This window comes from Medicago truncatula, chromosome 8 (genome assembly GCF_003473485.1).
Source record: "Medicago truncatula cultivar Jemalong A17 chromosome 8, MtrunA17r5.0-ANR, whole genome shotgun sequence".
Lineage (NCBI taxonomy): Eukaryota > Viridiplantae > Streptophyta > Magnoliopsida > Fabales > Fabaceae > Medicago > Medicago truncatula.
Genome location: NC_053049.1, coordinates 396,534 through 468,622, shown reverse-complemented (window position 1 = coordinate 468,622; position 72,089 = coordinate 396,534). Strand labels below are relative to the sequence as shown.

The following is a 72,089-nucleotide window of genomic DNA, read 5'->3' as shown; positions in this document are numbered from 1 at the left end:
TGGACACTCGACTATTTGTATGGATGGTGAAATCAGAGGTGACTCTTTTTATTACTCTATTTTACCATTTTAATGTCCAACTTAAGTTTCAGTTTTGGATTGTGGGTTAAAACCTCCAGAGTAGAGAGACACGACAACTAAACTTCTATGTTTATGTTTGGTTTCCTTTGAAGCTTTCAAATCATGCAAACCAACAGCGAAAAGAATTGCAAGAGAAATAGACAGGGAGAAGTGAAAAGAGGATGTAGTTGTCCTCGACAACAGTGATATTAGAGCATAAGAGAGATGAATATGGATACAAAAGGTAAGAAATGTGCAAGTCGATGCATTAACATCGATATAGAAAGCATGGCACATGTGGTGTTGGCATTTTTAATGACCCTAAGTTCTAATGATTTATTAACTATGTATCGTTTACTCACCAATTTATTTATTAACAAGTTATTGACTAACCTATTTATTTAGGGTTTCTATTGGCTAAACTTATTCACGAAGAAACATATCAATACGTTAGCGCAGTAAAAAATGCGGACAGACGGGCACGAGAGTGCCCGTCTGGACGCTAGTAATAATAATAATAATAATAAACACTTTATACATTCAACATTATCTACATTATCAATAGATGAAAAATAAATAAACCGTACATATGTTTCTTTTGTTGAGTCTTCCTCCATGTTCTAAAATTGCATTCTATATAACATTTTAGACTGATAATATTATTGTTCTTCTCTTAAGATAATGTCTGGAATAGCGGTACAATTTATTACACTCATTTAATAAACTGTAAATGGAATGAGTAATTGTTGAACCTACCCCAATAAATAAAATTGTCAAACCTCCCTTTTCTTTTCTTATAAACCCCGCAATTTTCCTTTTGTGTGCATAGCATGTTAGAGAAATATATATTGGGTGAGACGAGGATCCATATGTATAAGTGATGAATAATCTTCATCTTACAAACTAGTTTAGTAAATATGAGTTACACCAGTATAAATTTTAAGTTGAAAATCTATATTAAACCATTTGCTATTAGGTCAAACATTCAGATATTAGATGATGTTACACTAATCATGCTCACCCCCGATTATTAGGTCATACTCCATAGGCCATTCGGACTAGACTCTAAATATCAAGTCGTGGACGTGAAAGAGTATGTTGAAAGTTTTGTATTGTCTGAATTTGTGTTTATAAGTGTTGGACTATATTTGGAGTATTTAACATAGCATGTTTTTTTTATTTTATTTTATTTTATTTTTGTTTATGTTTGGGGTATATCTTCTCTTATAGCATTTGTTTCTTCAGAACAATTCAGCTTCCTACAATTCTTGGATGAACATGACACAAATGCTCACAATGGGTTGGTTGTTGATTTTTACATAGTTGAAAACTGGCATTAGTTGGACCCAACAATGCCCCACAACGCATGTGCACCATGTGTTTATGGAAATTATCATCACATTTCTCAACCTTTGCTGCTATGTCAATAAATTATGAACAGTTAAATATATGCATAACATTTTTTTTTTAAGGAATAATATATACATAACATAACAATTGATAGTTAGCAATATGTATAAATACATGTTACTGTCCTGTGATTAGAACAAAATGATTTTTATAAGAAAAAATGGAATAGTCCTATGTTTCTTTGTGATGTGTCATTTGTCTTTTTCTTTGTGACCAAAACCCACGTGGGTATCCTCAACTAGTGTAGATTTGCACAAAAATTGATTTTAAAAAAAATCCTGTTTTCTTATAGAATTTGTATATGCTATTTTGAGACAATAGTCTTGATACTATTGGTTGTGTAACAAGTGATCACAACCGGAGAAAATTAATAATTGAATTGGAACAATCTCTAGCAGAAGGACAGATCAGCTTAAGTAAGACATATGGGTCAAGTTGATTTATAAATATTTCATTTTCAGAGGCATTGATATTTGTTTGTAAGTTTCTATACGTCACCAAGAGAAAATAAAGACCATGTTATTATGTTTAAGTTTGAGATAGTGTTAAAGAATTTACAGGGTCTTGTTTTATTTAAGTGCCTAGCTGGTAATCCCACAAATTAATAGTCCAAATAAAATCATAAATAAATTAGTAATATCACTGTGGATTTGGATTGTTTGGAGTGAGTTAAACATGTTTGAATCGTTAGTTCAAAATCAGACGATTCATATTTTAATGTAGATTTAAATTTTTTAGAATCTAATTTATTAAAATTAAGCTTTGAACTGTTCAAATTTATTAGACGGTCCATTAATCGTAGCTAAATGTATGTAATCACGGGATTGTGACCGGAGGAGACATCACATATTCTATAATTATATGAAGCATATTCATCTATGTATATATCATCTTTGAAAAACTAAATTTGAAGGTCCTACCACTTACATATCACAAGAATGGAAAGAGTTGTTGTTGTTGTTGAAAAGAGAACATATATACTGTGCAGACACATGTAAAAATAGAATGAGAATGGAAAGTTATTTACATATATAGAAAAAACCAAAGGTAAGTAATGGTTATCTATGTAGAATTTAAAATTATGTTATTCAATTCCCACATGGAAAACAAATAATCAATTATGTGCCTTGTGCAACAACCCATGCTTTCTTTTAGTATTCTTGTTTTCTTTTCTATTGTTTTATCTTTTCTTTTTCTTTTCTCTTTACATAAATCTCATTTCTTTTACTATAACGATGAATCTCAAATAATTAATGAACTTTAATTAAGTAAAAATTATTTAAAATAATTTGAGTTTTAAATCTTAATTAAAATAAACTTTAATTAGACTTTATTTATTTATTTTGACAAGTTAATTAAACTTTATTTATTATTCGACCGAAATCCAAATTATCAGTTACCTACCAAAACGGAGGATTAAAAAAAATATAACGTATTGAGAGAAACCATAAAGCCAAGTCTATTTATTTTTAAGCACCCTTCACTCATTGTGTACTCCCAACAAGTCATAATCAAACTCTCTAGTTTACAATGGAGAAACATATCAACATGGAAAGTGATGCTGATGACACTTCTAGCACACCCTCTTTCTCCTCCTCCACTTCATCAAATTCAGATACAAAGGAGGAGAGTAAGAAAAGGCAGAGAAGTACTGAAGTTGAAAATAATAGCACACATCCAACTTATAGAGGAGTAAGGAAGAGAAATTGGGGGAAATTTGTGTGTGAGATTCGTGAGCCAAAGAAAAAATCAAGAATATGGCTTGGAACATACCCTACAGCTGAAATGGCAGCTAGAGCACATGATGTAGCTGCTTTAGCTATAAAGGGTCATTCAGCATACCTTAATTTCCCTGAATTGGTACAACAACTTCCAAAGCCAATAAGTACTTCTACAAAAGACATTCAAGCTGCTGCTGCAAAAGCTGCAAACACTGTATTTGTAGCTGAACCAATACAAGAAGAACATTTCTCATCTTCAAGTTCAACATTTACCAATAATGATGATGCTACATTGTTTGATTTGCCAGATCTTTTTCCTGATGATGGAAACAATGGACTTTGTTCTTATTCTTCAAAAAATTCTTCTTGGTATTTATGTGCAGTTGATAGTGGATTTAGGCTTGAGGAACCATCTTTTTGGGAGAAATACTAGTGCTTGTTTTTTACTAAGTAAAAAAAATGTATCATTCAGAGTTTGTCTTGTTTTTTAGTCACATCATTTGCATATTTTGCAGAATCTACACACAGAATACAATTTTGTATGTAATTAAAGGTTATTGTCTATTGCTATTTGTCTCATTTAGTTATATATGCTGCAGTGATTTGGTTAAAATTGGTAACAATGAAATTCCCAAAGATAACTTTTTTGTTTTCCTTTTCTGGTGAATAATGATGTAAGATAAGCATAGAGGGTCTAATCCTTGGTGAAGTAATAATTAAGTTAAACATGTATAGATTTGGAAGATAAACAAGCATCTTCATGCATTGTCATGGAGTTGACTTAAACACCTCTTTTTAACTTTTGGTAAAAAATTGTCATCTTACAACATTACATCTAGTACTTGAGGTGTGGGAAGTGAAGAAAACGGATAAAATAAGAGGATAAAGTGAGAGAAAGTGTGGTAGGTAATGTGACATAAAAGGAAAAAAAAAATAAGGCCAACTAATTTATCAAAAACCAAAAAAGTTATAAGGCTTAAAGAACACTTATCTAGTTATTTATATTTTACTACTCTGTATAATGAAATTCAAATCCATAACTTTGTGAGATATAAGTTTTTTCCTTGCAAACCGAACTAATTTGTTGACACCTTGAATATAAATGATTATGTCTAGAAATATGTGTTTAGACTCATCATACTTATGTTATATACATGTAAGAAAATATGAGAAGGAATAATTTTTTTTTTCTTTCCATTTTTGGAAAAAAGAATAATGTTAAAATATAGAAACTAGGTTTTGCCTAACACGCACAAGTAAGATGATCTTACACCATGCATAAATGTCATTTTACCATTGGATCAATAAGACATAATATATCTCATTTAATTTAATGATGAAATTTAGTGATCAAATGGTGAAGATTAGCTTGTGTATAATGCAAGATTTGTCTGACTCACTTGCACACCATAAAATGAGTAATGATACATAGACACCCTTAGGTGGCAATACACCTTTTGACACCCACACAAAAATCTGACACGTAGTCACGTGGACCCCGCACAAGCACACATTCTCTTTTCTCTCATCTTCTCTCTTCCTAATGCATGGGGTGTACAAGGGTGTATGAGAATAAAGGGTGTCTATGTATCATTACTCCCATAAAATTGACCTAGAAAATAAAGTATAAAAAAGTTAATTTTAAAAACTTATCAATGCCATGGTGGCATTTCCCTAAATTTTGTATGCCAAACATAAGGAGGTAAATGAGGCCGCTGATTACTCCCTCATTTTCCGTCCCCACCATCAAAAATATCTCCTATCTCTCTATTCCTCGTTGAGGACTCTTTTCATGCTTTCTTTGTCCATACGGATCCCTATGTTCGCGGGGACTTCATCAACATTTTTTTCTCAATTGGTAGTAAAAAGTTTAACCATACAATAGATGAAGAAGTAAGAAATTATTATGAGTCAAGTGAAACAATAAACATCTTATATAAAAGAAATTTATACATATATTATGTGAAAATACTTGGAGGTCCTCGCAGGATAAATGGTATGATCTTTGTTTCCAACCCTAACCCACCATCAAGTAGACTTTCTCCCCATCATACCATGAAAACTCTTGGCGAATGGGGTAGTCAACATGACACACACCGGTACAATGGAGATGCTCTATCTCATCCTTACGATTTTGTAAGGGTTGAGTTAAGTTCAACATAAATTCTATTATGTTGAGATCATTGTGGGCAACATGTAACCCCATCGAATCACATCTTAAATGTTTCATTTTAAACGTAATTCAGATGTGTTAAAAGTTCCACAATAAATGAGATATGATTTTAAAATGTTTTTTTTACAAAGAAAATGTGTTTATACATGAAGATAATCTTTACTTTACAAGTCTTTTTTTTTTTTAAAAGAACCTTACAAGTTGTTTATAAACACATTTTATGACCATATATCATTTAAATGTAAAACTCTTTACATAGTGTTTTTTTCTTCCACTAACTCTACGAATTGAATCTATATTAATTTATCAAATTAGATAAACAAACATTCCAATGGGAATTACTCACAACTCTAACATTGGACGGACACCGACAAATAAGAAATAATAAAAGAGAAAATGACTAAATAATGTGACAAATTTGTTTTTCTATTAATTTTTTTTGACAATTTTTTTATTTACATATTTAAGACTTATAATAACATTCTAATAGTTTGGCCTATGTATTTTTGTAAATGCAATAATCGAAATAGGAAAGCATTAACTACGTAAGCATGACTCCAATATACAAAATGTTCAGTCATTATATACCGCGGCAAGATGTATGCATCGGCTCATGATTACGTGGGTCACTTAAATTTAAACGAAGGATTGATTATTGTGTAAAAAATGTTGTTTTTTTAAAAAGGGAAAGTAGTGTTAAAAAAACTATTAATAGTGGCTAAATAGATACGAAACAACATATAATTTATTTTATTAATTTTTTTTTTAATTAAGATAAAAAATGTAAAATTGAGATAAAAAAATTATAAAGTATACACCCTCTAATTATAATATAGATCAAATACACAAATTATTTAATAAATCTAAAAATATTTTTTTTTGCTTATTAAAAACAGTAAAACTATGCTAGCATCAACGTGTTCGTCTTTATGTTTTTATTGGCAATGAACAATAAAACGGTAAAAATTAATCCATTGAAGGATAATATTATAGGAAAACATTGTTCTACCAAAATACAATTATTTATTTATACAAGATCAAATACATTATTTTATAATGTCCAATATTGTTCTATTATTGTGTTTTTTTAAAGGTATTATTGTGGGTTGTTAATCTTATTATTATGGTTTGTTTATATTTTAATGAGATTTATTTAATTTTTTAATTGATAATTTAAATGATTTTACTTAAATGAGGGGTAAAATAGAAGAAAAACTCCAACCCAAAATAAGAGTATATTCGCTTTATATATTGGTATAGATTAAAAATAAGTTATAAGCTTAATTTGTGGGAAAAATTTGAATCAAACCGATCTATCTTTGTTATACAACCTTATTAGCAAAAATGCTAGAAAACTCATCTTACCAAATAGACCCATGGATAATACTTTGTAAACACAATAGAAGTTTCGATTAATGTAACTATCAGAGACGTGATAAATGAGTACAGTGCATTAGTCAAATAATAAGAGGTAGACTCTTAAAACATGACCAATCAAAATTTGAATTTGAATTGAAAAAGTGACAAATATTTAGCGTGGGATAAATATAGTATGTTTTCTTTTTCCAATAAAGCTAATATACTACGCATGAGAAGCACCCTCTTTTTTCTTTTACTTTTTTTAAACTGTTTTGGTTGGAAAGATATACATGTAGAATATAAATGCATCATGTAGTAATCATGCCTTTACCGATTTGCTTATACATTAATCTATCAAATATGTTGTGCTAATATTAATACCCAGAAGGATCATCTCTAATTAGTTAAGCATCTCTTTTTGCATCATGATTAATGATTAGAAAATTAGTTATTCTCATTCTGTATAGACACACATGTAGGTGCCCAAAGAAGGCGACAATATCATATAACCAAAGAAAAAGTGTATAAATTAGCTGACCCTAGACATTGTTTTTCTATTTGAATTATTGAAAGCAACTAAATAGTTAGTGCAAAATGATCTCACACTCACTATGAGAAAAGAGTAAGAGAAAGAGAAAGAGAAAGAGAGAAGAGACCTCACTATGAAGTAATATATCTCCTTTGTATATATAATTGAACACGATTTGTAGTGCCATTGGCCATTGTATTTTAATGTAACAATCGATTTTGGGATTCAAACTACAATGATTATAACTTCCAACTTTTCATCACATAAATTATGCATATATCATATGTCTTTCAAGACTATTATATCGTAAGCACTTAGCACGCAAATATATAAGAAACTTGGAAAGAACACGACAAAGTGTGGAGTCAAGTTATCCGTTAGAATAACTCCTTTTCTTTTATGATTATGACAAGTAAAGATAAAATTACCTTTTTTATATTTTTTTTTTGTTGACAAATTTACCTTTTTCTTTTATATATAAAGTATAAAGTATGTTGTAGGTTAATTGAATTTCAGAACAACCAAGCCCAAAAAAATGCTCAATGTTCATGTCAAGAGCACTTATATATTATGCATTGACGATGATCTCACGTTATAGTGAACTCAATTTCTTATATAAAGTAGGTTTTTGACGTTAGCAATTTTATTAGTAAAGATACCGTCCCTTTTAAAGCACAACATGTTTTGGCGAGTGCTTTTTTTAGTAAAAGTGTTCAAGATATGGAAGTTAAGTTTAACATAAACACGAAAAAGAAGACAATTTTAGGATATTTGCAAGCAGCATATGCTCATGATTTTCTTCTAGCAATCCTGATTGATGAGTTAGGTCAGCATATGTCACCAATGGAGTACCGTACTATCCTTAGATATTGCCTTACGATTCCAATATTTCCTATTGATGAGGTGTGACCTGTTTGTTGTAAGGCATGCCTAGATACTTTTGGGGAGCATGTCGTTCATTGTAAGGAGCATCCCGACTTTAAGTACATGCATGATTTTGTTAGGGATGTACTTTTTGATATATTCAGACATGCGAGAGTATCAGTGAAGAAGGAAGCGTATGTGAACTTCCTGATTTACCCACTAGATAGAAGATCAACACTCAGGCCTGCGGATGTTATGTTGTATGGATGGGTAGAAGGAAAACATGCATGTGTAGACTTGAGTGAGGTTTCACCACTTGTGGGATTAGGTGTCGGGCCTTTTACGGTAGGACCGACAGCCCTAAAAGTTGCGTCAAGCAAAGTGGCCAAACATGAGAAAACGTGTTCTGACAATCAACATGCTTTTATACCATTTACTTTTGACATTTTCGGTTTCCTAGTATGAGAGGTGTTGGCCTTCTACATAGAGTTCAAAAGGTCATGCATATCAATGTCCATGAATGTTGTGTTTACGAGGATTGATTTTACCATTCAAAAAGGCTTGACGGCACAGCTTATTGCCCGCTTGCCTTCTATTCAAGTGTAAATAATGGTTTATATAAGAAAGGATTTAAGGATTTGAGATGAATCCTTATATACACATGAACAACTTACATTCTAAATATAGATTAACTATGATAATAACAACATTAAGGTTCATGACAGAGGTATTTATTATCCATCGAATAGATTCTCACAAACTAAGTTATTTTTTTAAGAATGCAAACTAGTTCATCAAAATTGAAAAAGAAAAAAAATATCAAACTTAAGATATTTAGGGAAACACACTCTAAGATCTAAGTCACACCACCACCCCAAGTGTGTTCACAAACTAAGCTTCTTAAGGAATAGGAGTTGAATCCTTATTCAAACTGGAAAAACTTACATTCTAAAAGTACATTAACTATGATCGTAATAACATTATTGATTATGTGAAAATTGTTTTTCATAATAAAAATTAATAATTACTTCCCCTCAAAAAAAAAAAATTACTTATAGTTGTAAAAAAACGTGAATGAAATGAAACGGAATATAATTTAAAAAGTAGTAAACAGCATGACAAGAACCTTGATCCTTGGACATTATAATCAACAAATTATTGGAAATGAGGTTAGTCCAAAACGGGTGAGACGTTTGGCTTCATGTGTTGGCTTTTTCTTCATTGTGTAGCGATTATCATCTTAATTAAAATACAGCAAAAGAATTTCATAATGTCCAATTTCTTTGAGGTGAAGTAGAGAGACATGTATGTAAAAGAGTATACCATAGATCAATAAATGTTGTTAAACCGGTATAGTATTTTGGCATACACGGTGTCAAAATTTGCGTAGGTGAACCAATTATAACTCTACATTTTATTAATCGATGATTTTTATTTTTTAGGACCATCGATGAAGAAGTAAGAACAATGAAGCATATCCTAGGGCATTAAGAAGCCACTTTTACCAAGTTCTGAATTTTCAGAAATCAGAAGTTTTCTTTAATAGAAATGTGGCCGCAAACTAGATATGATGGCCTCCCCTAGTGCCACTGCCACCTTGGGTGTCAATGCTTGTTTAGGAATAGCCATATGTGGAAGTACTTGACACTTCCATCTATGGAGGACATAAGCAAAAACTCTTGGAGTGAGTTTTCTTTTTCACAAACTGATAATGATGATCAAGCTTGTACTTTAATCACTTATTTTAGGAGCGTATTTTACATTCCTCTTTAGGGATGTGATCTAGAGACTTGTGAACTTTTTTGGTTGGGTTCAAGTAAAAATGGCAATCATTTTGTTGATTTATTTTCGTGGGACAAGCTATCAGTTAGTAAATCAAAGGGAGGTAAGGATTTTCACAATCTTTTTTAGTGGTGTCCGAGGTTTAAACCACAGACCTTGCATATATTATGCATTGTCCATACCAACTGAGATAACCTCACGAGGGCAGGATTTTCACAATCTACTCGTTCTAAAACAATGTTGGCATATGTGCTCCACATCATAGCTACGTTAATAATGATAATGGGAAGAGTTTTGTTGAGTTGTTCTCTTGAGTTATGCTCTCGGTGAAGTCGTAGCGAATCATGCTCCTATATGAAAATTGAAATGATGATAAGAAAGAGTGCATGATCTTATTGTTTTTGCTTTGTTATCTTTATCACTACTGTCAATGGCAAAGCTTCTTTAAGGTCAAAGTGAACCACGACCTAACACCAAAAAAGATTATTATTTTAACATAAGTCTACACTCAACCGTTGCCTATAGTAAAATAAATGTAATCTTTTCTTTTGACAACAATTTTTGTTAGTCTGAGGTGGTGTGTATTACCCAACAACGATTTTTAACATCGAGGCAACACTAGCAAAAAAAAGAAAAAAACTGAGGCATTGTTATACGATAGGCAACGGTTTTAAAATTACTCTAATCAACAATTTTGAGCATTGATGTTTATGATGACCGAAATTGTTGTCATTGTTATTAAATAGTACCAATTTAAACATTGTGATTGTTATCAAAGACTAAACTTTTAACCCATGCTCTTTTCTCAAGCTCCGCCCCATGTATGTATGTATGTGCTTAAGCACCTTCATGTTAAGAGCAATTGAAGTCCATTTAACACTTACTATATTTGAAGCTTCAACAAAAGGGCGTTTATTGCCCTGCAACTTTTCTCCAATGCCTTTATGAGTGGGGGAGCAAATTGTTGACATTGATGCTATATTGTGGTGGGAGCCATCAATACTAGTGAGCTGAAATGTGATGACTACGTGATACTTTTCACAATAAATTTTGTATCTTTCATGATACTACGACTCCCACTAAAGGAACAGCATATTTGTACAGTGTAAAATAAAATAAAAATTAAGGATGCTTAATATATATGTATAGCAATAGTACAATATATCCGGTAATTAACACGAGCAGTAGTAGCACCTGCTAATGAAAGATTGCAATATACAAAATCCTAAAATATTTAAGATTCCACTTTAAAAATCAAATAATGGAAATATTGGTGCTTTACAAGGTCTTATAAATCTAAAGGATAAAGGGTTCACTTAAATCAGGGACATTGGATTGAAAAAGGAGGACAAGATCCAGTTTCATTTTTTCCTTTCACGTTGTAAAGAAATGCATCTGATGCTTGTCTGTAAAATGATGAATTATTTGTATGCTTTTGATGCAAGTTTCCTCTTAAATTGGTTATAATAATGCCAATTACCACATTCTAAAAATACCTGTTTTGAATACAAAGCTTATATATAATAACTTACAACTAAAGCTTATTCTTTTTTTAATGCGAAAAAGATCTAAGGCATATATTCTTTGAACTTATCACGAAAGCTCACATGAGGAATCAAAATTAAAGTATTTTTCCCCCAAGTACTGGAAATAAGTAAAGCCTTCACTATGATTTAGAGATAACTTTTTTCTTTCTTTTTTCTTTTAGAAGAACTGTAGTACGGGGAGACACCCATTGAAACTGTGTAACTGATACCTTTCCAGCTATTTAATTGTTTTTTGTTATCGAAAATTAGTTTGTTAGTCTCAGTTATTTGCTTAGTTTCATATACAGGAGGTGAAACATTTCCTTTCAAATCAATAAGCTCAATTCTAGTTTGGGTGAGATCTCATACTATGATGACATTTCTCATTGCATGGCCTGATTCAATTTCCATAAATTTCAATAGCAATTAAGAAAGAAAAAAAAATGCAAAATAGGAGCATGTGTTGTTACCTTTAGATCGTTTGCCTAGAGACTTTTGCAACTAAAATCATATCATCAAATCGAAAACAGTCCTTATACATTATACATCATTTGCTATATCTATGAGAACATACATTCTTAGCTTATCCTAATTCAACATTTTGTATTGGCTAGACTACAAAAAATAAATTGAATAGAGATTAGGAGAAATTAATATGAACACGTAGAAGAAAAAAGTTGTATGCTTTTCATTCATCTTTCATTGCAAGTTCATGCCTCTTTTTCTGCCCAATTTCCACAAGTAGAGTTAAGAGAGCCTCACATACCTGTGATGCATCTCCTTCGGTAAGATCATCATTTAGCGACGAATAAACCATCCAGGCATGGTCTAATTTTCGTTTAGGTCGCACCACAACAGATCCAGGTACTTCCGCATCTCGGCAAGCCACAAGTCCATCACTTTTCTCACCATACCTCACCTGCAGTAACTGTGCACAAGCAGCCATAGCAGCACCTAGTGGCATCACGACAGGGAGTTTTGTACTTTCACCAGCTGAAGCAACCATGGGTAGTTCAGCATGAGCAACATGAGATAATGTGGCTAAAACAGCAGGCGAAATGCCAGCTTCAGTGCGAAAGGAAACAATAGGGACTTCGTCTGGCAAATGATGCTTCTGTAAAAATTCCCTCCGCCTTTCATATGTCAAGTCTTCTAAGGCTCTCATGTCTCCCTTGTAATAAATCAATGGTAAATTGTAGATGGTAAGTTAAATAATGCAAGACATTTGCATAATTAAAAGATACTGACCGTGACTAAAAACAGTCACATAATTAAGTAGCTTATATGAAAACAATAGAAAACCTATACAAGAAAGCAAGCTTAATGTCAAAGAAATGATAATGTTACATTGCATGAGTTCACACAAGACAGAATAGGATTTAAAATACAATCATTAGATAGAAAGAGAGGGTAGCTCCTACAGTATGGTAGAGTCTCTTCATAGATGATTTAGGCATGTGAAGAGAAGATCTATAGAAGAGTTTACCAGATATAGAATAGATCAAAACCCCTGAGAAAGATTTAGAGCAAATGGTCTATCTTTGCACCAAATATTTCATAGAACCTTATTGCATTAATTGATGGTTACATATGGCTGAACCCACCTAGTGAGAAAATACTAAGTTGTTGCTTTCACTTCCTAGCTAAGAGCGACATAAATGTTAATCGACACCAAATTACCAATATATTTGGTACATGGAATGGCCGCTTCTGTAGAATGAGGCTTCCTATATTTGGTACATGGAATTACCATTTCATGACTAATTGCATAAAATGATAGAACCATGAAATAAACAACATAACCTTGTAAAGAGGTAGAAATGATTCCATGCACCATGGAATGAGATTGAATGGTTTTCCTAATATACCCTTACTGTTTTTGTGTAAGAGTAACCATTATCTTTTTTTATTTTTTTTTTATTTTTTTATTGCAGCAGTAACCATTATCCTTCATAACATTAATTTACTGAAACCCAAATTTGTTTCAAGCCATATATGATAAGACAGTTTGTAGCATACCAATATGGAAACATCCAGATAGGACAATTGATATTCAAGTAGGATCAAATCATGTAACGTATTCAGTCTAGCAAATGCAGATGACAATCAAACAAAGAGATGGCAGAGTTTCAGGAAAAAAATACAAACATGTGTACAAATCCTTATGCTTTTGTATTCACAAGCAAGAAGGAAGTTCTAGATAAGAAAAAGATGGGATAGGAAACACACATTTCAAGTGTAAACCAGAAGGAGTGAATAGGTGATTATACTCGAATTCAACATACCTTAATAATTTTACAGATAAGAATCTCAGTGAGTTTCCGTATATTCACATAATCACCAAGCTGTCCTTCTCGCAGAAGATCTGAAGCTATAGGAGTACCACCATAGGGACTTTGTGCTAATACCAACCCAGCAACTTTATCTTTTAAATCAGGCCAGTACAATGATAAAGCAGCGGCTGCATCTACTCCTCCCTTGCTATGTCCAAGAAGCAAAACACGTTTCTTTGAACCCCAATAAATTTCCTCAATATACTCTTTTATCTCTCTGGCATTTTTCTCAACTGAAGCCTAATTAATTATTACTCCAAATTCAGTAATAGAATGTAAGAAAAAGAACAGCAATACAATCTACAAAAATTAGAGTTAGCATTTTCCGTAAGAACTAGTATTATAATATACCTCACTATGAATCTTCGCAATATGACACGCCAAACCTAATTTTGAAAAACAGACTTTCGTACTCACAAAGTAAAGTGGACCATGGTTGCTAAAAAGACCTGCCAATTTAAGATGCACAACAATTAATAGCATATAAATAATATTGAACTTACAATACTACTATTTACAGTCTGTAAACCATGCGATCTCATAATATCTCTAATTACGGATTTGTCACTGGACTTCAGGGTTATGCTGTGTGTATGAGAGGCATGGTTATAATTATACCATGTGCACAATCAGTCACATTACCTGGAATTAATAAATAAACCACTGAATTTGGTAACTTGTGAACACCGTGCCTGGCAAAGAAAAACTGAGTTTAAAAAAAAAAAAAACTAGGAAGATATGAGAAAAATAAAAACAATATGATACTTACTTGATGTTGTCAAGAATTTCCTGGAACCTCTCTGTTCCATCTTCAACCGGAGGCATTCCTTGAGCATGTTGAAGCCACCCTATGTCATCTGCAGATCCACGAACAGTTCTTCGAGCGCGGTCAATCAGGCTGAAGTTATAAAAAGAAATTTATCATCCCCACATCAGAAGTCAAAAGAGCTTTAATAAACTGCAGTTTAGATTTTCTGTCTTAAAAAAACAGAATGGGAACATACATGGAGACCAACATATCATAACTCTATATGATAAGTAAAACAAGGAAATAGTAGAGTTTAATCACATGGTGGCCTAAGAAGTAAGATGATCATGTGGCAGAGCTTAAATTCCGTGTCTTTCAATCATCTGGGTACAGTATATTAGCTAGGATGCATTTCATAATATTTAGAAAGGGAAAAATGATGTATCAATACCATATAAATTGGGAAAGATTCCAAATAAAATAAATCAAAATCAAAGATCAAGGAAGGTAGTCCTAACACAGTGAAGATGCGATGCTTATCATCCTGAAAAAATGCCCCAATTCTTAATGTAGAAGGTAAATTGCAAAACTCCTAAAGTGGGACTACTAAGATAATGGGGTAAGTATAGAAATGTTCAATAACATAAGAAACGAAAGCCAACTTGCTGAGCCTATAGACTGTAATATTTTACTCATTGGAAATCCTACATTGATATATTTGGTTTATCCATGACTCCTTGATAGAAAATAGAACAGAAAGGTCGCAGCTTAACTTTTAATGGCTACTCAGTATGATTTCTATTATGATTTCTATTATATTTAGGTGGTTTGCATTGCAAGCTTAACTTTTTCATAAATAGGTTAACTCAGATCAAAGAATGGGTTATATTCTCATCCATTCTCAGAAATTTCCGTGAGCCCTCTCCCTTCCCAATTTTCCCAACTTTCTCTCAATTTCCTCTGCTTTCTCAGAAATACAAGGACACAAACACTCCAGGAAGGAAAGAAAAATGTGGAAAAGCAATGGAAGAAAGTATAAGGACACAAAATGGAAATATGGGGTATCCATTGGATGACAGTGTAAAACTGATTTACACAACTGTGTATGCAATTAAATCCTGATTTCATTAAAAAACTCAAAGATACAAATTGAACAAAAAAATTACTGTTTCTTACTATCCAAACCCAGCAGTCAGTATACCAGTTTAGTTTCATAATTTGGAGAAAGGAAATATCAGAAAAAATTGCATTTAGATTGGGATGACAAATAATACCTTCGGAAAATGGAAATTCCACCTTGTCCAGTATTATTTGTTGCAACAAGTGTACTGGAATTCAGTAATGGATCTCTGGTAGAAATCCTTGTGTTTTCATCATATATACGGAGAGCTGCGGAAGTTGAAGTGCTAGAGGATTCAACACTTGTTAAATTATTTATGTTTGAACAAATATGATTAGTATCAGTAGATGAAGATGCTTCGGTTTCTGCGGAAGAAAAAGTCATATGCTCTTGTGCACGAATGTCAGAAGCACCAGACTCTCTTGGGGACCGTTCTACTGAAAAAATAACAAAGCAAAAATGTAAGGTCTAAAATTGCTTATATCTTATAGTTGTTACGTTTAATAAAGACTTGAAAGGAACTAGTCATAAATCAATTGCATAATTTTAATAAAATCCAATAAGAAAACATGTGTCAACATGATGTATCAGAGAACTGCATAAGGATATTAGAATGAAGTCAATACTTGAAAGCCAATTGCTCCAACAAATTTTAAATGATGTATAGCAAATTTTCAGAACTCAAGTAGATCTACAATAAAATCCGCAGTGAAAATCACACTCATAAACTTTACATGGATTTTGTTAGAGCTGGGTTTCTAACATCAAAGTTCTAAAACAATAAATCCATTCTTCGTGGCTTTGCATTTTGCAGCCTTTGCTTGTCCCTTACAAGAAATTTTATAATGGAAATTTATTTTTAAGTTACTAATGACCATAATACAAAAGAAATCTGATTATGTTCCACAATCTTCAATTCCCGTGTAAAATGCAACAGTTGAAACGACAACTTAAATTCATAATTTCTATTTTTACTCAAGGTAGACGAGCAAAGACCTCCGTACAATTTCTCTTGCAGATAAACCAAATTTTTAATTTCACAGGCCACATAATAAAACAGCTTGATTAGATATGTTTATGAAAATTATAGGAACTGGCTGCGCAATTCTTTAAACTTCTAAAGGAGATTACTCAAAATAAACCCTAGAAAAATAACTAGAAAAATCACAAAGCTTGCCTGAATAGTCGGAGAAACAACCAGCTAAGTATGATGTTGTTTGTGAAAGATAAGAAGCAGCATCACTGAGAGCTGGCACAGATGAAAATATTTGAGGAATCAGCCCATCATTTGTCAAACCATCTTCCTGGGGTTGTGCCTGTGGCTGCAAAAGATGAGCTTAATAACTTTTTATGAAAAAAACTAATAAAATTGGTTTCAATCAGCACAATCATAAAAAAGGTGGAAAAACTAAAACTATGCAAAACTACAGTGCAGTAAGGAAATTAGCAAAAAAGCATTTGAAACCAAACTGCCATTAACATCAAGATCTACAATGAACAAGAGAAAATCCCCCTCTGCAGGAATCATAAGGTGCAGACCTCAAGAAGCAATGCATGTAAGTAGAAAGAAACCGATCTCAAGCTAAAAAATGCTTAAGTGCAGCAAAAAACTATCTTTTACCTATGATTTTTGGCAGGAAGGAGGGATCTGGCTGTCGCAATAAGCAACTTTTGGTAATGAAGTATTACCCAGTGTGCATTCACAACCTTAGTTATTTTAAAACATTTATTTCCTATTATTCAGCAGAATCCCTTTTCTGATAATACAAAACAATTCTCATTCCAGGGCGTGATGCGCCCATCGTAAATTGATACCACCCCCCTTCCCCCCTCATAGTAAAGCACGTTTCTCCCAAATTATTTGTTTCAATAACTAACATTTGAGCACACAATGATATTTTGCTTTAATTATTTGACCTATTCATTCACCGATTATTTTAAGTCAAATTATAGCCTCATATGACCACTACTTCGACGACAATATGTATAGGGCAGAAGCGAAATTTGAGATGCAAAGTGTAAAGGGATATAACAACCTTGCATGCACGGGAAGAAGTGTTGGAAAAGGAGGGGAGTCTGCAAAAAGGAAAGACTATATAGGAGTAAGATAAAAGGGGGAAAGCCTGAGAGAGGTTGGTGGTCAGAGATGAGTATGGTAGAGACATTTTGAATTAGAAATGTCGGTAAAGTTTACCTTCTTTGCTTTCTTTCTTTCGTGAGTTCATTCTCAACAGAAGCTATCTCTGATCGTAGGTAGTTTAGTCTTCATTATTTCAACTCCAATTTCAAATTCTTAACTCCTATTAGGAACCATATATAGCACTTTTAACTCTTATTTCATATCATTTGATTTGTTGTGATTTGCTGAGTGTAAATTTTTTTACACCGACAAGGTATCCAAATTAAACTCTCTTCTATTAACAAGAAATCCAAGTTAACAAAAATTTTGACTGTAAATAATTTGCTAACTTTCCAATTTTTGTTCACGCATACACGCTCCCAAAACAACATAAGCATTTAAAATATAACAAATAAGAAATGGGAAAGAGATATTCCCATCTCTCAATTTACTTGATAAATACAACAACAACAACAAACAAGCCTTATCCCACTAAGTGGGGTCGGCTACATGGATCAAATTACGCCATAATGTTCTATCATAAACCATATTTGGATCCAACTCATCAATCTCTAAATCTTTCCTTATAGTTTCAATTAGTTTTTCTAGGTCTTCTCTCTACAGCATCTACAGGTCTGTCTCTTTTCATTGGAGTTATATGTTTTGTCATGTACTGGTTTACTAATAAAACGCACCCTAAAAGTTTAATAAAAAAATGTAACCGGAGTTTGGTTACAACAAGAATGAAACACAAATAATATTACATAATGATACGAGAAAACCACAGAGTTGCACTTGGAACGAAAGAATTAGGAAAAATGAAGTACGAGACAAGTAGTAGTATATGAGTAGCACCGGATTTATAAAAGTAAACATGCTTATGAAATCAAACAAACTCATTAAACAGAAGAAAACATGTAATCTATAGTTTTTGCACAAGGAAATCAATTTAATAACTCACAATTAAGGGAGTGGTTAATTCAGAAGGCTGTGAATTGGGTGTTTGCACCATCGAAACAAGTTTCTGCCAAACACGAGAAATTAAGTTCATGTTTATGATTGATTTATTAAATCAAAACTGTGATAGATAATTCGAGAAAAATTAATTAAAAATGGGAAAATATGATATACCTTATCGATTCTGAGGAGAGGAGAATCAAAGTAGCTGAGATTTGAAGAAAGCAACAATGGATTTGATTTGAATTGAATTAGTTCTTCCTTTTTCGTTTCTTAACGGAGCGGTAAGAAAATTATTGATCCATGTGATGTGAGACTACGTGTTTCGTCTCGCTTTTTACCGTAACACCCTTTTTGTTTTTGAGAATTGCTGTTCCCACATATAGTATGGCTGTGCCACACGAGTAAAATACTAAAATGCCCTTCGGCAGTTAACTGTCGAAATTTTGAGTAAACCGGCGGCAGCATACTACCGAGGACCTCGGTAGTTAACTGCCGAGGAAATCTGGACATAACCAGAACGCAGAACCAGAACCTCCCATTTACAAAAAAACATTCAAAATTTTCAAATTCTCTCCGATCTTCACCAAATCCATTTTCACGAATTGCAAGCAAATCAAGTGCACATTATCACAAGTAAGTTGTGTCAATCATTTTAATGTTAATGTTAATTTGTTTATGTTAAATTTTTAAAAAAAATTGAGTAGTTTGCATGTGGTTAGGTTTTACAAATGAATTGACAATTTCATCATTGCATGTGTAGTTTATGTATTGATAAATGAATGTAGATGTTGCCTATGTAGTTTAAATTATAATGTGGCTTTGAATGGTTGCAAATGAACACAATTTAAATATGTTTTATACTTTGCACACAAAGTGTTCGATAAAATGTCTCAATGACAATTTTATTGATTATTTAGTTAGTTTAGTTATGGAAATGATAGAAATGATGTTAATTATAGTTTGGTTAAGTTTATTTTGATTTTTTAGTTAGTTTAGGTTACACGAGAATTATGTTCATTTTAATGTTAATGTTAATTTGTTTATGTTTAGTTTAGGTTTAATGTGTTTATGTTTATGTTTAATTAGGTTTAATTATGTTTAGTTTAATTAGGTTTATGTTTAGTTTAGGTTTAATGTGTTTGATTAGGTTATTGAAATGATATTAATTTTTTATTTTTATTTTTTGTAGATATGGCCGATCAGGACCCCATTGATCCATCGAGGATGATTGGTGGTAGGCGTGCCATGACTCAGAGCCACCGCAGGGAGAGACAGAGTGCCCACATCCCAAAGAGGGGTAGAGGTCGGAGGGGAGATGGCTCAGGAAGCTCTCAGGCTACACAGCCTGAGGAGTCACAGGTTGTTGACCCGTCACAGCCTGTTGACCAGACTGGGGTGGAGTACCTGAACTATCAGGATCAGGTACATCATGATGTGACGGACGGTGGATATGACCAGGATCATATACCACATGAGCAGGATGCAGGAGACGAGGATGACATTGCAGCAGCTGCTGCACCGGAGGTGTTACCTACCGACCCTCCCTTTCCTGGTGGACCGGCTGACTTGTCCTTGCTCCACTCTTATGCCGGTCATGTGGCGTTGCCACTCTGGTATAATTCAAATAATGTAAGTGTATTTTTTTTAATTGTTTTTTCTTTATGTTAAAATATTTTCTTTAATTTAAATGTGTGTTTGTTTAATTATTATATCCACTTTTATATGTGTTTTTTTTAATTGGTTTTTCTTTATGTTAAAATATTTTCTTTAAATGTGTGTTTGTTTTTATTATTATATCCACCTCTATATTTGTTTTTTTTAATTCTTTTTCTTTATGTTTAATTATTTTCTTTAAATGTGTGTTTGTTTTAATTATTATATACACTGTTATATGTTTATTTTTTTTAATTCTATTTTTTATGTTTAATTGTTTTGTTTATATGTGTTTTTGTTTAAACCAAATTTATTTTTCTATTATTTCAGGTTCGTAAGACCCGCATGCTTAAACCGATTAATCATGGGGCGAAGATTCTCACTCTCGGACGCCCTAAAGGGAATGAGAATTGGTTTTGGGATGCGCTTCAGCAGAGCGGGCTACATGACTTGGTCTACTTGGGGTACTCCACCGTGCCTCATGCCCTGCTGCTTACTTTATGCGAGAGGTGGCATCCGGAGACCAGCATCTTCCACATGCCGATGGGGGAGATGACTGTGACATTGGATGATGTCGCATGTCTCATGCATCTTCCTATTGAGGGGCGGATGTTGGCCCATGGGAAGAAGATGCCCAAGCATGAGGGAGCGGCACTGCTGATGACGTATCTTGGTGTGGCCCAGCATGAGGCTGAGAAGATCTGCAACCAGGAGTACGGTGGGTACATTAGCTACCCCAGGCTGAGGGACTTCTATACCTCGTACCTTGGTAGGGCCAACGTATTGGCGGGTACGGAGGATCCTGAGGAGGTTGAGGAGCTGGAGAGGGTCAGGACATACTGCGTCCGATGTTACCTTCTGTACTTGGTCGGATGCTTGTTGTTTGGCGATAGAAGCAACAAGCGCATCGAACTGATATATTTGACGACCATGGCGGACGGCTACGCAGGGATGCGTAATTATTCCTGGGGAGCTATGACCCTCGCCTACCTATACGGCGAGTTAGCGGATGCATGTAGGCCTGGACACAGAGCGCTTGGGGGGAGTGTGACACTGCTCACTGTAAGAAAACTGAAATTTTATATTTATGTTAACTTTATTTTTTTGTGAACTTTTAATTTTTTGTTATATTTTTCCGTGCGTAATAATTTATAAATGTTATTTGTTTGGTTTGTGCAGGCATGGTTTTTGGCGCATTTTCCAGGGTTTTTCAGTGTTGATCTCAACACTGACTACCTGGAAAACTATCCGGTTGCAGCGAGGTGGAAGCTCCAGAAGGGTCATGGGGAGGGGATCACGTATCGGTCACTGCTCGATCGTATACAGTTAGATGATGTATGCTGGAGGCCGTACGAGGAGCACAGAGAGATTCAGGACTTCGAGGAGGTTTCCTGGTATTCTGGATGGATTATGTGCGGCGTCTGTAGGGTGTACCGTCACTTGCCCGAGAGGGTTTTGAGGCAGTACGGATACGTGCAGACCATCCCCAGACATCCGACTGATGTTAGGGACCTCCCCCCGCCTTCCATTGTGCAGATGTTCATCGACTTCCGCACTCACACGCTTAAGGCGGACGCTCGGGGTGAGCAGGCAGGAGAGGATACATGGCGGGTGGCGGATGGCTATGTCCTGTGGTACACTAGGGTGTCTCACCCTCAGATCTTGCCACCTATTCCAGGAGATCTTTCGAGGCCTGCAAATGAAGAGCAGATCATTGCAGAGCAGTGGCAGCGGTATGAGGCGAGAAGCTCGCCTGACACCTATGACATGGTTAGTGGCGCTGTTGCCTACGCTGATGCGCAGTTAGGCCAGGAGGAGGTCATGAGCATGACCCCACAGCAGTGGTATGAGGCCATGACCCATATGAGGGAGCAGATCGCGCCGATTTTGACCAGGAGGAGAGCCCAGAGGCCGAGGAGGAGGCTCCATCATCAGGATCAGGACCAGTAGTACTATTTTCCTTTTTTAGGACTTATTTTTTAGTTTTAATCTTTTGATGACATTGAGTTATGTATATATGTATATTTGTATATTTGTATATTTCTACTTTGATGACATTTTTTTAATTTCATGGGTTTTTTTTACTTTGTTTAATGTGCAAAAATAGGTTGCTTTAATGTGCAAATATAGGTTGCTTTATGAACATAAAACATAAAAATAAGTTGAGAGTAGGAAAAATAGGGATGAGAGAGAACTTGACAGAATATAATATAAGTGTCCCGTTGATTTGCTCGCAATTCGTGAAAGAAGAATTGGCGAAGATTTGAGAGAACTTGAGAACTTTGTGAAGTATGTTCAGTTTTCCTCGGCAGTTAACTACCGAGGTTTTCTACGACAGTTTTCTTCGGCAGTTAACTACCGAAATTTTCTCAAATCCGGCTGCAGTTAACTACCGAGGTTTACCTCGGTAGTTAACTGCCGAGGAACTTCTGCACTACAAAATCTGGCAGAATCTCCTCTCATCCATTATTGATCTTATCTTCCAAAATTTCTTCAAATGTCTCTCAAATTCTCTCTAACAAACACAACCAAATCCAACAAACTTTATTCAACAAAATCACAAGTAAGTAATTATAATGCTATTAACTTACATTTTAGTTGTTATAAATGTTATTATTTTTTAGTTTTTGAGTACATTTATTATTTTTTAGTAGATTTACATGTTATAATTAAATTTTAGGGTATATGTTAGTTGATTAATGTTGTTAAAATATTTGCATGATGTTTATGTTATATGATATAAATTTTTTTATTTTAGTAAGAGTATATGATTTATAATTTTAGGGTTATTTTTATGAATTTTAGAGTGTATGTATAATGTGTTTTTGATTGATTGTTTTTAGTTTCTTATTGTGTAGATTTAAAACAATGGCGGGGTGGATCGACGTTCATGCGCAATTCAACGGCGGAGAACCTCAGAGGTTGAAGGTTCGGTGCCTTGGTGTAACGTTAAGAGGTCTCAAGGATACACTGACTGAATTCAACCAAGGAGCCAACCCCAGAGACACAAGGATGGTGGAACACATTTGGTATAAACGTCCAACACTCGACGAGGGGAGAGTATCATTCAGTTGGGTGGAATTAACGAACGACGAAAACGTGACGACCATGTTTTGGGAGCACAGCATGTTCTAGTGGATCGATATGCGGATGAAGTTGCTTAGATCAACTGAAGATATCATCAAAAGTTTGATTCCGCCACAAGATCGTCATTAGTTAGGGTAAGGTGCATTCCAACTACAACAATTGTATTCCTTTGAATGAGGTAATTCAAACTTGTCAAACAACAGGACTCAAGCATTTCGCAAGCACCTCATGTTTCTCCTTTGAAAATATTAAATTTTTGTTATGCTGGTTTAGATGAAGGTATTAAGTGTCAAGGATTGAACCTCAATTCGGTGGCACTTGAATACCATCATCTAAAGCAAGCCTCACAAAAATTTATTATTTTCAAAGGGAAAACATGAGGTGTTTGGCGAAATGCTTGAGTCCTGTTGTTTTGCAGGTTTGAATTTATCCCATTCAAAGGTAACACAATTGTTGTGGTTGGAATGCACATTCCAACTGCAACAATTGTCTTACCCTGGATGGGGCAATTCAAACTTGTTAATCGGCAGGACTCCAGTATTCGATGAGCATCTTGGACAATGGTATTCAAGTGTCAAGGAATGCACCTCATTCTTTTGACACTTGAATACCATCGTTCAAGATGCTTATCGAATACTGGAGTTCTGCTGCTTAGCAAGTTTGAATTTGCCCCATTCAGGGGTAAGATGATTGTTGCAGCTGGAAGGTAAATTTCGGAATGTAATGTAAAATGCAATGTAATGTGATAACATATATTTTGTTTTGAATGGAACAATAATTATCTTATTTTGTTTTCAAATTTATTTATTCCAAATGCAATTTTATTCTAAATACCATAATGTCAAACAAAATGTGCGCGACACAAAAATAAAACATAAAAAAAATCCAAAACAATTAGGCATTAAAAGCCATTACATTCATTCTTCCTCGTCACACAAATCAATCGGCTTGTCCGCTACAGTCCCTGCGGTACCTTGTTTTGGTTGAGGACCAAAATAGCATGTCCTCCCGCTCCTCCTCAACCTCGAGTGATTGTACACCGGCACCTTCGAACCCTTCTTTTTTTCGAAACCATCGCAAACAATTCCATGCCATGTCATAGGTGACTTTTCTTTTTTCGTCTCATCATCGTGAACGTTACCCTGATTCTGATTCTGAGACATATCTACATTTAAAAAAATATGGCGATCAATTCAACCTACACTAACCTAAACTATCCTAACAATTCTAACCATTCTAACCTAAACTATCCTAACATATCATAAAATCAACAAATCAATATAATCGAACCTATATAATCGAAATTTAACAAAAAATAACATACAATTCGACCACAAAGCAACAATGCAATAGGATTCAAAAAACTTACTTGTTTTTGTGATTAAAATTGGCTTCTAATGGCTTCAAATGACTCAAAATCGCACCTTCAAAAATTAAAAACGCAACAATGGAGTTTTGGAAACTCCTATGAAGTTCTGATCTTATAACATTCTCCTCGGCAGTTAACTACCGAGGTTTTCCTCGGCACTTAACTGCCGCCGGTGTCCTAAAAACTTCGGCAGTTAACTGCCGCCGGTTCCTAAAAACCTCGGTAGCAAACTGCCGAAGGGCATTTTGGTATTTTACTCGTGTGGCACAACCAAACTATATGTGGGAACAACAATATTCTTTGTTTTTACTACAACTAAAATTAAATCTGTTGAAACAAGATAGTCGCTATTGTTTTTAAACTTTGTTTCATTGATAAAGGAAATCAAACAAAATAAAAAGAAATATGTGCATTAATAAATTACATAAATATCATATATCATTAAGAAAAAGTTTGATATAATCCCCTCAAAAAAAATTGATATGGCTTTCAACTTGATCAGATGCTTTAATCTTAAATTTGAATTCAACCATGTAAATGCAACAATTTTAAATATCTTAAAGGAGAGTTTTGTCATTCATTATGTTTCTATCCGACTCGAGAGATTAATCTCTGCAATCGCATGCAAAGATACCCGCACACTAAAAAAAATTTAAAAATATAAAAATAAATATAAAGAAAATAAAAACATCAATTTAATAAAGACCGGTGCTAGTCACACCAAAAAAAAAAAACAAGTTACACCCAAATTTATTTAAAATTTTACAATAATATCAAAATTGCCCTCTTCATGTAAATTTTTAAAAACCTATCTTTTATGATCATTTTGAACCCTTACCCCCTTTCATCCACAAATCACCATAGATGTGCAACTAATATCTGAATCAACATCTTTGTTATTGATCTGTACTATATTCATAAAGGTTAGTGAATTTCATGAATTTCATTTTCGATGAGTTTCTATTTGTTTATTGTTTGTTTTGGTATGAGATATGCCTGTCAATTTGATTTTAAGTGAGAGATTAGTGTAAATTAAGTTTACGTGTATGTATATAAAAGGGGTTAGTGTAGTTTACGTATGTAGGTTAATGTAAATTCAAGTTTACGTATGTTCAATTTAGGTTAGTGTAAATTCAGTTTACTTACATTCAATCTAGGTTAATGTAAATTAAGTTTACTTATGTTCAATTTAGGTTAATGTAAATTTAGTTTACGTATGTATATAAGAGGTTAGTATAAATTAAGTTTACTTGCGTTCAATCTAGGTTAATGTAAATTAAGTTTACTTATGTTCAATTTAGGTTAATGTAAATTAAGTTTACTTAGGTTCAATTTAGGTTAATGTAAATTCAGTTTACTTACGTTCAATCTAGGTTAATGTAAATTAAGTTTGTAAATTCAGTTTACTTACGTTCAATCTAGCTTAATATAAATTAAGTTTACTTATGTTCAATTTAGGTTAATGTAAATTAAGTTTACTTATGTTCAATTTACGTTAATGTAAATTTAGTTGATTTAAAATTTTTATTTTAGTTAAAGGGTATATTAGTCATTCTAGGGTGTAACTTGTTTTTTTGGGGTGTGACTAGCACCCATCTTTAATAAATTAATAATACAGTAGATTGAAGATCAATTTTCCTAAAAAAAAATAAACAAATAGGTATTCACTACGATGTGTAAGTCATACTAAAAAAACTTTCCTTCAAATGATAAATGTCAGGGGTATTAGAGAAGAAAGACAAATAATTTAATAAAAAATATCATTTTTTTTCTTCTTATGAGTCAATAATCTAGAAAGGACAACTAAATAAATAAAGTGTTTATTTGGATTCCCAATATATTATTTCCATTAAATAGAATCATATTTGAGGTGGGTTGGATATTAAACATGAGCATCTCTCTTTATTAAAATTTAGATCTTAATTCGTCATATCGAAAAGTGTAGCCTCTTCCATTAGACCAAACCTCCATTGATAAGAGACAAAATATTGAATTCATGACTCCTTATCACTTTTAGTTCTCTTCATTGCCAAGATACCAAATCACTTAATCGTGTATATCAAACACAAATTAAAAACTAGCACATTTAACTAAACATTGGGCAATTATGCATAAAGAGAATGAAGACGTCAAACGGATGAAATCTTTTAAAGGTGATTATTTTATCAAAAGAATGACTTTTATAAAAAATAAAAAAAAAGTGGTAACAAAATTGGCTCTATATTAATCCCATTATAGCTATGATGGATCATCTATAGCATATAAAAACAGCACAGCACCCACCAAAGTTCACCACCATATAACCAAAATCTTGCATAGTGTCCCACAAATTTCTCTAATAATTAAGAACTTATTATACATATACAAAAATAGTAAACAGTAACTTCAATCATGTACATATATTGCTCAGAAACTATATCAAGGAAATCAAAAATAGAAAAGCTATGGTGACATTCATTTATTGTAACAAATTTGACTAGATTATGTGGATAATCTCACCATTAAAATGTATGTATTAAGCTCTACAACTTATTAACATTATAAGGGGGATCGAATGCATTTTAATGTTTGGAGGATCCAAATCCCTCAATTAATAGAGTAATGTGGACTAAGCAGGTAACAGAGGTTCTTCCAAAACAGTTTCATAATATGTTTTTTCACAAGATTCATTTATAAAAAGATTCCCTTCCTCTGTCTCATTAATAATCATCAACTTTGGATCTGTCTTCTCTTTGACTTCAGCTACATCTTCAGCTTTACCCCAAAGTACAGTATACAAACCTATGATCACTCCAATTGCACCAATCAAGCTAACAATCATGAAACAAAATAATCATTTAGTTGGTTGAAATCTCATATTACTCTTTTTTTTTTTTTTTTTTTTGTCTAGTAGCCTAGTGGCTAAATCTCACACAATTAAATGTGGAGAAGTGGGGTGTCCGGGGTTCGAACCGCGGCCCCTGCATAAATTATGCAATGTCCCTACCAACTGAGCTAAGCTCACGGGGACGAAATCTCCTATTACTCTATTTGTGATAACAAGAATCTTGATTAATAATCAGAGCTTGAATATATCACTACCTTCCAATGTATATTTCCTCATGAAGCAACAAGATAGCAAATACAGTCACAATTAATGTGAAAAGAGGATTAAACATAGCAGAGAAGAGAGGTCCTCTCTTTGAAATGCACCATGCTTGAAGATAGAATGTTACTGCAGATCCCATGATTCCCTACAAAATGTAATTACTGCTAATTAGGCACTGATGATGTATTAATTTATTTATATATATACAAGTATAGTTGTATCATAATGAAAATTCATCCACATACTGCATATAAAATGCAACCAAATTGAAGCAAAGAATTGATCTTCCAAACATTTAGGTCTGATTCCACGAATAATGTGACTACTGTTGATTGAAATGTAGACATTAAACACATCCATGCTGTAAATGACAAGTAATTAGGATGGCTTGCATAAGCTGGAACCTGATGAAGGTATAACATGACAGAGGTTATATGATATATAAGTAAATAGAATAACTAGTTTTGATTACATTTATCTTATTAGAATAATATAGTTATTCTTATTCCTTAAAGCAATCACATAAGTGAGTTTGAATATTACATGTTGATCCAAAACCTTAACGCATATATATGATATGTGTTTTGATATTGAAATAACATACTATACCTGCAAAATGAGCCAAATTGACCAAGCAACACAGTTTCCTAAAAGACAAAGACATCCAAGCAACCAATTCTCATCATTACTAGAGAGTCTTGCCATGATTGACTTTGAAGTTATGTTCTCTGCATTTATTAGTAGCTTTGGACCCTTCAACAATGCAATAGATACTGCTCCACTTATACATATCACTGTCCCCACTATTTTGGCTATAGTTCTCATACTTCGAATATTTACTTTCTCCATTCTGTAATATAATAGTATTCAACTTCCAATAATTAAAAACACATTCGTTTAAATTTTGATTGAATAACAAATTAAATATTTTCACTTTAGTAATTACCCTACAAAGGCTGCTATTACAAATGTGACTGCTGGAACAAGGTTGGACATGGCACTTGCAACTGAAGCAGAAGCTAGAAATATACCCTCAAAAAATAAATTTTGATTCAATGTAATGCTGCAACATATATAGAGCCATGATAACACAAATCAATCTCAGGTACATGAGTGTAAATATGCGTTTATATTATTATTACTAGAGAATGGAAACTAACCCAATTAGTGAGGTTAAGAATAACAAAGAAAAACTCCTTAAATTTAAGGAATAAGAGCCAGAATTTCTCCTATCAAGAAACAAAAGAAATATTATTTTTAATTAATACACTTAATATTAATGAAGAAAATAATATAAATAAAGCAATGAAATAGAAGTACCCGGAAAAATAAGCAACAGGAGCAAGAAGAATGGTTGCAATAGCATGACGGTACACTACAAATATCCTAGGGCTCAAACCCTGCAAAAATACAATTCTTGTGCCAATACCCAAACCTGCATATATAAACTCTATCAACACCATAGCCATTATTGGAAGGTAGTACTCCATGTCTAAACATCCCATCTTTGCTTTCCAAATTATACACGATGCTTATGTTGTGTGAAGAGAAGAAGAAATTTATTATATATATTCTTTGTTCAATTTAAATATTACTAAAAAAAGTAACTTATTTAGTAATCTCAATTATATCATTCTTTTGGGTGCTAAACTCGGTAATAACCCGAGCTTTGCTTGGCGGAGTATTTGGACTTCGTGTCAGCTACTTTTACATGGTTCTAGGTGGACAATTGGACATGGGCAGCAGGTCAGCGTTATAAATGATCCATGGGTTCGAGGTGTTCACGGTAGCTGGATTCAATCCCCACAAAGCCAGGGTGTGCATAGTTTGTGTGTGTCTGATTTGATATCTAACGAGGAACGAGTTTGGGACATTAATAAGATTGAATCTCTGTTTTCAAATGATATGGTGCAAGCTATTCTCGACACACCACTGTTTGTGGAAGTTCAGAATGATAGAATAGTGTGGATGATGGAACGCAACGGGAGGTATACTGTTAAGACTGATTATAAACTGGCTATGATGGAGTTGTTACACACTGATCGGTTTCATTTGAAGGAGAATGACATAGGATCTGGAAGGTGAATTCCCCTCATAAAGCACGTAATTTATTATGGAGGATTTACAGGGGGTGTGTTCCGACGCGTCTCTTACTACGATCACGTCATGTACAATGTGAGGTGATTTGTCCTTGGTGTGATACGGCTGTTGAGGATGATTGGCATGCTTTTGTGGGTTGTATGGTGGTACGTGAAAGTTGGTATTGGGCATAACTCTCGTCCGTGCTGCATACGCGAGTTGGAAAGAGAGTAGTTTGGCAGATTTTGTTTTTGATATATGTTGTTCAGAAAGCCGAGACATTTCTGGTCGGGTGGCTTTACTTCACTGGAAAATTTGGGTTGCACGTAATGATATCATTTGGAATGACGCTCATCATACTTCAACAAGCATTGGAAGGACGGCACTAGATGCATGGCAGCAATGGCAAGAGGTTCATAAACATCCATCACCAGTGGTTGTGCAACACAGGCAAAATAGAGTCCAAGGTAACATCTCAATTTGGGAGAAACCAAGCGAGATGTGGTTGAAGTGTAATGTGGATGCAACGTTCCATGACCACAACCATCTAACATCTTTTGTGTGTTGTGTTAGAGATTTCCATGGTCAATTTATCCGGGCTCAAACAAAATGGCAACGGGCAAATATGACAGTTTTGGAGGGGGAGGCAGTAGCCTTACTCGATGCCATTCACTTTGCTAATGTGAATAGATGGGACCGGGTTATCTTCGAATCTGACTCTACTACTCTAGTGCAAGCTCTATCGTCTCCGGGTTATGGTGATTCGGTATTTTATGATATTGTTTCTAATATTATTTATCAGTTATCTTTACATTCCAACTTCAAGGTGAAGTTTGTTAGGAGACAAGCGAACATGGTTGCTCATACCTTAGCTAGGGCGTCCTGTTCTTGGGCTAATCACCGTATTTTTTATTCTTATCCTTCTTGTATTGAACATTGGTTGATTAATGATAATAATTAACTTTGTTTTGGTCAAAAAAAATTATATCATTCTTTTTTTTTGTTGACCAACCAAATATACTCAGTTTATTATTATTATCGTGGATCAGGTTGCTATTTATAAACAACACGTTTGAGATGAGAATATATTATTTTATTAAGTCAAAAATATGAATTGCAATAACTTAGGGAATGTCACGATGATTTCCATCGTGCATGTTTTTTATTATACCACTAGAGTATTTTTGTTTATCTTCCACATGATTTGGGATCAATGCACATTGCACTTGTTCACACCTGCGATCGATCATATTCATAGTGATGAAAGCTTGAAGTCAATGAAGACCAAATTAAAATTAATGTCACATATTGCGTATTTTGATTTTTTTATTAAAAAGTAAATCTTAAATAAAAATTTAGTTTTGTTTACTTGTTTTAATTTTATTACTTGAGTAATTCAAGTCTTTTGTTAATCTGTAATATTGTTATAAGATCAATAGAACTATCACCTTTGATTGTATAACTTCCCCACACCAATGCTAATAACTCTCCCTTTAGAACCAGGAAATATTCAATTACTGTAAGAAAGATGTAGTAGTATATAACACTATCCGAACAGATAACATGCGAATTTCCGAGACTACTCCAACCATCATCACTCGCAGTTGGCTTCCCGCACAAATAATGGTCTCCTCGATTTAATTTTCCAAAACCACCGGCCATATATACGTTCACATTGTTGTCAAAATCCTGACTTAAATCCTAAAATCCAGGATTTTGTGACTTTCTTCACCTTCAATGACTTAAATCCCAAAATGAAAAGAGAATGAATTGATGCATTGATTGAATTAATCTAGGATTAATCTAGCTACTATGTAGCTAACTAGAATATAATTAAGCTATACATTGTAATTACTCCTCAATCTAAGCCCTAAAAATCTCCAAGAGGTCTAGCTTGGCAATGCACCTAAAGCCTTAGTTAGAATATCTGTTAATAGAAGGAGATTTGAGGCAACCTCATCAGTCCTCCTAGCAACTTCTTATGATTGGAGGCAATATGCAAAGAATTTTGACTATCAGAATATAGTGCTGGATTTTAGTGCATTTCAATTGAAAATCTGTAAGTAGATAGATAACTAAGCCATTAAAGTTCAGATGTGGCTGCAGCTAATGCCCTATACTCGGCTTCTGAGGAGGATTTTGAAACTGTTTGTTGCTTCTTTGATTTCCAACAAATCAAAGCAATATCCTGTGATAGTATCTGATAAACCACCCCTATCTACATCACTAAATCCAAGTATATCGAGTGAAGAGCTACGAGAAAAGAACAAACTAGGGAAGTGTGCTGAGGTTGGTGAATCTAGAAATTGACTGACTTGTTGCACAAGGAATATTATATCTGGCCTTATGGATGTCAAATAACTTGCCAACAAAGGCTCAATATATTCTTCAGTATCATCATTGTGTAATCCTTGAATAGGATCTATTGGGAAAACTGGATGGCTTGAAGACCAAGTTATTTGTCTTAGTTAATAAATATAGAAAATACTGTCTTTGACACAAAGTGATATCTTGTTCTGAATGTACAGTTTCTGTTCCTAGGAAGAATTTTAAAAATCCAAAGTCCTTGATCTCAAAATCATCTTGAAATTTTCCTTTGGTTGCTTCAAATTCCCCACTAAATTGTTTCCTGTGAGAACTCACTCTATCATCAACATAGACTAAGAGTGGTGTAAAAGATGAAGCTAGTTTATTAGTGAAGAGTGTAAGACTGTAAGGTCAGATTGACCGTGAGTGTAGCCTATTGTATAGAGAAATTGATACAATTTTTCATTCTTTAAATTTAACACAGTTTTTTCAATCAACAGTGTAATATATATTCATCAGCTAAAAAATTTATAATTTACCTTTCTTGAAGATTCATTTTAAAAATTTCATTTGTCTCATAATTAACCATTGATTATGCTCTTAAGTTTGTATTTCTCTCACAATAAATGAATACATAAATGACAAAGAGTAAAAAAGTAACTTCAACTGTTATTCTCTTCAGCTATATCATGGAAAGCAAACATAAAAAAGATACAGTGATGATGACATTAATTTTAATTAAGCTAAAAAATTATGGAATGACATTCATTGATTCCTTTTTCAATCAACGTTGTAATGTAGATTCATCTGCTAAAAGAGTTTCTTTCAAATCGGTTATCAAAATTTTCACTTCCTCTGTCTGAGTAACCATAGATTTTGGATCTATCTTCTGTTTGACATGGACTACATCTTCCGCTTTACCCCAAAGCACGACATACAAGCCAATGATCACTCCAATTGCGCCTATCAAGCTAACTCACATGAAGCATAAGCATCAGTTAATTAGATTAATAATTTAAGTTGTAAATGTTCAAATTAATCTTTATTTTTAGAACATAAATATTAGTACCTTCCAATGTATATTTCCTCATGAAGCAACAAGACAGCCAATATAGTCACAAGAATTGTTAAGAGAGGACTAAACACTGCAGAGAAGAGAGGTCCTCTCTTTGTAATGCACCATGCTTGGAGACAAAATACAAATGCAGACCCCATAATTCCCTGCAAAATGTATTTATTTATTACAAATTAGGCCACTCAATGTGTATTAATTAATAATATATACAAGTATTGTTGTATCATCATGGAAAATATGGGCATACTGCATATAAAGCGCAACCAAATTGAAGTAGAGAATTAATTTTCCATGCATTAAGGTCTGGCTCTAAGAATAGTGTGACTAATGCTGATTGTAATGTTGCCATGAAACACATCCATGCTGAAAGTGATAAATAATTGGGATGACTTGCATAAGCTGGAACCTGAAGAAGAAGAAGATATAAGAGGGGTCAGGTTACATGACTATTGAAGAATATATAAGCTAGCGATGCTTATCGACATAAATAAATACCTGCAAAATGAGCCAAAGTGACCAGGCAACACTACTTCCCAAAAGATACACACATCCAAGCAACCAACTATCATCACTACCGGAGGTTATGGCCATGATAGATTTTGTAGGTAGTATGTTTTCTGCATTTAGTAGCTTTGGACCCTTCAACAATGCTATAGACAATGCTCCACAAACACATATTAATGTCCCTACTATTTTGGCTATAGTTCTCAAACTTCGAATGTTGACTTTCTCCATTCTGTAATATATATAGTATTCAGTTTCAAATTAATTGCAACATATTGGTTTCAATTTTAAGATAGAGGGAAAAGAGTAATTAGTACCTTGCAAGGACTGCTATAACAAATGTGACTGCAGGAATAAGATTGGTCATGGCACTTGCAATTGAAGAAGAAGATAGATATAGACCCTCAAAATATAGATTTTGAGTCAATGTAACGCTGCATCATATTCCAATAAGAACAAATTAATTATCTCTAAAGTATTCTGTTGGAACTGAATTAAAATTAGTCATATATTTTGGATGTGATTAGCAAGCAATATACTTAGTTGAATTGGGTAATAGTTTAACTTCTGTAATCTCATCTAAGACGACCGTAAAGTATGGTCATTAGTATCACTGTTATTAATAAAAATGAGGCATATCGTTTAGAAGATGGAAACATACCCAATTAGTGAGGTCATGAAAATCAAGGAAAAACTCCTTAAATTTAAGGAATAAGAGGCAGAGTTTCTCCTACAAAAAAAAAGAATGAATACACTTGAGATAAGAGGAATAATAACAAAGAATGAAATGGTGATAGTAAAGCATATATATATATATATATATACGTACCCAGAGAAATAAGCAATGGGAGCAAGAAAAATGGTTGCAAAAGCACTACGGTATACTACAAATACGTTGGGACTCATACCCTCCAAAAGGGTGACTCTTATGCCAAGATTCATACCTGCATATATAAACTGTATCAATACCATAACCATTATTGGCATATAATACTCCATGTCTAAACATCCCATCTTTGCTTTCCAAAACACGTTGCTCAAAGTTTTTTTTTGGGTGAATATAAAGAGATATGGTAAACCTTATTTATATATACAATCCTAGGCTTTTTTATTATTATTTTTTGTTGAAGTAAACTAAAGTTCTTATGCTCTCCAAACACGATTGCACGTTTATTTATTTTTATTTTTTATTAAATGTTTTAATTATGTATTTTGGATTATTATGATATTAATATGATGTTTTGACGGCCTCTCAATTGTGATTAATCTTCAGGCGCATATAAGGTGAGTAGTATTGTTTAAGGGTTCAAGTTGCTTACCATTTGGATCAAATGTATGTAGTGAAAAGTCATTTAACGATGGTAGACCAATTTGTTTTTGAACAGACATGTGATATTGTTCAATCATAGATAATAATAAAGCAAGTTTAGTGTTTTGGCAAGTTTGTCATTTGTCATCTTTTAAGAACAACCTTCCTTCATACTCTTTCTAAATTATTTCTTAATAAGGAAACTTTTGTATTTTATGAGATTATTTGTATTTTTTATTTATAATTTTTGGTAATTGTACTTAGACTTTTCAACTCATTCATCTTTTGATTTCACCATTTTCTAAAAATACTTTTCGACTGCCGCTTCAGCTTTTGTTCTTCTACCCTTGAACTATTTTACTAATTCCCAACAACTCTCATCTAAATTGTTTCATTTATATTCTTTTCTGTTCCTCTTCTCACATAAGTTATTTCTTTCTTTCTTTTATTTTTCACACCATATTTCTTAATTTATTTTTGCCCTTTTTTTCCAGCATCTATATTTTTTTTTTATGAATTTCTTCTTCTCATTCACTTATGCTTTCTTCTTTGTTTGTTTTTTCTAGGTCCGATAGGTTTCAAAATGGGAGACCTTACTTTCTTTTTTCTATGGTGGTGAATGCATGAGCGGTTGAAGAAGGTAATGACCTCCAACTGCAAGAAGTTTTTTTTTAACTTTGACAATTACATGAATTTTTTTATTAGATTTCTTTTGTTGAAAGACAAATCGCCAATAAATCCTAATCATTGGATATCGTGTACATGTATATTACACACAATATGTTCTATCCTTAATAAGATGTACTTCTCTTGGGTTTTTGCTATTTTTAAAATAGTGTTATTGGAAATCTCATAAAACTAAATTTAGAAACCGAGCATGAAATGCACAAAAGATGCACATCTTTCTATTATTCGCAAAATGCTTGGCTCCTCATGAAATTTCTATACGGTTATTTATTTTTCATGTCTTTTTACATTTTTCCTTAGCCATGGGTTTCATGTGAAACTTCAACTTCAAGAAATCATAGATTTTAAACCTTTTGTGGACACTAGACACAACAAAATCCTCTCCAACTAACATTTCTGATATCTAATATAGAAAAAGGAATTGTTGGTATGTAGTAATACTATTCAACAAAATGCAATGATTGGAATGTTCCTAATTTTTCTAATTACTGAGCAGAAGGAGAAGTTGCTTGCAGCTGAATAAGATATCTTGTGATGAGAGAATATGCAGATCCGGTGGTTTTTGAAGCGGGGAGAGGCTACTGTAAAGTATTGCAATGTAGCAAACTGAGTAAATTGCGGTGGTTTTTACAACAACTATGCAACTGCTCCATAGATATATTAAGTTGTTTTTTATGTGAAGTGGGCCATAATACGGGTCAACACACTAGTATACATTTAATTGAGATTTGAATTGTGGTTCACCATATTTAATATAGGCAAAACATTTGATCTTATAACTAATTTTTGTGTTTCATTTTGTCCCCAAAACTACTGTTTATTAATTGGGAAATGTTATCAAGTGTCCTAATGTTAAGAAATTTAAAAAAGAAATTTTATTTGGAAATGATGTATTCAACACATTGAAAGTTTAAAAAGTAACTTTATCTACATAAAACTTGTAAATTATTTCTATATTTAAATTCTTAACTAGTGCTCTAAGAGCATTGGTTAACAAGACCCCTATTAATTTAGTAGAAAACGGCATCAATTAGGGAACTTCATCAAATCAAATAGTTGATGAAGATCAAGAAAATCAACTCTCAGAATTGTAATCAAATAGTTTGTTTCTTTATTGTTTTGCTTTGTCACAATCTTGTTGAGGAAGGTCACCATAGTCTAGTTGGATGAAGAAAATAAATTCAAAGATCTCAACAATAATGGGTTTTCTGTTGTTGAACTTGTTTTTACCTCGGTATAAAGTTGGGAGATGAAGATGGAAGAATTAAACTTTTAATTATTTTTAGCAAATTCAAAAGAAAGAGAGGAATAAAATGGAAATTATTTGATGTTGTAAGTGCATCATAAACTCTTATGTACTTCTCAAATTCAACTCTTAATCATCAATCCTAAATGGTTTTTTTTTTTCTTCTACAATATTTCGTATTTTAGTACAAGTGAATGATTGTCTTTATATGTACAAATTACAAATACAAATAACAAACCAAAACAAGAATAACAAGCAGCCGATTTTAGTTTTTTAGCGAAAGAAACTCCACCTTCTCTATATTTTTTTTTTTTATCTTTTACTCATTGAAGACGGTGATTTTAGGTCATCATCTGCATCTTTTTTTTCTTTTTCTTTTATTATGAATATGATTTCCTCATGTATCAAGTTTTTTCTTTTATGTTTTTTCATGATTTTGTCGTCCAAGTGCGGCGCTGTGTTGTTCGTCGTCTGGTGCGACGTTTGATTTTGTGTCTTGTTGCGGTGCTCGTTTGGTTCTTATTGAAAGATCATCTTCACTCAATCATAGATTCAATCAATGATTTGTGCGTCAACGTTGCAGATCCGGAAGCATGGGTATTCTGATGATTTAGATTTTATCATATTATTTGTAGGCATTTTTTGTCGATGTATGTTATTAACTTGGGTGATGTGATTTTGTTCGTAGATTCACATTTTATGTTTTTAGCGATGTTGATCATGTTATTATTATTGTATCTGATGTATTCTATCAATTTAAATGAATGAATATTGTTTTGTTTTTGTCAAAAATGCAAATTACAAATATCATAATTTGATTTATTTTTTATAGGGAAAAATTGTGTCATTGATCACTTGTTTTAATTTTCATTTTTATTAGCTAGTCAGTTTACATGGCCCAAATCATGTGCACTTGTTCACACCGATAGACGGTAACGATGAAATCTGAAAATCAACTCTGGCAAAAAATTATTGTCACACATTGTGCATGCATATTTTTATAATATATAGGTCTCATTCGATAAAATAAATAGTATATAGGTCTTAAAAAGTCAATTTACACCTTTTTCTTTACAAAATCATTTTAGTTTTTACACCTAATTAAAATTATCTTGTTCCAATTGGTTTCATAAGTGTAGTGCAATTGTTAGATATCAAATATTACTTGCATGACTCAGGGTTCGAACCCTGTGTTCGTCATTTCTCCACTCCAAAAATTTATGAATCTAATCACTAGACTATTTGATATTAAAAAAAATTGATATATTTATGAACAAATCAACTGTGTTACTCACTTCCTTAAAAAAAATTGTGTCATTGACCTTATTTTAATTTTATTAATTAATAGAATATTTTTAAGGTGGGATATCCGGTTAAAAGAGTCTATCATATTTTTAATGTGAGCTTATTTAGAAGAAGGCAGCGCTGCTGAAAGTTTCCATTTTCATGTGGAGACTTTTGAATAAGAGGATTTCGACTAAAGACAACCTGTTTCATCATAGAATAATCTTTTTAGATTCCTTGGCGTATGTTGATGGCTGCAGGAAAGAGGAGATGAATATTAATAATCTTTTCTTTTAATGTGATTTCTCCGGTCATATTTGGTATTTCATTCTTAAGTGGCTTGAGATTTCTTGTGTTCTTCCGATCAATGTATGTATGCATGCTCTTCAATTTGACGGTCTTATTTGATTAGAAGGGATACTCGTCTTTGTTGTCAAGTGATATGGTTGGAGTGTAATTGGATCATTTAGAAAGAGAGAAATTTACGAATTTTCGACAAGAAAGAAATGACTCCTGTACATTTGGTTGATAGATTAAGATTCAATCTTGGTGGTGGTTGAAGGTTCAAAGACCAATATGGTTTTTTTTATTTGAGTGCTTGGTGGTATAACCCTTTTGTCCACATTGGTTATTCCACATCTTGATTTCGTTTGTTTGTTCTTCTTCGTTTTTATTAATTTGTAATTGGACTAGACTTTGTGTTAAGTCATTCCAGGCACACCTTGTATTTGAATGATTTTCATCTTTTTTATATATCTCTTTTGGCTTATTGAAAAAAACTTTAAAAAAAAAAAAATCAATTCTTTGCACGCTTATAAATACTTTTTATTGAGATTAGAAGAATTTATGAAATGCGTAAATTTCACTCTACTCATTCTAAGAATGCAATCTCTTGGATTAACTAATTACCAGTCATGAAATAGACATAACAGATCCATCTTTTTCACCAAAAATCAGAATTTTGAATTTGGTCCACCAACATAACATCAAAATTATATCATAAATTAATGAACATTTCAATGTGTTTATCTAAGTTTGTGACCTCGTTGTTGTAAATGAGGTCTTGTTGTGGCACTGACTGGCATGAAACATTGTTTACAGTATATATCATTCAATGATCATCATATACACAAACTTAGATTATAATAAGAATGAACGTTGGTCCACAAACAATTTTCCTTTTTTAAATAAATATAAGTTAAAAAACCCTGATACAATTTTGCTTTTGATAATATGATATGATATGATATTCATTTATTCTAAGTAGAGTCATCTGGTAAAAGAGGTTCTTCCAAATCAATTTTCACTTCCATAGATTTTGGAACTATATTCTCTTTAATATCAACTACTTCTTCAGCTTTACCCCAAAGTACAATATACAAACCAATGATCACTCCAATTGCACCTATCAAGCTAACACACATGAAGTAGAAGAATCATTTAGTTAGATTAATAATAATTGATTAAATTCAATATGTGTTAAGAATCTTCTTTAATATCACAAGTTAATTATTACTACCTTCCAATGTATATTTCCTCATGAAGCAAAATGGCAGCCAATACAGTACAAATAATTGTGAAAACAGGAGTAAACATAGCAGAGAAGAGAGGTCCTCTCCTTGAAATGCACCATGCTTGGAGACAGTATATTACTGCAGATCCCATAACTCCCTGCAAAATGTCACTTGTGATGTATTAAATTATATGATATATTAATTAATTTTTTTTATAGAAGTATAAATTGTTGAATCATCCACATACAGCATATAAAGCGCTACCAAATTGAAGCAGAGACTTAATCTTCCATCCATTAAAGTCTGGCTCTAAGAATAGTGTGACTAATGCTGATTGTAATGTTGCCATGAAACACATCCATGCACAAAGTGATAAGTAATTGGGATGACTTGCATAAGCTGGAACCTGGTAAAAATTAATTATATTTTTTAATACGTATGAAATGATCAAAACGTCGTATAATTTAAGATAAATAGAGTGTTTTCGTTGTACTAACAACAATGCTTTGAGATTACACATTAGCATTTCTCAAGATAACATTGCTTGTATCTGAAATTGAAGAAACAATAAATACATATAATTAATTCGATTAGACATTTTTCTGTCTACCTCCTAGTGGTGCCAACGTTATTAATGATGGGCGGGGAGACAACTTTTATTACTCCATCTATTTGAAGTTAGGTGTTTCATTTAAGTTTGAAAAAAGTTAACGAGTGTCTCGGAAAACTTGTTAAAAAATTATAAAATAAAATATTGTTTTGAAAATTGTCTATTCTACTTTTTGAAAGTTAAATAATGCAAAATTGTACCTTTCTTTCTACTTTTAGCACATTAACTAGTGCTCCGGGGCACGGACAAGACCCTTTAAGTTTTACATACCCCATCCGCCGATTATAACATTTTAGATTTATTTAATTAATGATATATATAGTCTTTATTATAGAACACGTACATTATTTAATGTGAGAGTATCGATTAAAATACCTGCAAAATGAGAAAAATTCCCCAAGCAACAGTGCATCCGAGAAGAGACAGACATCCAAGCAACCAATTCTCATCACTTCCTAATAAGGTTGTGGCCATGATTGATTTTGAAAGTATCTTATCTGCATTTAGTAGTTTTGGACCCTTCAACAATGCAATTGACACTGCTCCACTTACACATATAATTGTCCCCACTATTTTGGCTATAGTTCTTATACTTCGAATATTCACTTTTTCCATTCTGTAATATAATCAATTTCAATTTCAATTAAAATAAACACCTCCTTTTGAGTAAACAAAATAGGCTGACTAGTAATTACCCTACTAAGGCTGCAATTACAAATGTGACTGCCGGAAGAAGATTGGAAATGGCACTTGCAACTGAAGAAGAAGAAAGATATAGACCCTCAAAATATAAATTTTGATTCAATGTAATGCTGCAATATATCCCAACAGAAACAACAAAAGAGTGTGAAAATATTTCTAATCAATCTCAAATAATGATTATTGAACCTTGCACACCATTTTATCTATATATAAGTGTAAACATTTTTCTACTTTTCATCATATAGAATTTATAGGTATTCTTTAATATTTGTCATATTCATATTTATCCATTAGTATATGTTGGGATTCCAAATGAGTTTATAAGCACAGCATAGCATACGCATAGTCACTCAAAACTTTAAGATACTGTGTCTCTCTATAAACTGAGCATAAGTGAGGAATCCCAATTAAGCAAATCGAGACTCCCAATTCATCTACTCTTTTTATAAATCAGATATTTTTTTTACAATATTTAACTATAAACTTGTATCCAATGTAATTTTAACTATTCTTTGTCATATTCCTCTTAAAAACAATTTATATTCTTTGTCAAATTGTTGAAAGAATAGTCAGATAATTTATTTAGTCAAACAAAAAAAGGTCAAAGATATATTATTGAGCGTCTACATTAATATCAGCACAATTATGGCAACCAAATCAGCCCAAATAGTTTTCTTCTTTGAAACAAATCAAATCAGCTCAAATAGTTGAATATCTGATATGAGCATAATTGAGAGATCATTACTTATAAAACTTTAAAATGATTAATACTTAGAGAGAGAATGGAAACAAACCCAATTAGTGAGGTCATGAAAATCAAGGAAAAACTCCTTAAATTCAAGGAATATGAGCCAGAGTTTCTCCTGTCAAAATAATGAAAAAAACAATAATTTAAGGAATAGGATTATGTAATGAAGAAAGTAAAGAGAAGTGGTAATATTACCCTGATAAATAAGCGAGGGGAGCAAGAACAATGGTTGCAAAAGCACTACGGTATACTACAAATATCCTTGGACTCATACCCTCCAAAAGTGCCATTCTTGTGCCAAGAGTCTGACCTGCAAATATTAACTGTATCAACAACATAACTATTATTGGCAGGTAGTACTCCATGTTTAATCCTCCCCTCATCTTTTCTTCCTCAAAAACACACTCGATGCTTATGTTATATATGTGTGAAGACAGGGAGAAACTTATTATATATGTATAAGTGAAGAATGCTTATATTTTGTCACTTTAAATATATGTAAATATTATTATATCTTAATGATATCATTCTATAATACACTTGAATTAAGATATTATTTACTCTTTTTTTAAAGTAAGTTATTATTTACTTTTTAATAACTCTTTGTTGTAAGCTTCTACGGTGCAGTCATGAAACTGATTTTTTTGAATAAGTTAATTTTAATCTTAATGTTTGATTCATTTTTAAATTGTTGATTACTGATTAATGATCAATAGTAATTCATCTAGTAATGCTTGCAACATCTTAGACTTACAGGTATTATTTTATCATTGGCATCTTTAACATGCAAACAGAGTTGCTGATATATGTGAGTGTTACACTTTGTGGGGTGTTACACTTAAAACAATGTAAGATAAAATTAGATTAAGTGTATTCTTGTTAATCTGATGAATTGATGATACTAAGGGGACTGAATTTTTGATGCCACTGTACAAACAGTGGGGTGTTACTCACAACACTTTTGATGTTATCGTGTTAACTTCACCACAAAAGTCATTTTAATGACTTCACCATAAAATTTTTCTAATAATCCAAGGTAGGTCTAGTGCAAATTAAGGTAGAATTATTAAATTTTACTTTTTTTTATAAGGAAATTATTAAATTTCACTTAAAAGGTAAGAACTAAAAAATATTACATCTGTTATCAATTTTCTATTATTAAAAAAGGTAAGAGTTCATTTTCGATCATTTTTAAAGGTATGTATTAAACAAGTTCTCACTCACTCTAAGGTAAATCAATTGATTTTTTTCTACCAAAAAAAAAAAAAAAATCAATTGATTTTTCAATTTTTCCTTCTTTCCTTGCTTTAGGGTTTTAAAATTGAGAATTGTTAATTGAAAAATTGGATGTGTAAGTTATAGGAATAAAACATGATATTGTGTGATTTTTTTTTTCTTCAGGATTTTGTTTTAGTTTTACTATTGGTTGTTTATTTGTTTGTGGTGGTTTTTCGTTTTTCTTCTTTTCCTTCATTGTAATGGATTGAGTATTCCTCATACTCCAACTATATTACTATAAAAATAAAAATTAAAAAAAAATAGGTTCATTGAATAATTAATAAATCTAGTATACATTGCAAAGCACTTATATTGATTATTCAATAAATCTTAAAAAATAATCTTTTCTTATAGTATTTGTTATCGGAGGGAGCATGTTACTATTTTCCCTATTTAAAATGATAGGGAGGAAGTCATGTTACATGATTTTGCATATATAATTGAGGAGATACATTTACTTAGTCATTTAAGCACACATTCATAAATAGAAAAACCATATAAAAGAGAAAAGAATTGAACTATATATTTTTTTGAAATAATTAAATGATAGATATGTTAATAAGTGATTATATTTTGATTCTCATTTTAATGATGTGAAGGGAACAAATGTGTTGATTGATTAGTAGACTTTGATTTTTATTTTTATTTTTTTTATTCTTGAAATTTGGTTGTTTTGAGTCCTCCTCTTTCCAATGAGGTTCAAAGACTCATCTTTTGTGATGTTTATGAAACTTATATGCTTAAAAATATGTGTTCAGATTCTTTTTTTTCCTTCCCTTCAAGCTTTTGATCCCTTTTTTTGTACTTTTTTTTTTTTTTAGATCTGGTTATGTATCTATATAAGTACTTCTCATAATTGAGATATGCCACGAAATGTCTTGCACTACACGGAATGTTAGGAACGCTTGCCAACATGCATATATTTTTTGAGAACTTCTATGGTACATTCACAATTTTGAGTGTACCGGTATTCTTGTTTCACAAAATATATAAATTAACGATCACTTTAATGAAATAAAAAGGTATTTGTCAATATTTATATTTTAAAAAAACATCATTTCATAAGAAAAATCATCATTTCATTGTTTATAAGGATCATATTAAAAAATTTACATTTTATCATAAAAAATAATCAATATTCATTGTTATGAGTAATAAAAATTCTTAAAAATTAAATTTTATTTCGTCGAAGCTTTTAGTAAATAAAATTTAATTATCTTAGTTGTCAATGATAGAAAATAATTATTTTTCTTCAAAAAAAAAAACTCATTTATTATTAATTTTACGAGTTAGTGTACCGATACACCCAAATTTATTGGGTGTACCATAGAATTTGTCATATTTTTTATTACTAATAATAATATGGCAAATTATATGGTACATTTAAAAATTTGAGTGTACCGGTACACTACATCAGTAAATTAATCATTAAATGAGTTGTTTTTCTTATGAAAAATAATTATTTTTTAACATTGACAATTATAATAATCAAATCTTATTTACCAAAAGCTTCGACGAAATAAAATTTATTTTTTTTGAATTTTTATTACTCATAATAAATAATATTGATTATTTTTTATGATAAAATGTTAAAAATTTAATATGATTTTTATAAACAATGAAATGATGTTTTCTAAAATATGAACATTGACAAATAACTTTTTATTTTATAAAATGGTCGTTAATTTGTAATTTTATGGAATAAGAGTACCGATACACCTCAATTTATGAAGTGTACCGTAAAAGTTTTCAATAATATTAGTTTTGTTTAGTTCCACGTGATTCTTGTATAAAAAATACCATTCTACTTACTCATACAGATCGACCAAAGTGATGAAAGATGGAAGTCAACAACTGACAAAAATTAATGTCACACATGGTATATGCATACTTTTATAATAGATCAGTAGATCTTCATAATCAATTATTATATCTAATTAAGAAAAGGAGTCATATTACGGACCAAATTGGGTCTAGCTAATACTCCTTGAGCTTCCATTAGATGTCATATTTGAGTTATAAAAATGATTATTAAAAATTAATTAATAGTGTTGATTTTAATAGTTAAATACGTATCATTTATTAAAATATTATTATTAATTATATGTAGTTGAGTGGTTTTATAACGATATTTTAGTAGAAAAAATAGTAAATGTTGTATTGATATTTTAAAGAGATAAAAAAATTAAGATAAAAAAAATTAGGAAAAAGGACACCTAATTTAAGGTCAGGGAGTACAATTAAATTTCATAATATGGGTAGTTGAGATTTGAATCTCAGTGTAGGTTTAGTTCAACTTTTCAATGGATCAAAATTTATTTTAGAAGTGCAAAATTGATTCTAATATGTTTGGTTGTTGTCTAGTAGAATTGATTTTGTTTTTAGAATTAATTCTATTTGAAACTAAGATTTGTAGTTTATGATTCTAGAATTTATTTTCACAAAGAAATTTATAGTTTAATTTTACGTCAATGTATCCAAATATAAATTATTTTAATCAAAATCACTTTTAATCATAATCAATTATATCAAAATTAATTATTCTCTTGCCAATCAACCAAACACACACTCAATTAAAAATGATACTTATATTTTATGTTTGAGCCATCTCAAGTAAAATTATCTCCTTTATGAAGGAAAAATAACCAGTCTTATTAGCTTGTTTAATTTAAGTTGAGAACTACTTCTGGGCAATAAAAGTCTTTGGTAGGTTACTCCAACGAGCTGTATCCGATAAAAGTCTTTGGTCTGTCATCAAAGATATCTTATTTGTCATTAATTAGTATTTTTATATTGCAAACGTAAACTTTTCAAAAATATAAATTAGATTTATGTCATTTTGTTGGAGACGTTTTTAATCCAAAATAATATCGGCAGTCATTTGGAAATTGGTTGCTCACTTTTAAGATTTAAGTATCCGTTCATCTACGGGTGTTATAATGTGTCTCCTCATCAAATACTTGAGAGTAAAATTGGTAAGTGATCATGTCATAATGTTGCATACTCATCAAGAATATTGTGTTTAGTAAAAAAATAATGAACATTGTGTCATTAATAATTGTACTCACCTCCGCGTGAACACTATTAAATAGAGTGAACCATCAAATTCGTCATTGAATTTTTACAGATCGGCCAAATTCATCCGTCAATTATGCGAAATATCAACTTAGTCCTTGAATTTGTCAAACGTCCATCAAAAAGATCCCTCCATCCAAGTGCTCTGTTAGCCATGCTGATTTGTCGCCGTGCATGTTGTGTTATCTTATACACGTGGCAAGAAGGAAGCAGTGTTCAAGGACTAATTTGATTGAATTTGAAAAAGTTCAGTTTTCACTCTTCAGTTTATTTTTTTCTTCTGCTTTTTCCATTTTGCCCCTGCGTTACCCATACCTCCTTCTTCGCAGTTCACTCAGAAACATAAAAAACGTCATTGACCCTTCTCCTTCCCGCTAAAACTTTCTCCATTCTCACCCCTTCATAGTTGGGTTTCTTTTTGCTTATCTTTATTTAAGACTTGTGACTTGTTAATGCCCCATAATTAGGTTGTTTTTGCCTATGTAATTTCTCAGATTTATGACTTATGACATATGACTTTTGCCTATGTAATATTTCAGTTTCAATTTTTGTGTTTTGGCTTTTTTTAGTTTATTTTGAACACATATCCTTCAAGGATCAATTTGATATCTGATTAAACAATTCAGGGACTTATTTGATGGTTTTTAATATAACGTATGGATCTATTTGATAGATAGAACAATAATTCAAGGACTAATTTGATGGAAATATTATTACAGAAATGTTACATTCCTCAATCATCTTCAACCTCTTTTCTCACATCACCATTAAACTTGGAGCTTGAAGATGAAGCTCGACTTTCATAACTGTTTCTTCCCATATTCCCACACCCCATCATTTCAGATTCAATTTCAATAGTTTTGTTTCAAAAATTTTGAGGATTTTGACTTTCAGATTCAATGCGAAAAAGTTAGGGTTTGAAGATTTTTGAATTGGGGAAGAACTGGACCACTTATTACAGGAGGAAATTTTGGTGATTTTGGAGTGTAGATTGGAGATTGTGTAATTAGGGTTACAATTTTATACAATTGAGGAAGAAAGAGCTGTTGGGGAAGAAAAGAGCTGTTTGGGAAGAAAGCCAAGACATTTTCTGCAAATCAATCAGTTTAGTCCTTTGAAATGTTTGTTTTTATTGGCCAAATTAGTCCTTGCCTATGTGGCGTATGACATGTGAGAGGTTAACGGTGATGTCAGCCCCGTTAACACTCCGTTTGAACAAAAGGACTAACTTGATTGACATTTAACAAATTCAGGGATTAAATTGTTATTTCACATAATTGAGGGATGAATTTGGCCGACCCGTGAAAATTCAAGGACGAAGTTGATGATTTGATCACTCCTATTAAATATAAGGTAAATTGTACTCACCTCCCTTAAGGTTTATTCATATGTCACTTATACCCCCTCTATTTATAAAATGAACATTAACCTCCCTTGTATTTGCAATAAATGACATCTCTCACCCCTTCTAACCAACACCTGTCAGTTTAGTTTTGAGGCTATCCAGATTCTCTTCCTTGTGTACATTTTTTCCCTTTCCATACAACCCTCATCTGAACACAACGATTTCATTTTCAACTTCCCACTGCTTTGATTCCAGATTCATCTATTTCAAATTCAATAATTTTGTCTCAATTTGACCAACACCACACATTCTCCATGACTCAAGATTTTACTCACCGATAAAAAAAGTCATAAGCAACAGTTAAATCATACGCATTGTATTTTAAAAATCATAATTTAAACCCAATAAAAAATTATAATAATTTTGAATTAACACATTCTTCCATTGTTTTTAACTCATTGAAAAGAAGAAATATAAGAATTTGACGAAGCAAGCTTTATTGAGTTGAAGCCATGAATGAAGTTGTTGAGACCTCGTTGTTTGGTTGCATAGTGAATTATTCTGGAAGTCTAGTCATTGAGGAGAGTTGGCACAACGAACACTCACCCATGGCACAATGAATAAGCAGAGTAAAGGATGAGGGACATATGAGTATAATTAATGAACAATTTTAAATTGCAGGGTTGGTTCTCTTACCTTTGTGTATTTGGGGTTGCCTATTGGTGGTAAAGCGAGATGTCTGTCGTTTTGGGAGCCTATAATTTATCGCATTAAGTCGAGACTATCGGATTGGAAGTCAAAACATTTATCTTTGGATGGCCGTCTGGTTTTGCTGAAGTCTGTCATATCATCTCTACCTGTTTATGCTCTTTCTTTTTTTAAGGCTCCGGAAGGTATCATCTCCTCTATTGAATTTATTTAAAAAAAAAAATTGGAAGTGAGGACCACAGGAAAATATCATGGGTTGACTGGAAATCTGTATGTTTGAGTAAGGAGGTTGGTGGTTTGGGGGTAAGGAGAATTAGGGAGTTTAATTATGCATTATTAGGAAAATTGTATTGGAGGTTGTTGGTTGATAGAGATAGTTTGTGGTTTAGGGTGATGTCGGCCCGTTATGTGGAGGGTGGTCAGTTGTAAGATGTAGGTCGTGATGCTCTTCTTGGTGGCGAGATATCACTACCTTACGTAGGGAGGAGTGGCTTAGTGATCATGTTAGTCGTGTGGTGGGTAATGGGAAGTTAACTATGTTTTTGTCAGATGTGTGGGTTGGTGGAGTGGCGTTTCGGGAGAGGTTTAGAAGATTGTTTGATCTATCACTGCTTAAGGAGGTGTTTGTGTTTGATATGTATCAGTTAGGTTGGGGGGAGAAGGTTGAGGCTTGGAAGTGGAGGCGGGGGCTATTTGCGTGGGAGGAGGAGGTGATGGGGAATTCTGTTTATTACTTCAAAATGTGACTTTCTAGGTTGATAAGAAGGACATGTGGCTTTGGAACTTGGAATCGAGCAATGATTTCACTGTTCGAAGTGCTTATAAAGTCCTGGCTCATCATCATCATATTGTCACTACGGTTTCTACTAAGGTTCTTTGGCATAAGGATATTCCTTTTGAAGGTCGTTCTTTTCGCTTGACGGCTGTTCTGTGGCAGGTTGCCAACTAAGGATAATTTGTTTCGTCGTGGAGTTATAGCTTCTGATGCTAGATTGTGCGTTGGTGGTTGTGGTTCATTATAATCTTCTCCTCATTTATTTTTACACTGTCATATTTTTGGGGAAGTCTGACACTTTAGTCATCGTTGGTTTGGTGTCTGTTCGGTGTTCCCAAGTGTGCATGCGGATTACCTCAATCAGTTTGGTTTTATTGGTGGCAATTGTTCTAAGGTGCGACAATCTATTATGCATCTGATTTGGTATGCTACTGCGTGGGAAATATGAAAAGAAGGAAATATCAGGTTATTCAATGGCAAAGAATGTTCGACTTATCAGATTGTTGACAAGATTAAGTCACTTTCTTATTTGTGGTTGAAAGCAAAAATTCATAATCTCTCTTTCAACTATCATGGTTGGTGACTTAGTCCGTTCATTATGTTGGGCCTAGGCTAATGTTATTTTTTTCTGTGTATTTTAGTTTATGTTTTTTTTTTGGTTTCCCTCTCTTTGTAAATATGTTTTTGACTCTTTTTCTTTTTCTGGTACTCCTTGTGCTAGGAAGAACTTTTTGATTGGGTAATATATATTCCATTTTAGGCTCTTCAAAAAAAAAAAAAAAAAGGAACAGTATTTCTTTTAACGATGGCTTAACGTTGTTAGAATTCAAGGGAGGTGGAAGCTTTTTGAAGAATAGAAGGGGTGTAAATGAGATACGACTAAAACTTAAGGAAGGTGAGTGTAATTTACCCTTAAATATATGTGTTTCTATGTTCTAATGTTCACGATTATGTTATTACTTGTGTGCTTTGTTCTATTTATATATGTTGCATCTTTAAGATAATTCTTTTAATTACCTTGCGTGTTTTGTGTTTGACACTTTAAGTGACGCTTAAAGTTTATTATTTGGGTCATAATGTCAATACACACGTAAAATATGTTTATTTTAGAAATTCACCTGCTTTGATTGGTGATATTAGGTTGGGGTAAACAGTTAACTTTACTTTATCTTTAACTGTTTAGAGACTACTACTTTAAGGAGATTTTATTATTCTTCGTTTTAATTATTTTAAAGTAATATATGTTATTGGATTTTATAAAATGCAAATCAAGGAGCACGTGAAACAAAACAACAACAACAAAATAGATAAAATCCCAACAAAAAATATAAAAAGAGCAAACAAGAAAACATAAAAACCAACAAATCAAGCACACAAACCGATCCATCACAATCAACCACATAAAACTCTGAAAATTGTTCTTCTCCTCTTTAAAATTGTTCATGATTAACTCCATATGCAGTTAAATGCCACTCGATATCCACGGTATTTAATTGCCTCTGCCCCAACAGCAGTTAACTGTCGCCTTTGCAAATTTTTTATTTTTTTCATCTTCATTTGTATCCACATCGTGATGTAGATTTATCGGCTAAAAGATGTTCTTCCAAATCAATTTTACAACTTGATTTTTCACAAGATTCATTTGTCGAAAATGTCACTTCCGTTGTCTCATTAACCACTAATTTTGAATTTATCATCTCTTTAACATCTTCAGCTTTACCCCAAAGCACAGTATACAAGCCAATGATCACTCCAATTGCGCCTATTAAGCTAAAAACACATGAATCATAAACATCATTTAGTTAGACTAATAATTCAAGTTGTAATGTTCAAATTAATATTTATTTTTAGAACATAAATATTAGTACCTTCCAATGTATATTTCCTCATGAAGCAGCAAGGCAGGCAGCTAGTATAGTCACAATCACTGTTAAGAGAGGATTAAACATTGCAGAGAAGAGAGGTCCTCTCTTTGTAATGCACCATGCTTGGAGACAAAATACAAATGCAGACCCCATAATTCCCTGCAAAATGTATTTATTTATTACAACAAATTAGGCCACTTAAAATGTATTCATTTATTTATTTATATATAAGTATTATCATGAAAAATAATTAACCACATATACTGCATATAAAGTGCACCCAAATTGAAGTAGAGAATTAATTTTCCATGCATTCAGGTCTGGCTCCAAGAATAACGTCAGTATTGATGATTGTAATGTTGAAATTAAACACATCCAAGCTGACAATGATATATAATTAGGATGGCTTGCGTAAGCTGGAACCTGGGGAATAATTATAGGGTAAGGTTATATCAAATCAAATTGTGTTTCTTTTTTAACAATATATATTTATTTTGATTCCCTCAATTAATATATATTTATTTAGATTGACTTATTTAAACTTTCGCATTAACATAAACGTTTGAGATACTAGTATAGAGACGTTGTGAAAATGGCTTATGGCATGGTCATAAGCTATTTTCATGAGTTCAGTTTTGTTTTATTTACCTATCTCTAGACCGAATCCACCCAATCGATCTCCTTGATAAATGATAACCTTAGTAACAAGCTCTGTGTCCTCACTCCACTGAACAAATCCACGATGGTAATTAGTTATTTTTATCTAATGTTTTTCAATTTTTCAACTCATTTTTTGTAGGTAGCTCCCCCCACATTTTGAACACACTTTTGAAGTTCCAACATTTAAATAATATTTTAAGTTGGAACGAACACTTTAAGTTGGAAGACAACTTTTATGACAACTTGTTGGTACTTATAAAAGTGGAGGAATAAAACTATTTTTGAAGCTGATTTTATTAGGCCGAACAACCCAATTTCTTTAATTTGGAGATATGTCCAAGATATTGAAGACTGTAACTTGGAGCATATTCATATTGGTCCAAAGTTGAAGGCAATCATCTATATAGGTTGGAAGCGGCCTCGAGAGGGTTGGATCAGGCTTAATAGTGATGGTGCTTGCAAGGATATGGGGGTTATTGCTGGATGTGGCGGCCTTTTTCGTGATTCAGACGGTAGATGGATCAAAGGCTACACTAAGAAGATTGGAGTTTGTGATGTCTTATATGCTGAGATGTGGGGGCTATATTTTGGACATGGCTTGGAAGGAACATTACTCTCATCTTATAGTGGAAAGTGATTCAAAGAGTTTGATTGATATGATTTCTGATAATTTCAAGTTCAATGGGAATATTCCTGTTTTATTTCACCGGATCCGGAAGCTACTGAAGATGAGTTGGAATGTTCAACTCAACCATACTTGACGCGAAGGAAATAGGAGTGCTAATTGGCTCGCTAATTTAAACATTTCTACGTATCACTTTGATTTTTTAGTGCTGGAGTTTCCTCCTAATAAGGTCCAAAGAATCCTTTTTGATTATTTATCCGGGACTTGCATGCCTATGAATGTTTGATTATCTTTTTAGTTTGGTTTTTTTGGGCTTTGCCTTCTCTTGTACCAAAAAAAAATTGGAAATATTTTAAAGTATTTCGTAGCATTTGTTTTTATCTAATACATTAATTTCATTTTCTCTCAATAAAATGACATTTATTTTTCTTCATGTTATGACTGTTTTTTCTTATACAGTTTTGACATTTAGCCCAAGTATAAAAGAAAAACACTCGATTATATACTTAATTGTCATTATTTTTATTCCAAAGGGTAAGAAAGAAGGTATAATGTGTGATCGGTGGGGTGCATGCTGTTTTGCTGCAGAAATTTTTTGATCGTCTCGTATATGCACAAATGATAGCCAACGATCCCAATGTAAATGAATGTACGGGGGCAATATATTATATATGCATGATAAGAGAGACCAAGACGAGTTTTATCTTCTTAACTAGTGCTCTACGAGACGCATAACCCTAAAGTTTTTTACCATGGTGAAGTTGGTTTTTAACCAATAAATCAAATAAAGCACATGGTTTCATCGTACGTAGGTCCTCAACCTCAACCTCACCCACTAAAAGTGATACTTATATTGTTACAATCAAATACCTGCAAAATTAGCCAAATTGAGCCGGCAACACTACTTCCCAACAGAAAGAGACAACCAATCAACCAATTCTCATCACTTTCCAAGGTTGTGGTCATCATTGTTTTTGAAGGCATCTTATGATCTGCATTTAGTAGTTTTGGACCCTTCAATAATGTCATGGACAGTGACACTGCTCCAGTAACACATATCATTGTCCCAACTATTTTGGCTATAGTTCTCAAACTTTGAATATTCACTTTCTCCATTCTGTAATATATTCAATAAAAATGATTCAAACTCAACAAAAGTAAGTTGAGTTTAGTAAGATTAGTATATAATTACCCAACAAAGGTTGCTATAACAAATGTGACTGCTGGAGTAAGATTGATCATGGCAGTTGCAGTTGAAGAAGATGATAGATATAGACCCTCAAAATATAAATTTTGATATAAAGTAATGCTGCAAAATATCCCAACAAAAATAAACATAAAAGAGTCAACTTTTTATCAATTTCACATCATAACGATAAGCACCATTCATATTGAGAAGAAAAAGAAAAAGGAAACAAACCCAATTAGTGAGGTCATGAAAATCCAGGAAAAACTTGTTAAATTTAAGGAATAAGAGCGAGAGTTTCTCCTGTGAAAAAAAGGAATAGAAACAATAAATTACTTAATAAACTTTAGATAAGAGGAAAGGATAGATAAGGTGGTGATAGTAAAATATACCCAGATAAATAAGCAATGGGAGCAAGAAGAATGGTTGCAAAAGCATGACGGTAAACTATAAATACTCTTGGACTCCATGCCTGAATATATACTTAGATTCATGCCTGAATATATAAACTGTGTCAACACCATGGCCAATACTGGAAGGTAGTACTCCATGTCTAAACAATATCCCATCTTTACTTTCCAAAATACGACTCTTATTTGTGAATATGAAGAGATGGAGAAAAGTTCACGAGAGGGAGTATATCCCCGTGAGTAAGTATCTAAAGAAGAATCCAAAAATCCGAATGTATACCACTTTCAAACTTCACTCTATGTTGTTTGTCTAGTATGCAATGATTGCGAAATTCTAGCTTATCCAAATTTTCTCTTCCTAAAAAACCTTGTTTGGCTAGTTCTACTAAACCTCTTTCACTAACATGTTGTCACCTTAAATGCCACAATTCAAATTTATTATGAGATGCTGCACTAGCTAACGATACATGATCAATTACAATAAAACCATCTAAAATGTATAAATCAAACATCTTAAAACATTTAAGAGTAATTAATGCACCATTCGAAATTTACACATCTCATATACAATTTTAGTGCAATAACTTAGATTATCAAACATGTTAATGGGAATTGCATTTTGCATAGGTTCAGGATCATATGTCACATGCCTTAAAAGGAACTCACAGTGATCAAACATATTTCGACGAACGGTACCCATACCTTAACCTCACAAGCCTTTTTTTTCGAGCCGGACAACTCCACCTTCTTTCAGAAAAGCTACTGTTGTTAAGGTACGGGAAAGGGCGCTCCATTTTTTTATTTTATATATGTAGTTACTTGTTGTTAAAATGATGATGTTTTAACATGTTTATATAGTGTACCCTGCTTTCATACTATGTGAACTTGCTTTTGTATTGCTTGGTTGTGAATATAACTTGTTGTTTTCATGTATGAATTGTGGTCTTGCATATTTTGTAAGTCGGAGCTATTGTCGGTGTAATCTGATAGATATTTGACAAGTGTACCAAAAACTATGGAAGTACTAATAAAGTTCGTATCCACGAGGACCGTTGTTAATTTCTACTTAGCAAGTTCGTTAAAATAAAGGATTTAGTAAATTTTATGGGTTGCCCCAGGCAGTTGGATTTGGTTGCAATAAAAAGTAAATAAAAGAAAATAAAATGGTTTGAAAGATGATTGGAGATGAATGATTAAGCCGATGAATCTCATATTGTTCTATATGAGTAGTTTACCTCCCTTATTACTAATTATTATTTATTCTTTACGACAAATTAACTAAGTAGTTTTGATCAATCTCTTGACTCAAAACTAGGGCTGGCAATGAACCGAACCAACTCGATTATAGTTCGACATTCGACTCGATATCTAATCCGTTGAACTTGGTTCATGAACCTAACGAGCTGGACTTGAGTTGAAAATTAAGTTCGTTAATTAAATGAGTTGAACTTGAGCTACATATAGTTCGACTCGTTAGGTTCATGAGATGGCTCGATTATCGATTATATATATAAATCAATTTGAGTTAGTTTTTAAAAAAAATTAATTCAAATGTGGCTGAATACAATTTTGTCTTGAAGGGAAGAGAGCAGTTGGAGTTTAAAAGTAAAAGAATATTATGAATTTTGTTCATAACTAATTGAATTTATGCAATATTTTTCTTCGTATTTATGCAACCTTTAACTTTATATAATTTATGTTTATTATATGCATGCTTGTGGGAATTTTATTTTAATTCAATATTTAATTTTAATATAAATATAAAATATCAAAGATCTATAAATTAACTTTTTTTTATAACTTTTGTTCGGACGAGTTGAGCAACCGAACTGAACCTAATGAACCGAACCAAACTGTTCGTGAACTTTAAACGAGCCGCAGCTCCAGCCCTACTCAAAACTCTTTCCTAAGTTATTTCAGGATTAAAAAGTTAGTAGTCAATCAATTCCTAATATCAATTCATGTAATTTCAAGAAGTTACAAGCAATTATAAGAAAGCAATGAACACAAGTAATTCTGAATAAAGACTGAATAACATTAGAGTATCAACTACTAATTCATATATTACAAAGATTCATCATAGCTCAATCAAACTAAGAGTTTAGCTAGACATGATCAAATTAATAAACAACATAATAAAGAAAATAAATCGATAGAGTTCTGTCGTTGATGACTTTTGCTCCTCAATTCTTTCTCAATTTCTATTGTTGACGTTTCTTTTCATATCCATGTGCCTCCTTCTTGTCTCGTGACGCGTGCCTTTTCCAAACCAAAGGAATATAGCCGCCTGCTGTTCCAAACCGCCAGCCGTGATCCATTTGTGTGTTACTTCTTATTATATATAATCAAGTGACCTAATTTCCTTCCACTTGTTTGCCAACGTACACACACAAAGCCCAATTGTTTTTTTTTTATCTTTCTATTATTCACACCACCCAAAAGCAAAACACTTGTTCTCATCAATTAATTCATATGTGGCAGTAACTTTATTTAATCATCGTGGTACGTTTCATGGTTCATCGTGCCACGAAATTTCCAGAACGTATTAGTGAATTCCGCGTCCTTGCAACATGCCATGATCCTTGCTCAACGTGGCACGATTCTTAGGCAAATTTCAATCTTTTCACCAATTTCTTCTTTTGAGCTCTTGTTCCGTTTTTGATCTGATCTCACCATGAATTACAAGTAACTGACTCTCTAAATGCCATAAAAAGACTTATAAAAATAACGTAATGACTACTGTCATCATAATCTGTGTCTCTAGCTAGCAGGTGGTTAAGAATGATTAATTTAGTCGGTTACTCATTAAGAGCGGTGTTTTTTGTGGAGTTAATAATCAGGTGTCACATGCATACATTCATTGTCGTGTGGTGCCCATAATTGGTTGGGACCCGAAGTCTTGAGTGCCCATAATTGGTTGGGGCTTATTGTTTCCTTTTGAGTGCTCATAATTGGTTGGGACTCGTTGATTTCTTTTGGTGCCCATAATTGGTTGGGACCCGTGGGGAATGTGGTGTCCATAATTGGTTGGAGCTACGGTGGAGTGTTCATAATTGGTTGAAGCTTACAAATATCTACGAAGAACTTTTGTTGCCCTATAAGGGAGGTGATATCCGATTAATTTGTGTCGCCTATAGGTCAGCTTTAAGGTGTCGTTCATTTGTCGAGTCCACTGGTGTCTTGGGTCTTGACATTTTGTGTAGTTTATATTATTATTGTACTATTTGCTTGTCTTGAAATACCTGTTAAATATATGTATAACTTGTATATTTGTTGTTGTTTGGGAGTTAACCCTTTTTCCGTATTTGAAAATCAGATAATGATAATGACTTACAGTTGGAGGCTTAGAGTGATGTGGACCTTGGGTCCGCCTTAGCGAGAGTTCTCGCAAGCGTCCAAAGTTATGACCAGTTAGGGTGTGTCTTTGGGTAGTTAAAGGTCAAGGGTCTTACTCTTAAGAATTATATATTTTGATGTAAAACAATGCTGATTTATTATTTAAAAAAGTTCAAAGAGAAACTTATTTATTTATTATTTATTTTTACTTTGAAGTGAGGGAGTTTTAAGTTATTAGTATGATAAAAAAAAAATAAAAAAAAAATATGCACCATTTTTCGTTAACAATCGTATAAGTTAATGTCTCAAATTTTTTGGTTGTTACAAAGAACTACATTTCACCCCTTTCAAGACAATCCTTCTTTAAGTGACTTAGCTTATGACAACGGAAACGTCGATAATTCGATTTATCACACCTTTTGGACTTAGACCTCGACTTTTCCTCTACGCTCACTTGTTTCCCTTGTAAAATTCAAACCTTCACAACTATCCTCAACCTTCAAATAATTTTCAACTTGGTTAACTTCTTGGCTCTCGAAGTCACTTGGACCTCCTCCAAAGTAGTGGTGATTTCCTTTCCGTAAAGGATGGTATCTTTAAAATGCTCAAAAGACTTCGGTGAAGAACATAGTACGTAACAATCTAACCTTGTCTTCATCTTCCACGTTTACTTAAATGTTCACCAAGTCATCAAGAATCTTGTTAAATTCCACCAATTGCTCCGTGATAGATTTGGACTCCACCATTTTAAATGAGTAGAGTTGTTGTTTGAAAAGTTATCTATGAGCCAAAGATTTCGTTATGTACAATGACTCCAATTTAGCCGACATCGATTATACGATAGCTTCCCTAATGACATCCCTTAAAACCTTATCTTCAAGACATAAAACTATAGCACTTTTTGCCTTGTCTATCAGCTGATGCTTCTACCCAGTATTGAATCTAGTCGTCAAATCACGCCACAATATTTTCCTCCGCGCTATAATCTTCCAAATTGTGCCACGATTTTGCATATACTTCAACATCAATTTTTAACCAAATATCAAAAGTGAAAAAATAACTTCCATCCACTCCCACAAAATCTTCTACAAGTATTAGAATTAAAGTCATTAATTAGTGTTCTATACTATACTAGAAATGGAAAAATATTGTGAAAGAAGATTAACATTTGAGTCTCAATAAGTTTATGAAGTAGAAAAAACATCAACAAAGAAATCAGGAACATTCTTTACAAAAATCATAGAGCGTTTTCAAAATATGAAGATTCATTGCCAATAATATAATTCTGAGGTATTGAAATCTCTGTAATTTTTAATCCACTTAAGATGGTCTAATAACGTTGGCTTGGGAACTTAGAGTTTGATATTCTCAAGTTCTCATTTTGATTCTCCTCGTGACCAATTTCAATAAGCTAGTTTGACTTTAAAAAAAGTCTTAATTTTTTGGATATGCAATGTTATATTTTTATAATCTATAATTTGTTAATTAACGATAATTATGTCATCATTTTATTGCTTGTTATTTTTTTTTTTTTAGAGATGCTTATTAATTTATGTAGATAATCTATAAATATTTATGGTAAATAATTATGACCCCTTTTTGCCATGGTTTGATTGCTATATTGACCGTATATTATCATATAATCTTTTTGAACAAAGTATATTCCCATATAATATTGTACTCATAAAAATATCATTTTTTAAGTACAATTATTCAAACTATCTTTATTTATTAATTATATGGTTCGACTATGCTTCAAGTAGTTGAACCAATTGAACCATAACTCGAAGAATTCAATGATTCAATCTCCGATCTGGTTTTCAAAAAATTGGTTAAAAGAGGTTCTTCCAAATCAATTTTCACTTCCTCTGTCTCATTAACCATAGATTTTGGAACTATCTTCTCTTTAACATCAACTACTTCTTCAGCTTTACCCCAAAGTACAATATACAAGCCAATGATCACTCCAATTGCGCCTATTAAGCTAAAAACACAAACATATGAATCATAAGCATGCATCATTTAATTAGATTAATAATAATTCAGAATTAATCATCATTGTTAGAACTTAAATATTAATACCTTCCGGTGTATATCTCCTCATGAAGAAACAAGGAAGCCAATACAGTCACAATTATTGTGTTGAGAGGACTAAACATTGCAGAGAAGAGAGGTCCTCTCTTTTTAATGCACCATGCTTGGAGACAAAATAAAACTGCTGATCCCATAATTCCCTGAAAAATATATTTATTACAAATTAAGCCACTGATGATATATTAATTTATTATATATATCATCATGAAAATTCATCCACATACTGCATATAAAGTGCAACCGAGTTGAACTAGAGATTTAATCTTCCATGCATTCAAGTTTGGCTCAAAGAATAGTGCCACTATTGATGATTGTAATGTTGACATTATACACATCCAGGCTGACAATGATAAATAATTAGGATGGCTTGCGTAAGATGGAACCTGAGGAAGATATAAGAGATATTGTTATATATAGAAATAGAATATAGCTAGCTTGCTTTGATCACATATATTCCAGAATAATTGATAAAAAAGTTAGTTCCTAATTATGCATTCTATCAATTCAAATCTCTTTCATAAATCTCTAGTAACGAGACTGAGAAAATATACATTTCATGCAAACTTACATATATAACTAAAAAATGGTATCATAAAATGATTTGATTGAATGTATATCAAAAATAGTTTTACGTATATATAAATTAGATTTATAAATTAATTAGTGTAATATTACCTGAACTTTGAAAGCTAATATGCTAGAATATCTTGGGTTGTGATATGTTTGGATATCAAAAATGCATTTAAAGTTTGTTTTTTTTCTTCTTAAAAATTGAATTTTTGTATGGATAATGCAACTTTCACGACAACCTCTCGAGAGAGAGCATCGCAACACACATACATGTAGTGTAACCCCCTTTTACCTTAATCGACACATGTATTCAATCAATGGAAAATATAAGGGTTGCAATACATTCATGACTTGTTCATGAATTTTGTTTTCTATACATATGTTTGAATAACATATCAATATTCCTTAAAAAAAAAAACCTTTGATTATATGTATAAGCTATATATAACATAAAGTTATAAGTTTTGTTTAAATAAATAATTTAATTTTCACCTTATAACATATGTGTAATAGGAAGGGAACAATGTTTTGGTCAGATGTGTGGGCTGGTGGAGTGGTTTTTAGGGACAGGTTTAGCAGACTATTTGATTTGTCGCTGCTAAAGGAGGTGTTTTTGTTTGAGGTGAGTCAGTTAGGATGGGGGAGGATGAAGAGGCGTGGAAGTGAAGACGGGGGTTGTTTGCGTGGGAGGAGGAGATGGTGGGGGAATTACGTTTACTACTTCAAAATTTGAATTTACAGGTTGACAGAGACGACATGTGGCTTTGGACTTTGGAATTGAGTAAGGATTTCACCGTATAAAGTTCTTGTTCATCAACATCATCAAGCCACTACGGTTTCTTCGAAGTTTCTTTGCCATAAGGGTGTCTCTCTGAACGGTTTCTTCGAGTTATAGCTTTTGATGCTCGTTTGTGCGTTGGTGGCTGTGAGGCGGTGGAAACTTGCCCCCATTTATTTTTACATTGTCATTTTTTTGGGAAGTTTGGCATTTTATTCACTGTTAGTTGGGTGTCTGCTCGGTCCTTCCTGGTGTACCCGGAGATCATTTCAATCAGTTTGGTCATGTTGGTGGTAACTGTTCTAAGGTGCGGCACTCCATTATGCTCTTGATTTGGTATGCTACGGTGTGGGAAATATGGAAGGAAAGAAACAACAGGATATTCAATGGCAAAGTTTGTTCGACACAACAGTTAGTTGATAAGATTACGTCCCTTTCTTTTGTGTGGTTGAAGGCGAAAATCGCAAATCTCTCCTTCAATTACCATGTTTGGTGGCTTAATCCATTCACTATGTTGGTCATCGGTTAATGTTTTCTTTCTCTGTGTACCTTGTTTTGGTTTTACTTTTTTTCTTTGTACATATGTTTGTGACTTGTTTCTTTCCTAGTACAAGGTGTACTAGGGAGAACACTTTGATTGGGTAATATAATTCCATTTTAGCCTTTAAAAAAAAAAACAAAAAAAAACATATATGTTATCTTGGTAAACATTTATGCGTAAGATATTTTTGTAACATATATAAAATAAAATAAAGTTACATTGTTTTCATTTAAAATATAAGTTGTTTTCATAAGTTTTCTTGGTAAACTTATGAAATTTAGCTAAAAAAACTTATGAACATATCATTAGCTATTTTATAAGCTCTCTCTAACATTATCACAAGTATTTATGCCCCGTCGATAAACAAAACTAAGTCTATCAAACCATATCCATAACTATTCCCCATGCTTTTAATTTTTTGACCACGTATCCGTTTGGATTGACTTATTTGAATTTAGCTATTAGCATACGATTTTGTGGAAACAACTTATAATCTATTTATAAGTTGTTTTCAGCTTATTTTCACGTGCTTTTTAGAATAACTTGCGAAAATGACACATAACTTATATGAAAATGGTTTGACTTTATTTTATATTTTACCGTAAAACCAACTTATACATAAGCAGATATATAATAAGCACTTATAATATAAACACTTAATTAAAAAAATATATAATAATTAAATACCTGCAAAATGAGCCAAGTTGACCCTCCAACAGTACTTCCCAAAAGAATTAGACATCCAAGAAACCAGTTGTTCTCATCACTTGTCGAGGTTGTGGCCATGATTGATTTTGAAGATATATTTTCTGCATTTAAAAGTTTTGGACCCTTCAACAATGCGATGGACATTGCTCCACAAACACATATTATTGTTCCCACTATTTTGGCTATAGTTCTCATACTTCGAATATTGAATTTCTCCATTCTGTAATATAATCAATTTCATATTAATTAATTTGATGGGGCAACAAAAATAGGTTGAGTGTAGTTAGAAATTTACCCTGCAAAGGCTGCTATTACAAATGTGATTGCTGGAATAAGATTGTTCATGGCACTTGCAATTGAAGCAGAAGATAGATATAGACCCTCAAAATATAAATTTTGATACAACACACTGCACAAACAACCAAAAAAAAGTGAAAAGATTTATCTATCAATCTCACATCTAACCAAATAAATTAACAGCAATATATGTGTGTGTGTCTAGTATGTGTTTTATCAATATATATTAATTTTACTACAAGTTCCACAAATTACAAAAAAGATTATTTGTTAAAACTTTAAAATGATTAATTTGTTTTGAACTTGATCTTGCACATGCATCAACATTGAAATTTTTGGGGTAAGTTTTCGACCATTTGGATCCTACAAAACTCGAGAAATTAGTATTTACAGTTGTGCGCGGAAGATATATGATTTATAAAAAAAAAAAAAAATATTAAAGGGACATGTAGAAGAAGATTTAAGTTTGGGAATGGAATTTGTGGTTTACAAATATGCATGTATATTACTAGAAAATGAAAACAAACCTAATTAGTGAAGTCATGAATATCCAGGAAAAACTCCTTAAGTTTAAGGAGTAGGAGGCAGAGTTTCTCCTGTCAAAAGAAAAAAGAGAGAAACAAATAATTAATAAACACATTTGACATGAGAGGGAAGATGAGTAATTAAGAAATAATAAATAACAAAAAAAAAAAAAAAAAAAAAAAGGAAGAGAAGTAGTAATAGTAAAGTATAGCATACTCATATAAATAAGCAATTGGAGCAAGAAAAATGGTTGCAAAAGCATTACGGTACATTACAAATACCGCCGGGCTCATACCCTCCAAAAGTGCAATTCTTGTGCTAAGATTCATGCCTGAGTATATAGATTGTATCAACAACATAACCAATACTGGCATGTAGTATTCTATGTCTAAACCTCTCATCCTTGCAATGTACTTGCCCCTCCTCACCCTAATGTGTTTTATAAGCTGTCAAATTTTTGCCACACAATCGTTAGAAGTTGGATTTGGAGCAACACTCTGCACAAGGGATATATCCGATCAATATCAGACGATTCAAATTTTAAAGTAATATTTTTATTTTTATTTTGCTGCTGAATATAAAATTCTAAAGTTGAAATTTAGATCATTCAATATTGATCGGATGCTTCAATTAGCTTGTTGGCTGCATGCAGTCACCGACTTGTGATTATACACACAAGCCGGATCCCTTTCGCTTTCAACGGTTAAGCGAAAATAGACCAACAACCACAAACATGATTTATGTTATATGAAGAGAGAGAAAACTTTTTATACATATGGAGCTTTTACGGTCCGAAACGAAAGAAGGAAAAAAAAACTTAATATGGTCAGTTCTATTATTTATATGATATTTAGCGAAATATAAAAAATATATATATATATATATATATATATATATATATATATATATATATATATATATCTTAGAAACTTAAAAAAAAAAATTAATGAGAAACTTAAATATTTGTATAAATAGTATTTAAGATGTAAAATACAATTACTCAATATATTTAATTTTCCCCTTCAAAAAAATTATATTTAATTTTCCATTATTTTATTTTTGAAGGGATTTTTCAATTATTCTTCTTATTCATATTCATGCATACTCAATATTCATATCTAAATGTCTTATTTGGCAAATAATAGATTTTGTCAAATATGCTATGTATTATGCCAGCAACCACCGTTGCGCTTTGACCCTTAAAAATGGAAACTTATTTGTATTCAAATCACATTCAAAGTCAAAATATCATATAAAGCAAGATATACAAAAATATTGCTAAAAAAAATATATTGCTCAAAAGAAAAAAATATACAAAAATATAAAGTTCAAACAACAGTTTCTTACACGGGATTCATACAACAAATTCAGTACCCATAGTGTAGTATAATGGAAAACAGCAACGGCTATCATTTCTAAGAGTAAAAAAACTACAATCATTTTCTAAAATAAAAAGTCAACAGTAAATCCATGCATTTATAATAACTAGCGAAAATTATGGACGGTATTTTTTTTTATGAAATTTTGATTTTGATTAAAATTAAAGATATAAATATTTGTTGTTTTCAAGTTACAACAAATCAAACTAATTATCTATTTTTTTTTTTTTTGTGGTGGCCGGGGTTTAAACCCCGGACCTTGCATATATTATGCATTGTCCTTACCAATTGAGCTAAGCTTCGAGGACAAACTAATTATCTATTTCAGTGACACCAATGTTATAACAAAAAAAATATAATTTTTTTTTTTTTAAATCACACCAACAACAATCTTTATCATATAAAAAGTTGTTTAAGGGTATAATTGGAAGAATAAAAAAGTAAGTATAAATATATTCATTTAATTTGTTACACTTTTTAAATGATAACGGAAAGAAAAAAAAATAAGACATTTTTTTTTTGTGGTGTTCGGAGTTCGAACCCCGAACTTGCATGTATTATGCATTGTCTTTACCAACTGAGCTAAACTTAGAGACAAAAAAAAAAACATATATATATATATGGGTTTCTCTTGTCAAAAAAATATATATGGGTTTGTTGCATTATTTATTCTTATCTATTTCATGTTATTTGTATCGAAATTTGATGGTGTTTTTTAAAAGAGAGAAGTCACCTAAATAATTGAAAGGGGTTATTTTAGATATATATTCTAACCTATGTCCTTGTCAAAAAAAAAAAACTTATTTTCCATGTTGGTATTCCGTCCAAATGTATTTGGAACTCAATAAAATATCATGAATATAAAAAAAAATGGTGGTGATGAATATCAAAATTGATTGTGCCATAATTTGATTTTCTTTTTTTTTTACAAAACCATAATTTGATTACTTATAAGCATGCAAAACAAATAACTTTTTTTTTATTTTATAAAGCTATAAATTCAAATAAAAGACAGGAGAAGCCTGAACCGCATGCAAAACAAATAATTGGTCAACCAAGAGAATCGAGCACCATATAATTAGTTATGTGAACTTAGCTCAATTTTTTTGAACAAGGCAAAATGGAATATATATTATATCAAAGGTATTTCATCTCGCACAAGGCGAGCAAAAGAGAAACACTCAAACAATTACAATGTCAAGTCATCGGTAGTAAATAAATGATCACTGCGATGAAAGAAAAAAGCGAAATAATAACAAGAAGACTACATCAAAACACTCATGCAAGCTAAAGGGTGTCGTCACCAATCATGGTAACTGATAGCAAAAGTGGGCATATTAGATTTCAGCCAAAGGAAATAGTGCCTTTTGACTTTGTCTACTATGCTCTGTGAGTCCATAACCTTCTGTTGAAAAACTCTTCTATTATGCTCTTTCCAAATGACCCAGACACAAGCTAGCCAAATTATTTGGAAAAACGAATGTGAAGAACGCGGCTACCCCGCAAGGTGCCCGAACTAAAAAAATGATTGGGAGCTGTGAACGGAGCAACAAAAGAGATGCCTAGCCACTGAAAAACCAAGAACCAGATGTTGCAAAAAGTGTCACAACCGAAGAGTAAATGGTTGGCGGTCTCTTGAGACCCACAACCTCCTACACACACATTGTCATCAATATGTAGCACATGTCGCCGCACCAAGTTATCTTTAGTCGGAAGTCGATTACTGACCAGCCGCCACGCGAACAATGAAACCTTTAACGGAGCTCGCTTATGCCACACATCGACATACAAGCCCCTATCACCAGGTGCATCCACTGACATGAGGAAATGGTAACTACCTTTGACTGTATTGTATAGCCATGAATAGGATCAAGAAGCCACCGCCACCTGTCTAGTATGTTATTCTGCAAAACAATATTATGCAAAATAGTAGCACACCCCGAAATACTATCCTCCTCCCAAGCAAGAAGGCGCCTCCTCCACTCCCACGCACCACCTCCAACCATCCACCCTCTAATCGCCATCTCCGCCACTATCACCCACCTATCTTCAACCAAAGAAAATAGCCGAGGAAATCTAACCCACAACGGCACGCCACCCACCCAATTGTCCGTCCAAAAAAAGGTACTACTTCCTCCACCTACCACCTTACGGACATTGTCAACAAACCAACTCCCTACCCTCATCCCTTCACCTCTACGGACCCTAGAGATCATCTGCCACCACAACGAACTGTCCCTTCCTCCCTCCTTCAACCAACCACCCTCCTCCCGATACCTAGCCTTTAAGACTCGATACCATAACCCCTCCTTATCTACTAGCATCCTCCAGCACCATTTTCCTACCAAAGATAAATTAAACCCACCTAACCTCCTCGGTTAATACTGACATTGCACATTATATGCAGCAATTTGAATACCGGACACCTCATTTATTCATTTTAAAAAACTTTTAAGGATGATGCTTTTAAAATGATTCTTATTTTAGCTTTATCAACTTAACTCTTATTTAATTTTAAAACCAAATTCAAATTTACACTATAATTATAGAAAAATTAAAAACTAACTACCTATTTTAATTTATCATTTTTTGTTATAACTTTTTTCAAATTCAAATTAAGAAGATTTAAATTCAATGTTGAAGTAAAATTTAAATAATTTTAAAAAATTAATTAATTAAATTAGTGTGCGTGTAGAGAGAAAGGAACAAATTACATCAATGTAATGTTTCACCGCTCAATATCGTTTTACTCAATACATATTTATCAACAAAACAAAACAAAAAAATGAACAACATATTTATCAAATTTGACCGTTGAATTGTAAGTTTATAAAATATAGGTCATCTAGGCAAAATTGTACACAAATCCAAAATCATTTATTATGTTATTGAGACTCACCAAAACTAAGGGGTTTATTTGTTTTTATTGAACAATGTTAATTAATAAAATTTTATACATAATTGAAACGATGTGAGTGTATAATCAATCATGAAAATGTGTTAGAGGAATAATTAAAAAATTTAATCCCAGCAATATTATATCTTTGTTATTGTTTCTCATTTAATGCTTAGATCACTTCTTGTAAAAACAATCTTTTCTATAGCTAAAACTATAGTTACGGTTGAAAGGCCATGTTATCGCAGAAGTCCATGTGCATATGATAACTTTAAATACTTGCTTTTAAACTGTAAAACCACAACTATAAAGATGAGGAAAGTGAGGAAGAAGTAGAAAAATGTGAAAGATTTGGCTTATTGGGAGTATAGAAGAGATGGACATGCCTCATAGTAAGTGCTTGTTTGGTTGCACGGTGGGTGCTTCCAAACTCACATCTACAACATTCAAACGCAATTTGATCAAAATATTTTTGTTTGGCTTTAAAAAACGGTAAATTGCTTCTGGATAGCAACTGCACGTTTACCAGACTCTAGTATTCGAAGCTTTTACGGTGAGCCAAATCAATTCTACACTTTTGTTAAACAGTTATATTATATAATATTCCAGTTTGTCTATTTTGTCCTTGTTTTTTTTTATATGTAAGCCATGATTATTTTTTTCCATACGCAACCACACTTATTTTGTTTATCTGTTATCATGGTTAACTATTTCTTATATATAACCATGCTTCTTGTAATTTTTGAGTCAAATGTATCTAAAGGTCCTTTAAGTTTTTCATTTTTCCTAAAGTTGTCCTTTAAGTTTCAAAAGTCCCAAACAAGTCCTTTTAGTTTTTGAATCGTTTCAAACAAGTCCTATTGTATATAGCATAGTTGGTAATTGCTTCCTTGAACTCATTTTTCGTACCAAATCTGGCTCCTAACACCCACTTAAAATTACTCATCTTTTTAGACATGGCAAACGGTGGATAATGTTCTTTGTTGCTATCATCTGAATCATCACCATCATCCTCTAAAAGGACTTGTTTGAAACGATTCAAAAGCTAAAAGGACTTGTTTGAGACTTTTAAAACTTAAAGGACCACTTTGGAACTTTTGAAACTTAAATGACGACTTTGGGAAAAACGAAAAACTTAAAGGATCTTTAGATGTATTTGACCTAATTTTTGTTTTACATGCAAAATCATTGGCTTTTCATTTCATTATCATGCTTATATTTTACGGTGCTTGTAATTTACTGTATTTAAAAACAACTCTTGTAAATTAATATTATTTTAAAGTGAGTTTGTGAACCAAATAAAATTTAAGTTAATAGTATAATATCCATTTCTCTGAATATTTTATTTATGGATTTTATAAAAATATATTGCAATTTAAAAATTTGATTGTATAATTTTATTTTTTTTAATAATTCAACATAAATATAAATGATTATCTAAATGAGAAAGGGGTCTAGTTTTAAATACAACAAAAAGGATAAGTTGGTCATTATACATTCAAAATCAGTTTTGATTCAATCTATCCAAACAACGTTAACTCATAAGAATCATTTTTAACTGAATGTATCCAAACATAAATCAATTCACATCCAACTCACATTTAACCAAAATCAATTCTCTCAGACTCAATTCTATCAAAATCAATTATCTCCGCCGTCCAACCAAACACACACTAAGGCTCCATTACCCATGGTCGTTTGTTGATATATTTATTGAAGTAGAAGTGAAACACAAACAAGTAGCTCATAAAAAATTGTATCTGAAAGCTACTATTGTTGATAGAGAAAAAGAAATGGCTGATGGAGAGGAGAATGAGTGATTAGGTGATAAAAGAGGACAGTTGAACAATGGAGGGTGCAGAGGACAAGGTCGAGATCGATCAAGTAATAGATGTCAACTGTGCCTTGTTAAACTGAGGAAGTTATGGACACCACATTAAACAAAGCATGTAATTCCTCCTACACAAATTGAAAAGAAAAGATGATGTGCTTGCAGAGTCTCATTCTGGCCACCCTAACACATCATGCGTCAAACTATTAATATTAAAGAAGCGCTTGTTGGGAGGCAATCAAATTTTATATTCCTTGCACTTTGAATGTTGCAATTTATAACTTATGTCTTAGTTTTATTGTAAGCTAGAATCAATTTGTATTAAAATGTTCAAATGTGGCTGTTGGTGAGAATGTTCTGCAAAAAAAAAAAAAAGATTTTGTTAAATTCGCCAAGTGAACCATCTTGCTCACCTAGCGAATTCCTTAAATAAATTGGGTTTCTCTCACTGACTTCCTTGCTAAGCGAGCTTACAGTTTAGTAAGCGAATCCCCAAGACTAACTTTTACATTTTAATCGTCATATAATTTAGTGGCACAAAGAATATATATTGAATTCTCAAAAAGGATTTAATGATGAATTCTGTAGGAACTGATCAGACTAAACAGAAGTTACCAAAAATTATATTTGACTAGCCTGTACAAATGGTATTCCACAATCGGCACGATACATCTTAATCCTAACTTTATTTTCAGAAAATATAACTGTTCTATGAACGTTCACACCAATAATTATACATAGGCCATAATAAGAGGGAGACACTCCTCTATGCCAAACAAGGACTAAAGCTGTTTCACAATTCAAGTTCAATCTACATATGGTAAAATCCAATAGCTACCATGTCCATGAGATTGTCAATAAGTTCATGCTTGATCTTTTCCCTGCAAAATATCAATGGTGTATGTCTGTTTGTCCAATTCTAGAAGCACCTTCGAAGAAAGGTTAGCTACAAAAATGCTTCACGGGATTTTGTTGGTAACTCTAGATCAGGTTCAAATTCAGTTAGAGGTAAGAAGTACTGATCCACCATATCTTGAGAAACCTTTTCCAAAGTTGGAGGATCCCACTGCATATATTTAATTTAATTCACAATCAGAGAGTATGAATATCAATTTTCAATTGAATTTTTAAATATAAATAGGGAGAAAATCAGTCTGTAAGGAAGAAATTATATCAGGCCAATGAATTTCAAATCTGAAAAAGAAAAAAAAGTAATGCACACAAATGGTACCTTTGGTGCCATGTCCTTGTCCACCACACGTGCCCTCACTCCCTATAAGGAATTCATATAAACATATGTTGAAAAAGGCATAAGAAATTTGTTTCAGATTCCAGAAATTCACAATGTTTATACCTCACAGAAGTCACCAGATATCTGTTTAGATATTGCTTGTAAAGTCATTCGGTACTCGCGCAACAAGCACTGATCAAGGGTCTGAAATCTACCTTCTCGTATCTATCCCAATTAGATTGATTACATTATATAAGCAGTTGGCTGGTTCTAAGAAAATAAGAGAAAGAAAACAGGAATTCAAAATATCTAGACATAAGACAAGCAAATGGAACTCACAGATCTCAAGGAAACCTTCAAGCTCAATGGAGAAGCTTCTTTAAGTCTATTTAGGGTAGAAATGCACCATGCATCCTTGGTTTGACCTGCGGCAACTTCCTATTGGAAATTTAAAGATGATAAGAATAAAAAGAAAAGATAATGTGTTCATCCAAATGTAAGTCCACAACACATACAAAAGAAAGGAACACATCCAAGAGAGGCCAAAACTATCTTTTTGTTCTAAAAATACCCCTAATATTACAAAAGCCCCACCACACTATTCTCTATTTTTACTTGTATGTGTGCACCAAAAATCATCGCATATGACTAACACTTCGAATAAAAGACAAACCCCTTGTTTGCATGGAAACCAGCCACAAATATATACTTATCTATCGAAAGTAGTACATGTGTTTTTCGTAAATATTATTATGCTTTTAGAGTTTAGGCATTCCTCACTCATACTTGTGTAGTTTCAACAACAGTAGATTTGGCTTAACTGTTGCAACTTGATGTTTCTACACATAAACCAAACATGTCAAAGCTAACTTTGGATAGGGCTTTGATTTTGGTTGTGGATGCATTCTTTTTGGTTTTCCATCTCTCAAGAGCGACCAGAAAAAGCATGCATTACACATATGTTGCTCCCAGATCTCAACAATCTGATTTGACCCCTGTAATGTTCAACAACATCATAATTTAAGAGAATCCTGCACTTTTAGTGGTGCGACAAGAGAAAGACGGGAATTGAGGGTGGAATCAGAACACAGTTTTTGATTTTGTAAATAAGAGTTTGTGGTAGGTATTGCCAAAGACAGGAAACAACGAGGGGTAGCTATTTTGAGGAAGAAAAAAAAATTAAAAAAAAAGAGGTGATGTGTTTAGTAAAAAGGGGATGTGAATAGTAATGCCCAAAATACTCTCTATTTGGCTTTTTGGGGGCACTTATCCTTCCACTAGGCATCAGGCAAACAGTTTATATTTTATAATCCCCTGGTTGTCAACTGAAATTACAAATCACTCAAGGAAGTACCCCGAAACGAACCCATACACATCATCCCACTTACACATATTCAAGCTGAACTTTTAACATTTCTCAACTGTGAGCACAGATGTTAATTATGGCCAGCTGGCACAAATATGTTAATCTGATCAAGATTACAACTAAGAGCTTTAGTGGAGACACCAGCTAGTAAGCCATAATATTTGCTTCTAAACGGAAGCACGCCCTTCTAGCTGGGTCTAATCTTAAACCCCCTAATTATTGGACTTTAAAGAGTGCAGGAAACAGCTGTCCCAATTAGAGGCAAGAGTTTCCCACGTCACTTGGAGAGCATGAAGATAAATGCTTCCCTCTTTAGCAAAATTTAGTGTGAATTACAGTTTAACCCAACGTGGTTTGACTTGAATACTTTCCTCTTATGTTAATCTAGGGAAAATATTTTCCTATTTTTCATTTGGCAAATGCTAATCAGTGCCTTAGGGTATTTATTATTTTTATTGTTTTTTAAGGAAATTCTGTAAATCTTACCAATGCATCAACAATCTCTTCAACTGTGTCATGGCCAAAGCATTTATCTAGAATTTCAAGCCTGATAAGAAAAAAGTAGAAGCACTATCTTATACTGCGAGTCAAAATATAAAAGAAGTAACCAAAGAGAACATTCTGTCAACTTTTTGTTCATCATA

At 32.5% G+C, this 72,089-nt stretch overlaps 6 protein-coding genes, 1 long non-coding RNA gene and 1 pseudogene across 8 annotated transcripts in view; 2 read left to right on the top strand and 6 right to left on the bottom strand.

The window, feature by feature from the left end:
• The first annotated feature begins 2,949 nt into the window (after positions 1-2,949).
• Positions 2,950-3,755, top strand: LOC11442235 (ethylene-responsive transcription factor ERF034). Its single transcript, XM_003626680.4, has one exon. It carries the CDS (start codon positions 3,001-3,003, stop codon positions 3,622-3,624), a length of 624 nt encoding a protein of 207 aa, XP_003626728.1. The 5' UTR covers positions 2,950-3,000; the 3' UTR covers positions 3,625-3,755.
• Positions 3,756-11,828: 8,073 nt separating this feature from the next.
• LOC11428779 (uncharacterized) lies at positions 11,829-19,036 on the bottom strand. Of its 2 annotated transcripts, none has more exons than XM_003626676.3 (9): positions 18,876-19,036; positions 18,706-18,768; positions 16,803-16,947; positions 15,780-16,062; positions 14,527-14,655; positions 14,400-14,449; positions 14,109-14,206; positions 13,710-13,997; positions 11,829-12,595 (listed from the first exon to the last, which is right to left on the bottom strand). In XM_003626676.3, the coding sequence occupies exons 2-9, from the start codon at positions 18,754-18,756 to the stop codon at positions 12,113-12,115; spliced, it is 1,527 nt and encodes a 508-aa protein (XP_003626724.2). In that variant the 5' UTR covers positions 18,757-18,768; positions 18,876-19,036; the 3' UTR covers positions 11,829-12,112. The 2 variants fall into 2 exon arrangements, with proteins under 2 accessions (XP_003626724.2, XP_024629478.1); XM_024773710.2 differs by having other exon boundaries at positions 11,851-12,595; positions 16,803-16,941.
• Positions 19,037-27,061: 8,025 nt separating this feature from the next.
• On the bottom strand, positions 27,062-29,861 carry LOC11428777 (WAT1-related protein At4g30420). Its single transcript, XM_003626658.4, has 7 exons — positions 29,222-29,861; positions 29,062-29,130; positions 28,848-28,964; positions 28,511-28,751; positions 28,147-28,305; positions 27,895-28,046; positions 27,062-27,623 (listed from the first exon to the last, which is right to left on the bottom strand). The coding sequence occupies exons 1-7, from the start codon at positions 29,404-29,406 to the stop codon at positions 27,422-27,424; spliced, it is 1,125 nt and encodes a 374-aa protein (XP_003626706.2). The 5' UTR covers positions 29,407-29,861; the 3' UTR covers positions 27,062-27,421.
• A 3,075-nt stretch (positions 29,862-32,936) lies between these two features.
• LOC120575788 (WAT1-related protein At4g30420) lies at positions 32,937-34,928 on the bottom strand. The gene is made up of 7 exons (XM_039828581.1): positions 34,696-34,928; positions 34,528-34,596; positions 34,184-34,300; positions 33,858-34,098; positions 33,610-33,768; positions 33,357-33,508; positions 32,937-33,258 (listed from the first exon to the last, which is right to left on the bottom strand). The coding sequence occupies exons 1-7, from the start codon at positions 34,878-34,880 to the stop codon at positions 33,072-33,074; spliced, it is 1,110 nt and encodes a 369-aa protein (XP_039684515.1). The 5' UTR covers positions 34,881-34,928; the 3' UTR covers positions 32,937-33,071.
• A 738-nt stretch (positions 34,929-35,666) lies between these two features.
• LOC112417507 (uncharacterized) lies at positions 35,667-36,645 on the top strand. The gene is made up of 2 exons (XR_003008071.2): positions 35,667-35,815; positions 36,359-36,645. It is a non-coding gene; the product is annotated as an uncharacterized lncRNA (long non-coding RNA).
• Positions 36,646-39,384: 2,739 nt separating this feature from the next.
• Positions 39,385-42,411, bottom strand: LOC11423314 (WAT1-related protein At4g30420). The gene is made up of 7 exons (XM_003626656.4): positions 42,162-42,411; positions 42,013-42,081; positions 41,212-41,328; positions 40,892-41,132; positions 40,154-40,312; positions 39,912-40,063; positions 39,385-39,805 (listed from the first exon to the last, which is right to left on the bottom strand). The coding sequence occupies exons 1-7, from the start codon at positions 42,347-42,349 to the stop codon at positions 39,652-39,654; spliced, it is 1,080 nt and encodes a 359-aa protein (XP_003626704.2). The 5' UTR covers positions 42,350-42,411; the 3' UTR covers positions 39,385-39,651.
• Positions 42,412-50,525: 8,114 nt separating this feature from the next.
• Positions 50,526-54,154, bottom strand: LOC11433484 (WAT1-related protein At4g30420-like; annotated as a pseudogene).
• A 15,286-nt stretch (positions 54,155-69,440) lies between these two features.
• LOC11423313 (3-hydroxyisobutyryl-CoA hydrolase-like protein 1, mitochondrial) overlaps positions 69,441-72,089 on the bottom strand; it is a 6,103-nt gene continuing 3,454 nt past the window's right edge. The window contains exons 9-13 of the mRNA XM_003626648.4: positions 71,932-71,992; positions 70,419-70,517; positions 70,203-70,304; positions 70,080-70,121; positions 69,441-69,914 (exon numbers count right to left, since the gene is read on the bottom strand). Coding sequence (XP_003626696.1) covers positions 69,795-69,914; positions 70,080-70,121; positions 70,203-70,304; positions 70,419-70,517; positions 71,932-71,992 — 424 coding nt within the window. The 3' untranslated portion in view covers positions 69,441-69,794. The remainder of the gene's footprint in view (positions 69,915-70,079; positions 70,122-70,202; positions 70,305-70,418; positions 70,518-71,931; positions 71,993-72,089) is intronic.

Excerpts from the sequence above, each read along its gene's own strand:
- LOC11442235 (XM_003626680.4), top strand. The coding sequence starts at position 3,001 with ATGGAGAAACATATCAACATGGAAAGTGATGCTGATGACACTTCTAGC.
- LOC11428779 (XM_003626676.3), bottom strand. The coding sequence starts at position 18,756 with ATGGTGCAAACACCCAATTCACAGCCTTCTGAATTAACCACTCCCTTA. Across the intron at positions 14,656-15,779 it reads GGAATTTCCATTTTCCGAAG|CCTGATTGACCGCGCTCGAA; the intron begins GTATTATTTGTC and ends TTATAACTTCAG. Across the intron at positions 14,450-14,526 it reads GAAATTCTTGACAACATCAA|GCACGGTGTTCACAAGTTAC; the intron begins GTAAGTATCATA and ends TTTCTTTGCCAG.
- LOC11428777 (XM_003626658.4), bottom strand. The coding sequence starts at position 29,406 with ATGGGATGTTTAGACATGGAGTACTACCTTCCAATAATGGCTATGGTG. Across the intron at positions 28,752-28,847 it reads GTAATAGCAGCCTTTGTAGG|AATGGAGAAAGTAAATATTC; the intron begins GTAATTACTAAA and ends ATTATATTACAG. Across the intron at positions 28,047-28,146 it reads TTGGTTGCATTTTATATGCA|GGAATCATGGGATCTGCAGT; the intron begins GTATGTGGATGA and ends TACATTTTGTAG.
- LOC120575788 (XM_039828581.1), bottom strand. The coding sequence starts at position 34,880 with ATGGGATGTTTAGACATGGAGTATTATATGCCAATAATGGTTATGGTA. Across the intron at positions 34,301-34,527 it reads TTCATGACCTCACTAATTGG|CGTTACATTGACTCAAAATC; the intron begins GTATGTTTCCAT and ends AATATGATGCAG. Across the intron at positions 33,259-33,356 it reads GAGGAAATATACATTGGAAG|CTTGATAGGCGCAATTGGAG; the intron begins GTACTAATATTT and ends CATGTGAGTTAG.
- LOC11423314 (XM_003626656.4), bottom strand. The coding sequence starts at position 42,349 with ATGAGGGGAGGATTAAACATGGAGTACTACCTGCCAATAATAGTTATG. Across the intron at positions 40,064-40,153 it reads TTGGTAGCGCTTTATATGCT|GGAGTTATGGGATCTGCAGT; the intron begins GTATGTGGATGA and ends GACATTTTGCAG. Across the intron at positions 39,806-39,911 it reads GAGGAAATATACATTGGAAG|CTTGATAGGTGCAATTGGAG; the intron begins GTAGTAATAATT and ends CATGTGTGTTAG.